A 72,089-nucleotide genomic window follows, 5' to 3' on the forward strand; every position below is an offset into this window, starting at 1 on the left:
CTAACGACCTTTACATACACTCATTTACTTTATGGAATACTAATACGATCTTAGAATTTCCATAATAGTACTTCTATATAGCGTGGTCTGATAATTTTCCTTAATCAGCATAATCAGCATAATCAGCAAAAGCTACTATTCATCAGTGTCTCATAAATTCCAAAATTTGGGGTTATTACACAAGTCACCACCATAGATACAACATTATCATTCATCACAGTTCTCACCACAGCTGTAGTCCAAAACGCATGCAACACATCTAGGTACAACACTGGATTAGTAGTCAAGGCTCCTCCAATGTAAAATTCAGTCAGAAATTTCATAAACCCCTTGAAAATGTCAGGGGCTTGGTTAGCATCAGTAAAAGCCAAATAGTTTGTTCCTTTTGCTGGGATAGTTGCTCTAACAGTGTTTTGTGCCATTATAGTTTAGTGAGTGAGAATGGGTAAGAAGAATTTTTGAGAAAGGATTAAAACTGAGAGAGAAATTGGTTTTTGCTTGAAGGGCTAGGTCACTTGAGGTCTCAAAAATTGTAAGTATGTATATGTATCGAGAAGTATGGGTATTTATAGTAAAAGTGAATGACTTGTCGAGAACTCAAAAATAGACGTTTAAAATTTATCTATCGAGAAGTCATTTTAAGAAAAGAAGTACATATCGAGAAGTCATCTTAAATTACTCTTATAGAGAACTAAAAATTGACTTATCGAGATGTCAAATGAATACCCAGTTTGTCCAAAAAGGGACTGAATTAATTCCAACTTTTATTTGAATAAATTCAAAATAAAATTAGAATAAATTTCCCAAAAGTATTTTACCAAAATAATTTATTAAATTAAATTATTTCAGTTATGAGTTATTGATAAGTCAAAATTGTACTTGTAGAGAACTCTGTGAATTAACACTACTAGAGAACTCTACAAGGACTTATCGATAAGTCATATTTAAGCCTATCGAGAAGTCACTCGAGAAGTCAGTAAATTGACTTGTCGAGAACTCACTTGAGAAGTCCTAAAATGACTTGTCGAGAAGTCAATTAGCTTATCGAGAACTCAGTTCTCTATATACTTTTGATTGTTATAATTCTGCCTTGTTTTAATTTTACATATTAAGGATGTAAATTAACAATTGGGCAGTTTACTTAGAATTTGAAAAATTTCAAGTTGAATTTTGAATTTTGAAAAATAAATATGCAGAGATTTCTGAAATATTTATAGTTCATATTTCAGTTAATTTCCAATTAAATCAAATTAATTTTGATTTACTAGAAATAATCTGCTGCAAAACATTAGCTGAGTTCTTGCCTTACGATGAAGAATTAAGCATTCCAATTTCACCTACAAGTCTAGTGAAAGTTGCTTCATCCAAAGGTTTAGTAAAAATGTCAGCTAATTATTTTTCTGTTGGAACAAAAATGAGCTCAATGGTACCATTTGTAGCATGTACTCTAATAAAATGGTACCTTACATCAATGTGCTTTGTGCTAGAGTGACTAACTGGATTAGCTACTATAGATATAGCACTAGTATTGTCACACATGATAGGAATTTTGTGTAACACCAGACCATAATCCATTAGCTGATTTCTAATCCAAAGCACTTGAGCATAATAACTTCCTGGAGCTATGTATTCAGCCTCAGCTGTAGAAGTTGATACAAATTGTTGTTTCTTGCTATACCAGGATACAAGTCTTTGACCAAGAAATTGGCAGCTTCCACTAGCACTCTTCCTGTCAACCCTGCATCCAGCAAAATCTGCATCAACAGCTTCAAAACCAGTTCCCTTAGGATACCATAATCCCAAGTTTGGAGTTCCCTTCAAATATCTGAAAATCCTCTTTATAGCCATCAAATGTGATTCTTTTGGATTGGCTTAAAATCTTGTACACTGACATGTTGCAAACATGATGTTTGGTCTACTTGCTATTAGATAAAGCAATGATCCAATCATCCCTCTATAGCTTGAGATATCTACACTCTTGCCCTTTTATCTTCATCCAACTTTGTTGCAGTAGACATATGTGTAGTTGCAGGTGAACAATCAACCATACCAAACTTTTTCAATAGATCCTTGGCATACTTAGTTTGGCTGATGAAGATACCATCACTTGTTTGACTGACTTGAAGTCCAAGAAAGTAACTCAGTTCCCCCATCATACTCATCTCATATTCACTTTGCATAAGCTTGGAGAATCTTTGGCAAAACTTCTCATTAGTAGAACCAAAGATGATATCATCCACATAGATCTGAACCAGGATTATATCTTCACCATGTTTCTTGTAGAATAGAGTTTTGTCTATAGTACCTCTAGTAAAACCATGCTTCAGTAAGAATTCTGACATTGTGTCATACCAAGCTCTAGGTGCCTATTTTAGTCCATATAGGTCTTTGAGTAACTTGTACACAAAATTTGGAAATTATGGATCTTCAAAGCCAGGTGGCTGTTGCACATAAACTTCTTTTTCTTCAAGTCTTGCAACTGGAGCAAAAGTTTCATCATAATCAATTCCTTCTTCTTGTGAGTAGGCTTTTGCAACCAACCTTGCTCTGTTTCTGGTGACTATACTATTTTCATCCATCTTGTTCTTGAACACCCATTTTGTTCCAATAATGCTTCTATTCTTTGGTGCAGGAACCAATTCCCAAACTTTGTTTCTTTCAAACTGATTCAGCTCTTCTTGCATTGCAGATATCCAATCAGGATCCAGTAAAGCTTCATCAATTTTCTTAGGCTCTACTTGAGACAGAAAAGATGCATGTAGGCACTCATTAGCAGTTGCACTTCTAGTCCTCATACCAGCAGTAGGATCACCAATAATTGCTTCTCTAGTGTGACTTCTATCCCACTTCCTTGTATGAGTTTGTTGACTTGTGCCTTCATCACTTTCCTCATTATTGGTATGACTGTTAGATCCTTCTTCTCTTTCTCCCCCTGAGTTTGTGCTGTCAATTCAGGTGTTTGAGATGAGCTTCCACTTTAATGATTTTCCTGTTAAGTAGTCTCTTCATTTATCATCTGTTGTGCATCAACTTTATTTTCCCCATCAGAATCACTATCAATGTTAAGGTTTTCAAATGCAAGGGCTTCAACTTTATTATCATCAAGACATTCCAAGCCTGGACACTTGTCATCATCAAAAGTCACATCTATGCTTTCCATAATCTTCTTTTAATCAATCACATAAACTTTGTAGGCTGTTCTTTCCAAAGAATATCCCAAAGAAATTGCTTCAAAGACTTTTGAGTCAAATTTTCCCAGATATTTAGAGTTGTCTTTCAAAATGTAACACTTGCTTCCAAACACATGAATATGCTTTACAATAGGCTTTTTTTTAGACATGATTGAGTAAGGTGATTCGTTATGTGCCTTGTTAATGAGATATCTGTTTTGAGTGTAACATGCAGTGTTAACAGCCTCTTCCCATAAACTTGTTGGCAATTTGGCATCTTGCAGTATTGTACTAGCAGCTTCAACTAATGTTCTATTCTTTGTTTTAACTACTCTATTTTGTTGAGGTGTTCTAGCAGCTGAAAATTCTTGAACAATGCCTTTACTTTTGCAGAATTCATTCAATGTTGCATTTCTGAATTCTGTTCCATTATCACTTCTCAATCTTTTTACATAATTGTAATCTTCAGCCTATTTCTCTATCTTCTTGATGCGCTCAATTATGATGTATAGTGTTTCATTTTTAGAGTGCATGAACTCTACCCAATTATATCTTGAGAAATCATCCACCATCTAGTGCATATTTGTTCCTTGAAATTGATAAGACATTTACTGGCCCAAACAAGTCCATGTGAATAAGTTGCAATGGTGTACTTATAGAATTCATAGTTTTTGACTTGTGACTTGATCTCTTCATTTTTCCTTTCTGACAAGCTTCATTAACTTCAACTTGAGCAAACTCCAGTTTAGGCATGTCTCTTACTAACTCCTTTTTGACCAAGGTGTTAATTGCCTTGAAATTCAAGTGAGACAGCTTCTTATGCCATATCTTGATTTGTTCTTCTGATGCCTTGATGTAGAAGCAACAAATTCCATCCTTATTTGTTGAGTCTAAGTCTGCAACAAACAAGCTTCCTTTCCTTGATCCTTTCAGAGCAACTTCACCAGTTTTCTTGCTGATAAAAGTGCATTCTTCTTTGTTGAGTAAAACCTCAAAGCCTTTGTCTGCAAATTGGCTAACACTGAGAAGATTCACTTCAAGACCAGCTATCAATGCTACATCATTAATGACAACATTTTCAGAAACAATCTTGCCATATCCCATTGTGAATCCTTTGTTGTTGTCTTCAAAGGTCACCAAAGGGCCATCTTTCTCCTCAAACTGTGACAGCAGGGCTTTATCACCTGTCATATGCCTGGAGCATCCACTATCTATGATCCAGATGACTTTCTTCACTTTGCCCTGCACACAATGAGTTTTAAGTGTGTTTAGCAACCCAAGTAGTGTTGGGTACTTTCTTCTTGTTAACTGATTTAGCATAAGTAGAATGAGTAGTTTTAGATAAAATAGAGTTCATTGGCTGTTGAGCATTTTCTCTTTCTGTTATAGACCCAATTCTTGTTTCTTTGAGGTCTACTCTCAGTTTGTGGCAATTTTCATCACTTTTAAGTTGCAAGGAATGCAATCAAACTTGTCACAGAAGGAGTAGGGATCATTTGCATTTGCTTCATTGTATTTGCAGGCTCCTTCAGTTGGCTTGCTAACTGCCTTTTTACAAAGGTGAGTTAGGTGATTCACAGAGCCACATTTTCACATTTCTTTCTTGGAGTATCTGCAACATAGGCAAAATTGTTGCTTTTATTTATCCCTATTTTTCCATTTCTATTTTTACTTTTCTTTCTTGCATCTTCATTTTTGGTCTCTTTAACATGTATCTTGGGACTTTGTTTGTCCATGAGCTTTTCTTCAGTATTGGAAGACTGAGTTGATTCTGCAGTTTTCTTTTCTTTGTCCTCATTAACAATTTCTTGCTTGATAATCAATTCTTCTTTACTGAAGTCGACTTCACATGCCTTAAACATAGGTGATACAACCTTTTTCAGCATAGCTGGAATAATTTCATTAACTATTGCTTTTCCTTTGTCACCTGTCTCTTTCTTCTTGTTGTCCCAGGCATCATAATCAAGACCAATAAAAATATTTGCACATGGTTTGTTTTTCTCATGATACTGTCCAATTAGCTCAGATGCATTCTTGAAAGATTTCAACTTCACCTCATTCTTTTCCAGCTTCTCCCTTAGCACTGCTTCAATTTCATTTGCACACTTGAGCTTGTTCTTGAGATTAACATTCTCTTGCTTTACAGCTTTAAGCTCCACTAACAATAATTCAGTTTCTTGCTTCTCACTTTCAAGCTTCTCATTTATCTTTGTTAATCTGTTAACTTCTTCATTAGCAGCAACCATGCTTGTGTGAATGTGAAACATTTCTGCGCTCATCTTCTCTACAGTTTCCTTATATTGATTCATATTTAAATCAATGGTGGTAAGAGTTGTTACCTGTGATTTAGATGAGGATGATTCTCCTTGCTCCAAGGCCATGAGTACATAATTTCCAAATTCTTCATCTTCATCATTTTCAGAGTCATCCCAACTTTTACCTTCTGCAATATAAGCTTTATTGTTTCTTTAGAAGAGCTTCATACTTTGCTTCCAATTCAAGATAAGCTTTGTCCTTATTTTCTTTCTTAGGTTTCCTACATTCTGTAGCAAAATGGCCCAAATCATCACAGTTGTAGCACCTTATCTTAGATCTGTCAACAGATCTAGTTTTGTAACCATTCTTGCTATCAGAAGTGTACTTCCCTTTTCCTTTCCAGCTGTTGTCTTTGTTGAATGACTGTCCTTTACCCTTGAAAAATCTTGGTTTCTTTACTCTAATGTTAGAGAATTTTCTAGCCAAATAAGCCATAGACTGATCTAGCTCATCCAGTTCATCAAGAGTGTAGAACTCATCTTCTTCCAATTCCAGAATGACTTGTTCCTGTGAATCATTTGTTCTTTGCTCACTAGTTGAGGCCACTGGAGTTTGAGATCTTGGCTCATCAGTGGGTGTTTGGCTTTCATTGACAATCAAGGCACTTGAGCCATCTACAACATGTCCTTGACCAGATCTCAATGATTTTCTTTGAATCATTTCTAGTTCATATGTTTTGAGAATTCCATATAGAACTTCCAGTGTAATTCTGATCAGATCTCTCCCTTCCCTGATTGCTGAGATTTTCTGCTCCAAATGATCAGGGAGAGTAAGCAAGAACTTCAGGTTCACTTCTTCAGCTTCATAGTATTTGTCATGGAGCTGCAAATCATTTATCGACTTGTTAAACCTTTCAAACACATCATTTATACTTTCCTTTGGCTTGGCCATGAAACCCTGATACTGTGAAATCAATATCCTTCTTTGATTGGATCTAACTTCCTCAGTTCCCTCATATATATCTCAATGTTTTCCCATATTTGCTTGGCAGTGTCACAGTTGACAATGTTGTTATACATCACATTGTCAAGTGACTCAATCAATATCAATTGCAAGCCACTATCCAGGGAAACTTTCTCCTTTTCAGGCTCAGTATACTCAGAAGGGTCTTTTGGAGCATAATGAGCTAGAATGACCATATCACCATCTGTTGATTCTTTAACTCTAACCATAGGAGTGAAAGGCCCATTTTTGATTATCTGAATATAGAGTGGATTGGCCATCCTGATAACTAGCAAATTTTCTTTTTCCAAAGAGTGTAGTTAGCTTTGTCAAAGGTAGGAATTTTGATGCTACTGATTTTCTATGTATTCATTCTTCCAAATCTTCTATTTCTAGCTTTACTGTTTTGAGCTTTTCTTGAATCTTTTATGGTTGAACAAAGTAAATTAAATCTTGTAGTAAAAATGTGTTCATGCAGAAACTAAACTTGCAGAAAATAAAGAACACAAATCTTCAAAACTCACTTAATTTTATATTAAAATTAAGAATGTTTTGCTATAAAATTTCTAGGCTCTTTGTTGATAAAGAGCTTAGCTTCTTCTATAGAGATTTACAAGATTTTCTTTCTAAATTGTTACCACCGACTAAAGGACCAGTGTTAACTTTATAAATCAGTTAACTGATGGTTTACACAGTGTACAATAAAACATGCTATTAGCTTTTGTAAATAGTCACTTGTCATTTCCATTTATAGAAAAGTATATCTTCTATTTCTAGCTTAGCATATCTTTAGCATCCTGTGAATATCTTGATCTTTCTTTTTCAGTTAATCTTCACCATTGATCTTGCACATCCTTCAAGCTGCTTTTTGTAGACTTATCAATCTAGCATCTTGGATTGTTTGTTGATTGTTAATCTTGGATATTGAACTGATCTGCAATTTTGTACTTTAAGATTTTACCTCGAGATCTCCATTTGGTCTATAGAGAACTTGGCATCTCGATAAGTATATTGGCTTATCGAGATCTCTAATACTCCATAGCAAATTTGACTTGTAGAGGTCTCTGAGTTCTCTTTAAGAGAATTTGGCTTGTAGAGATCTCTAGTCTTTATATCTTCACTTTGACTTATCGATATCTCTGAGTTCTCTAATGGCTAATTGACTTGTCGATAACTCAGAGTTCTCTAGCCAAATTTGACTTGTCGACAACTCAGAGTTCTCTAGTGAATTTTGGCTTATTGATATATCTGAGTTCTCTAGTGAAATTTGACTTATCGATAACTCAAAGTTCTCTAATGAATGTTGACTTGTCGATAACTCTGAGTTCTCTAGTGAAGAAATGACTTGTCGATATCTCCAACCTCCATGTCTTCAATTTGGCTTGTCGATATCATCGCGAGTTCTCTAGGGCCTTTCCTTACTTCTCGATAAGTCATTTTGGGTTCTCGAATGACTTTTCTATAACACTAAATATGTGACTTGTAGAGATCTTTACTTAGAATATTTTTCCTAAAACAGATTTATTCAACTCCAAGCTTCTTCATAATTCTTCTGAGGCATGATCTTCTTGATCTTCTTCCAGATAGAATTCTTAGGTTTGACACTGTTTGTAGAAAAAGACTCCAGTCTGCTCCTTTGACATTTTTACAGACTTTAAGTGTTACAAGTAAAAAAATACAAATTAAGATAACAATACAACTTACTTAGGGTTGACAAATTGTCTTAGTCTTGCTAAGGTGCAGACATGTCTTGCACAACACTAACTCAGGAAAAATAACTCAGGAAATTCTAGAGAATGGCTGTTGGGGATCAGGATTAGGATATTCTGCTAGATCTAATTCTAATAAAAAAATTGGAAAAGAAACTGAGAAAACAGAACCAATAAAAACTGATAGCAAGGTCAAACTGAACAAGGTTCAAATAATGACCATTAAGTTTAATCCAAGTGCTAATACTTTAAGTCAATCCATGAGGAAGGTACAACCTTTAATATCTGGGATAACGTGTAATTATTTTTGCTAATGAATGTATATTCTGTGAATTAATTGTGAAGTGTTATATGTGTTTGGATATTTAAATATGATATAATTTGAGTATTTTAATTTTTATTTATCCAAAATAAAGTATAGATATTTTTCATATCTTTCTATTAATTTTTATGTTATTTTGTGATTTTATAAAAAAATTATGGATTTAATAGATTATTTTTCCAAGTAATTAAAAACTATTTTGTACAATCGGGAATAAACCGAATTCAACCGTTCTTACGTTTGTACAACCCGAAACTCTTCCGAAAACTCCTTCCTAACCTAATTGCAATATTGCGAGCATTTTTCATTTTTTGACTTTTTCGATCTGGCGTACGGTTTTCCCCGTGCGGGTCCCGGCGTAATATTTTCGATACAAAATTCGTTTCAGTAAATCGATAAAACCCGTATTTTCGAGAAACATGATCTTTTTATTAAACTATTATATTATCTTCTCGTAGCACGTGTAACCAAAGCGCTGAGACCAAAACCGCAGTTGCAAAATGTATAGATTTGGATAATTATCCTAAAACCGGTACTGTTTTGGATCTGTTTTCCCAAATAAACATATTATTTTATATTCGGTATGATCCAACGGGGTACCAATATTCCGTAAACATAAATAGCCCTTACCGTATTTTATTTTTTACAGAAAATCATTTGCAGAGAGTAAATTATATAATTTTCCAGAGAAAATCCTAATTTCATATTAGTTTTCGAGAATCAAACCTTAATTTCAAGGCGTTACCAAAGTCCGATTGGAACGCTCGAGTACTCAAAACAAAGGTCTTGAGGTGTACTATCAGAATCAACAAGTTTCATAACTATAGAATCAAAGGTTTTTTCTGTATTTTTATTTAATTTCGAATTATTTTGAATTAAATTAAGATTTTTTTTGAGATATTGTTTGTATGATTTGATGATTGCATGTTGTAAAGCTTTTCTTCCTGATGATTTTGATATATTATATGACTGATTTGGAGTTCAATAACATGTTCAAAATTGAGTTTTAATTTCGAATTTCAAAATTAGGGTTTATAACCCGTATGAATGTTTTCAATTGAAATTGGGGATTTCTGTTTTAGGGGTTATTAGATTGATTTCTTGGTATGGTTGTGTAGAGCTTGAAAAGAGAATTCGATTGGGGGTGGTCTCGTCAACAGACGATACCGGAATCGAGCTGGCCGGAGAAAAGAAGAACTCGCCGTCCATCAAGTTTTTTTCGAGTTATTCCGGCCAACTCAGGGGTTATTGATGTGATTTGATTGCATGAATGAATTACTGGTATTGTGTAGATCATATCTGGAGGAGATGGTGGTGTGACGATACCGGAGTCGAATTATCCGGCGATCCTCATCGTTTTCCGGCGAGGGGTTGGTAAAATTGCAGTTTGGTCCCTATTATTTTAAAAACGATGAACTTTAGTCCCTTTAGTTTCCAGAAGTTGCAAAAAAAAATTGTTGTTTTAAATTATTTAAAAACATATTTAATATTTATTTTAATTACAGAAATTCAATTTTAATTATTAAAAATTCTAAAAAATTATTATTTTAATTCTAAAAATTATTTTTAAATCAAAAATAAATCTGAATTAATTAGTTAATTAATTTTAGTTGATAATTAATTAGTTAATTGGTCAGTTAATTCGAAAATTAATTGATTAATTGATTTAATTAATTATTAAATAATTATTAATTAATTATTTAATTAGATTTAATTATTTAATTTGATTTTAAAATTCCAAAAAATAGTTTTGAGCTTTAAAATATAATTTCAAATTGTTTTCAAGGCTCGATAATTATTAAAAAATGATTTTAAAGCAAGATTCGGGCAATCAAACCCTGTTTATTGTTTTAAAATGATTCAACGATCCGTTTTGAATTCTGAAAAATATTTAAAAATTCGTATTAAATATCCGAAATATCATTTTAACATCAAACCTTCTTTGGGAAAGTATTTTCATCGAGTATCTTATGTGTTATGTGCTATATGTGAACTGATTGATGTGTTATATACGTATATGTGTATTGTTTGACTGTTTTAATTGTAACTTTCAATCCGTAAATCGGATTTGGGTAAAACGAATGGTAGATAGAAGTTTATACCGAATAAAATCAAGTGAGATAAGTATTGATAGATACTTGTGATATCTGAGCAGAAGAAGCGAGGCGTAGGAAAGGGAAGCAGATAGTTAGTGAATAAGAGATAGTGATTGAAAACCAGTGAAGTGTTAGCAAGTAAAGACAAGGCAAGTGTTCTGAACCTTCTCAAGATCTATTGTGAATAATTGATAGTTATGTTTTATATTGCAAGTGCTTTGAAGAACTGAACCCTAGACCTTGATTCCAGTTATTGATATTTGAGCCGTAAGCCTTATTCTTTCTGAACCATTGATTATTGAATACCCAGATACGAACCACAGATGTACGATACTACTCCATAAATACTTACAAATTAAATACCAATCACTGAACCGAAATTGTTTTACACTCAAACCTTCATATCTTATGCATTAAAAGACTAATCCTTATAACTACAAGACTTTGATTCTTTTGTTATCCAATCCTTCTACCGGATAATAGCCAATTTTTATATTTACCATGTTATTCCTTTGTGAAGATTGCAAACCATAGTATGCTTGAAACCCAATGTTGTTTATGATTCTATTTATTGCTTTACATTGTTTATTCTGTTATTGTTATGGAATTGGATGGTTTTATAAAATATGGACCAGATTCATGGTTAGACCAGATTGGTGGTCGTGTTAGTCCAATGTGTGCCTTGGATCCAGTAATTAGAATAGAGCTGTGTGCCTTGCTCGAGGTTAGTGCGTGACTGATCAGCTTCCTGATTTTGGTTTTTAAAATGAAAACTTGATATCCAATTCTAAATCATTACTTATCCATTAACTTGATACCTTACATCATTTCACTTGATCATTGTTTAATCTCAGTATTGTCAATGTGACTTGCTGAGCTAGTTAGCTCATTTTTGCGATTCTGTTTATGTTCTTTTCCGGTTAAGAAGTGTAATATTCGGGATATGACGTGTAATTATTTTTGTTAACAAATAAATATTATGTGATTATTATATGAATTTTGGTGAATTATCTGTGAAGTGGGATCTGTGTTTGGATATGTAAATATGATATAATTTGAGTATTTTAATTTTTATAAGTCCAAAATAAAGTACAGATAATTGTGATATTTTTCTATTAATTTTTATGTTGATTAATGATTTTATAGAAAATTTATGGATTTAATAAATTCCTTTCCGAGTATTTATAAATTATTTTGTATAATCGGGAACCAGCCGACCTCAACCGTTTTTATGTTTTTATAACCTGAAACTCTTTCAAGAACTCCTTTCTAACCGAATTGCAATATTCCGAGTATTTTCCATGTTTTGACTTTTTCAATCGGGCGTACGGTTTATTCTCTGCGGGTCCCGGCGCAATATTTTCGATACAAAATTCGTTTTGGTAAGTTAATAAAACTCGTATTTTCGATAAACGGGATCTTTTTATTAAACTATTATAATTATCACCTCGTAATACGTGTAACAGGCGCTGAGACCAAGATCACAGTACAAACTGTACAGATTTGGATAATTATCTCAAAAACCGGTACCGTTTGGATCTGTTTTTATAAATAAACGTACTATTTTATATCTGGAATGATCCAACGGGGTACTAATTTTCCGTAAATATAAATAGCCATTACCGTATTTTATTTCGTACAGAAAATCATTTACAGCTAGTGATTATATAATTTTAAAGAGAAAATACTTATATTCATAAAACCTTCTGAGAATCAAACCTCAATTTCAAGGTGTTACCGGAATCCGTTGGAGAAGCTCGAGTACTCAAATCAAAGCTCTTGAAATATACTATCAGAATATGTGCTTCATATCACTGCAGAATCAAAGGTTTATTTTCTATATTTATATTTAAATTCGAATTATTTTGATTTAAATTATGAATTTTTGTTCGAGAGATTGTTTGTATGATTTGATGATTGTATGTTGTAGAGCTTTTCTTCCTGATGATTTTGATATATTATATTTATGATTTGGAGTTCAATAACGTATTCTGTAAAAACCCTGATTTTTGTAATTTTTTAAAACTTCATTGAATAGTAACTAGAACTAATTATGTAATACGTATGGAGTTCATCACAAATATGAATAGTGGAATTTTGGAAATCCGAGATCATATTCTTGTTTATCGAGGAAAATAAGTCAATGTAAAAGCCGTCGGAATTCGAAGATTCACGATTATACTACGTGTTTTCGTATCCGTAAGGAATGGCGTAGAACCGGGAATACTACGTGGAATAAACATTATATCAAGGTGTTTCTATGATCAAGAGAAAGGAATAGAATTGGTTAAAGGATTATAAGCGATAAAAGAATTCACTACGAAACGAAATGTTATGCGATTAAACTATCGGAATGGTACGACAATCGCGTGTATGATAAATAATCGAATGAGAAATTAATTCCATACAAGTTGGCCATGCAAAACCAAGCTAACTAGTAGTTAGGATATGTAACTAGGGAATTAGAAGCTAACTAGAATAGTTAGTGGAATAGTAAGTGAATAGTAAGTGGGAGACAAGGAAGTACATGGCCATACCTCCTCATTTCTACTCATCTAAATTTTCAACCAAGACTTTTTTTTTGCTGATTATTATGCCCATATATACACACTATCAAGAACATCTTATACACTCCCACACTTTAACAAAAAAATCAAGCCAAACCCCCCATCCCTCTCTTGCTCTCGGCTGCTTCATGCAGTAAAGAGGAAGAATCCTCTTCTTCACTTCACTTCTCCATCCTTCCCTCTATTAAAAATTCTATACAAATTCAAAAAGCTTCCTTACATCCTAGTAAAGTTATGTCTATGATTTCATGGCCAAATTCTTAATGGTTTGTGAGAAACAAATTCATGAAGTTCAAGAACTTTATGGACTGTTTTGACTAACATGGTTTCTTGGTTTTGTTTTTTAAGGATCTATCCCTTCTAAGTGTTTTTTAAGAAAATAAATCCCTAATCATCTTAATACTAACCCTCCTAGTTCTCAAGAATGTATAACTTCCGACTCTTTAAAGTTTTAAGGGTGGGTTTAAGAGTTATTTATGATGTAGTGTCAAGATCCAAAAGTTTGTGTATGTGTGAGGTTGTTTTGCTCATATTCTTGCTAAGTACTTGAGTTTTTGAGTTGTGATGCATGTATGTGATGCTAGATAAAGTATATAAGGTGTATGTGGGTGGATCTTGAGAAGTAAAAAGTGTTGTGTTGGTCATAAGTAGTGATTGTGTCAAGAACAAGTAGTAGAAATGGAATGTGGAGCCTATTGCCCTTGGTCTGACTTCTGCAGTGTATTCGGCCATGTAAATGTTTGAAACTTGTGAGTCACTGGCCTTGAATGGGTAGATCTTGATTTTTAGTTTCTGTACATGTGTGGATCGTCACGAGGGGATTTACGGTTTAGGAGTTATGACTGTTTTAGTGTAGAGCATTCATACGAAAAGTCAACTGCACATAAGGCCACTTGCATGATGATTTTGAAAGGCTAAAAATAATTTCGGAATCTTAGAAAAATCATGATAATTAAATAAAGCAGAAAGGAAGACTGTCCAAAAATAATTTTAAGAAAATATTAATTTTTGGATTTTATAAAAATGTTTTAGTGAAGCGAATCGATAATCGCGTACTAACGAAGATCGTTGTTATTGATTTTAGATCGCCAACAAAAGCCCCGAGACCATACCACTCCTAGCACTCGAGGCAAGTTTACGAAACCCTATCACAAATTATCCATGCTATATATACTGTTGTGATATTGATGCCATGATTTACAGTTTGAAAATATATGCTTGTCTGTGATATCAATACATTCGAATTATGTGATTATTTACGAAAACAAATTTCGTATTATACGAGTATGAGAAATTGAAGCGTAATTTTAATATAATACAAGATAGGGGAAGTCGGAGATATTTTAAATCGATTTAATTCCGGAACGAGCCGGACGCGAAAGATTTCTATTTCAATAAACAAAATACTTTCGCGTAACATACATATTAAGCAAACGATTGAGATTTGATTTATAACTATAAGAGTTAATCTAATATTCACTCAAGGGATATCCTATTTGATTATTTATTTATAAGTAATACCTAAAGAGTTACTAAAATATCCGGAAAATACTTAAAGAGATATTGAAAAGTTTTAAATCAATTCACTCTATCTAAAACGTATGTAACCATTCGAAGGATAATTATAAGATGTCAAATCCTGTCTTAAGTATTTAATTAAGATTTTTATCAATTCATTGAACCCTTCTTAAAAATATTATGAGACCGTAAATATTTAATATTCTGTACTTCTAAAAATCATTTAGAAATAGACATAGTTCCCAAGGATACTTTCTAAATTATTCAAAATTCTCGGAAGAGATCAATCATCTGAAACTTATCAAAACCTTAGGGAACTTAGTCTAGAAGCATAAGGGTTTTGCTTCCCCGCTCAATGAAAAACAAGTGATCAATATATGTAAAACTCTACTACAGTTAAGGGTTTGAAAATGATTTTAAATTCAAAACTCCGAAAACTCCCAAGGATCAATTGAATTAAAAGTGATGAATAAATCATCTTATTTAAAGGTCAACTCAGAACGATCTATTCCTTTGATAAAGGATTTTATGTACATGATATAATTGTTTTGGGACTGGAATGTGGCCCGCCCGACACGGAGAGGTATCGGGTAGTGACCAAGCGCGGAGTGGCGCAGTATACAGTTATATGGTCTCTATGACCATTGACTTTCGGACTGGCACGAAAATGGGCAACCATCGTGTAATGTCTTGATAAGCCCAAAGGCGACTATGTTTGTATTCCTTCTACTAGTAGAGAAAATTTCGTATTTGGATGATCACCGGTACGTGGTTTATTCCAGTATAGTCCCTTTCCTCTACTTTGGATAAATTGTTGTGAAACCTACAGCAAAAGGCCGATAAGGCTGAGTTTTAAATAAGGATGTTGATGTATATATATCACATCCATTTGAGAATCTTGGTTCAAGCATCATATTGAGATTTTGAGATGAAATGAGTACGAGTATAAACTGATTAAACGGATACATTTAAAGTTGAGTTTATCATAAAATTTACAAGCATATAAACTTTTAGAAAACTTGGATATACAATGCTTAATGGTTGTTTTTCCCTAAATGATCATATTTAAATAATGGATATCTATATCTTGCTGAGCGTTAGTGCTCACTCTTGCTTTTATAAATATCATATCACAATAGATTACCAGCATGGCCCGAACCAGGACGACTGCCCGCAAGCGGGTATGGGACGCACGTGAGTACCGTAGACTGTTCGTCCGCCAGCCACCTCAGGTAGACGAGTAGAGATAGTTTCCTTTTGAGTACTTGAACCAAGACTAGTTGTGAACCGATCCAGTCTCATGTAGAGTTGTTCTCAGCGTTCACCCTTTTGAGATAATCTCCTTTGGTCTGTAATAACTTAAATCCTTTAACGTTAATTTAGTAATGTTTCTGAGCATATAACCTGTGTGTGTGTGAGTTTGGTTAAAAGGTCGAGTAATGATGTGAAAAGAGGATTAATTATTTATTAGACAATATTAAGTGATCGTAACAACCCGAATTCCCGACCTTGAATTTGGGGGTGTTACAGAAATGGTATCAGAGCCCTAAGTTATAAGTCTCAGAAACATTAGGGTGAATCAACTGAATCAATGAACTAAAACTCACATAGAGTTCGTAGTCGGGCTACGAGGGTAGCACTGATATTAAGAATTCTTAGGGGTGATTTAAGTGTCCAAGGATAGTAATGCGTATGTTAAATGACTTGTAGGTACCCGATGTGTTAGACCCTGAGGGTGTAGAGGCGTACGAGAGAGAGCATGATGAGGCCCTTTTAGCTGAGACTGAGGTAGCTGACCCTGCCCCCACTGTGGGCTTGGAGGTATTCGAGTACCCGGAGACTGACCCTGAGGAGGATCCAGAGGAGGACCCCACTGAGCCAGACACTGAGATAGCCCCTCCTTGAGGATATTCCATATGGCAACACAGAGGTTCCATCTCCAGAGATGATGAGGGTGGATGTGCATCAGAGGTCGATAGAGCTGTTTGTTAGATTGGCTCTCAGCAGCCCAGGCTTGAGTCGCTGAGCTCGAGAACGAGACGGGAGTAGCAGATTTGATGGATAGGATAATAGCTCTGCAGGCCAGAGTCACTGTACTGACTGAGGAGTTAGAGGCTGGAGTTAGGGGAAGCCTCCCCAGTGAGGACACCCCCCCCCCCCGTCCCCTGTACCAGTTAGTCCCGCAAGGACAGAGACCGATGACTGGCATGGACCCTATTCTTGACGGTATGGCAGTGACTCCTGCAGATTCCCCACTTCCACCACCCATACCAGTTATATCCATAGCAGATCACAATTGGGTGGTAGGTCGCTATGCTACTGATCTGATAGCGGCCGAGGCCCGTATTGCCGAGCTGAGGGACCAGCTTTCCATCGAGCGGCACATGAGGATAGAGGCCCGAGGCAGGCGAGGATACCCCAGCGCCCGACGCATGCGCAGGACCATTCGCCGCATAAAGCAGAGGACCATCAGTAGGATTCACCGCTTATTCCCACAGCGTGACTTGGTAAGTAGGCGCGAGGTTATCAGGGTTGTGGTCCACGCTTTGAGGCGGATTCGTGATTTTGCTCGTGGCTAGTGGACACTGTTAGTAGTTGGTTGTTGTTCCTCATCGATGGTACTTAGTTGTTTTGTGATAGTTGTTTTGGTTGTTATCTTTGTTAGTGCCACCAGCTAAGGATTATTGTATTAAGGCAGATTGTAATTTTATTATTCAGTATGTTGTACCCAGACCTGGCATGTGGCCAAATTATGTATAATTATCGTGTTGATTAGTTGTGATTTCTAGATTGTGGTTTAACCTTCTTTCATACCTGCATAATTATATACTGTCATAAAAAATCAGGAAGCATGAGGATTGGCAAATGAAAACAACCTAAATAAGTTTATGTAACAGGAAAATGCCGCCAAGGAGAATAGTAACAAGAACTCACCTGGCTGCATTTGGTGGCCAGGGCAGTAATAATTAACAAGGGCATCGAGCACATACCTCACCATTAAGAATTAACGAAGAACCAAATGAGTATGATGATGAGGACTATGAAGAGTCAGAGGCTGAAGATACTCAGGGGATGGAAGTGCCACTGAACCCTATGGAGCAGTTTGTAGAATTTCTGAGGCAAAACCTGCAACAACAACGACCACCCCAGCAGCCCCAGCAGGCCATGGCTAATGCATTTAAATCTTTCAAGTCGGTCAAGCCCCCAGAGTTTCACGGTGTTGCTGACCCAGTTCATGCCAGGGCTTGGCTGAAAGAGGTAGAAAAGACCTTTGAGCAAATTGGCACTGAGGAAGCCCACAAGACTAATTTTGCCACTTATCTCTTAAAGGGTGAGGCTAACTATTGGTGGGAAGCCAAGAAAAATATGGAGCCCCAAGGGATTGTTACTTGGGAAAGATTCACTGAGTTGTTTTTAAAGAAGTATGTCCCGAAGTTTATGGAGATTTCGATGCAGCAAAAGTTCCTAGAGCTGAAACAAGAGAATATGAGCGTAGCGGAATATGTAGCTAAGTTCACAGAATTATCGAGGTTTATGCCACAGCTGGTGAGCACCGAAGAGCAAAAGGCTGAGAGATTTCAACAGGGATTGAAGCAGTGGATTCAGAACAAACTGGCAATTCTGGAGATAACTGACTATGCCACCTTAGTGTAGAAGGCCACAATAGCTGAAGCAGGGAGTGAAATGAGCCAGAAAATGAAGCAAACTAAGAAACGAAAGTTTGATGGTCGAAGCAGGAGTGTGGGAGGGGAGAGCTTCCCTAGTAAGTTTGTTAGGGGGACGGCCTCCCAACCTAACCGCAGTACAGGATTTGGGGGATCAGGGAGCGTGAGTATGGCCCGGAGCGGGAACCAAACGGGAATGTCTTATCATAGCCAACCACGACCTCCTCTTCCAGAATGCAAGAGCTATGGTAAGAGGCATTCTGGGCAATGTATGCAGAAACCGGTGACATGCTTTAAATGTGGTAAGGTAGGGCACTATGCCACAACTTGTAACCAGGAAGCGGCTAAGTGTTTTCAGTGTGGAAAGACATGACACATGAAGAAGGACTGCCCTGTGACAGCCCCAGCTAGCTCGAGGGGTAGTGTAGCTGCTTCTAACAGAGTGCCGACTGCCAGGACCTTTAATATGACTGTGAAAGAGGCCGTAAGGAACACCAATGTTATAGCAGGTACGCTCCTCCTAAACTCCAATCCCGCCAATGTGCTATTTGATTCTGGAGCTACTAAGTCTTTCGTATCTAAGGAATTTGCTTAAAAATTGGACTTAAAAGTGGAACCTTTGAAAGAATCTTTGCAAGTGGAAATAGCTAATCAAGAGATTATCCCTGTAAATCAAGTTTATGCTAACTGCAACCTAGAATTATGTGGAGTGAGATACCCAGTAGATTTAATTCCCTTTCGATTAGGGGAGTTTGATGTGATATTAGGAATGGATTAGCTATCTAGGAACCATGCCCAGATTGATTGCGAGGGGAAGAAAGTAAAATTGAAAACTCCTAGTGGTAAGAATATAATAATTAAGGGGCAACGACAAACCAAGAAATTTCTAACTATGGTGCAGACCAAGAGACTTTTAAGGCAAGGATGTGAGGCCTACTTGGCTCACGTGGTGGATACCAAACCAGAAACCCCTGAGATCCACACCATACCTATAGTTAATGAGTTTGAGGATGTATTTCCCAAGGATCTTCCCGGACTACCCCCGAATCGGGAGATAGAATTTGCCATTAATTTAGCTCCCAGCACGACACCAGTATCAAAGGCCCCGTATCATTTGGCCCCCGTCGAAATGAAATAGTTGGTTGATCAACTGCAAGATCTATTAGATAAAGGAATGATTAGACCGAGCGTGTCCCCGTGGGGTGCACCCGTATTATTTGTGAAGAAGAAGGACAGCAGCATGAGACTGTGCATCGATTATCGAGAGCTGAACAAGCTGACCATTAAGAACAAGTACCCATTGCCAAGAATAGATGACCTCTTTGACCAACTAAAGGATGCAACGTGTTTTTCCAAGATTGACCTTAGGACAGGTTATCATCAACTTAAGATCAAACCGGAAGATATACCTAAGACTGCATTTCGCACTAGGTACGGACATTATGAGTTCCTAGTTATGTCATTTGGTTTGACTAATGCGCCCGCGGCTTTCATGGATCTGATGAACAGAGTCTTTAAAAAGTATCTAGATGAATGTGTGATAGTCTTCATCGATGATATTCTAATTTACTCTAGATCGGAGGAGGAACATGCAGAACACCTCAGGATAGTATTGGAAATCTTACGGAAAGAAAAATTGTATGCCAAATTCTCAAAGTGTGAATTCTGGTTGAAAGAAGTTCAGTTTTTGGGTCATGTGATTAGTAAGGAAGGAATTCTCGTTGACCCTGCAAAGATAGAAGCTGTCTCTAATTGGGAACAACCAACCACGCCCACCGAGGTAAGAAGCTTTATTGGACTGGCCGGGTATTATCGAAGGTTTGTAAAGGATTTCGCCAAGAAAGCAGGCCCGTTGACTAGACTTACTCGGAAAACAGAAAAGTTTGTTTGGACAGAGAAATGTGAGGAGAGTTTCCAAGAATTGAAGAAAAGGTTGGTATCGGCCCCAGTGCTGGCCCTACCAGACGATAAAGGGAACTTTGTGATTTATAGTGATGCGTCCCATAAGGGTTTGGGATGTGTGCTGATGCAGCACGGTAAGGTGATTGCCAATGCATCCAGGCAATTAAAGGAATATGAAATGAGGTACTCCACCCATGACTTAGAATTAGCAGCCAAAGTGTTTACCCTTAAGATGTGGAGACATTACCTATATGGAGAAAAGTGTGAGATTTATACTGACCACAAGAGTCTTAAATATATCTTCACCCAGAAGGAGCTAAACATGAGGCAGAGAAGGTGGTTAGAATTGATTAAGGACTACAACTGCGAAATTCTTTATAACCCCGGGAAGGCCAATGTGGTGGCCGATGCCCTTAGTCGTAAGGAAAGATTGAAAAGGATCACCACATTAGAGGATTTGATCAGAGAATTTGAAAAGTTAGAGATTGAGGTCAAGGTCGCTGAGCCAGGGACCGAAGGCTTGTATAAGATGGTTATGCAACCGGAGCTACTGGAAAAGATTAGGCGATGCCAAGAAATAGTGTTGAGGGAGAACAAGGAACTGGTAAGCAGAGAGGAGGCCAAGTGTGACCCAGACGAGAAGGGAATTAGGAGGCATGCCTACAGGATATGGGTCCCTAACGTCCAAGAATTAAAGGATGAAATTTTACGTGAAGGACACAACTCTAGATATACGGTCCACCCTGGAAACACCAAAATGTACCAAGATTTGAAGGAGTACTACTGGTGGCCTAACATGAAGAAGGATGTAGCGGAGTGGGTCAGTAAGTGTATGACTTGTCAGAGGGTAAAGGAAGAACACCAGTGACCAAGCGGACTCTTGCAACCCTTAGAAATTTTGATGTGGAAATGGGAGCAGATAGCTATGGATTTTATGGTAGGATTACCCCGAACTAAGACTAATCGTGATGCAATATGGGTAATTATAGACCGACTAACCAAGTCAGCGCACTTTCTTCCGATTAAGGAAACCTACACAGTGGATAGATTAGCGGAGCTATACATTAAGGAAATTATGGTAAGACATGGAGTGCCAGTAGCTATCGTATCTGACCGAGATCCCCAATTCAACTCCAGATTTTGGAGGAGCTTTCAGGAATGCCTAGGAACCAAACTAAACATGAGCACCGCTTACTGATAGGGATAAATAAATTATGATAGCATGATTTATTTACTGCATTAATTGTACAAGGTGTGGACTACTAGGCCCAATAAAAAGATATATGACATTCAGACCAGAAAGGTTAAGCCTGATGGACCAGATCAGTCCTGATGGAATAAAGAAGGCCCAAAAGCCCTGATTATTAATTAATTTCGTAATTAATTAATAAGGGAAAAATCAGCTGTTGAGAAGAGTCCCGATAAGGATATAAATCCTTATAGATTAGCCTCAAGGGGACCTAAAAGGATAAGGAATCAGTTTCCTACTATCTAGGACTCCAAAGTCCATTCTAATTATGAGACTTGCCCACCAAGTCTCCTATACCAAGTCCAATTCAAGGACTCCCAACATCTATATAAGGGGCCTCACCCCATAAATCAGAACTACGTTTTTTGACTTGATCCTTGGCAATCAGCAAGGTACGTAGGCATCTTGTAAGGCAGATCGAGTCACGAAACACAAGAGCAGTCAAATCGAGCCTTGAAGCTCAGGTTCCTTATTATTAAACACAGCAATCATATATATTAGTTAAAAATCCATAACATTTGGCGCCGTCTGTGGGAAAGCACAACAACAACCATGGCGAGAACACGGAGAACAATTAGAGCTCTAGAGGAAGGAACACCATCAGAGACAAGCCAGGTGATTTCGTCAACCGTGGAGGTTCCTCCCCATTCAACTTATGCATCTACTCAGGGGGAAGCCCAGATAGGGGCAACTCAACCTCAGCCACAAGGGACAACTCCCCCGACTATTCAAGGTACGAATCCTCAAGTTCAACAAGTACATATGCCTGTGAATTCTCGACCCGTCGGGTATGAATATTCAACTATTGTTACTACTAACCCCCTTATGAGATGTCCCTTCACCCTGAGGTTGGAGGAAGCAGATATGCTGGGCGAACCGAAGCACGAGGGCAGTCGCCCCCCAATATACGAGGTTTGGGTCCTATTCCCGAGGATCGGGAATTTTCTGGTCCTTACACTGAGAGAGACTCTGAATCTTCGGATGATGAAGTGGCCCCGAGAAGGAGGCATCCTGGAAAAGAGCCAGTGGCCGATGGAAGGCAACGCCCCCAAAGCACCCCAGGGGAGAATCCCCAAGAAGTGCAGGAAAGGATCAGGGCTCATGAGGCTGAAATCCAAAGGCTGAGGCATGATTTAGAGGCTCACCAGGCCACCAGACCCCAGATACCTCCTAGGGGAAGAAATCCTCCTCCTATCATAGACCTGGATGGTCCGGTACGAAGAAGGGCTGCTGTCCCAAGAACTGATCCAAGCAATCTCCTTCCCCTTGGAGATCCTGATGATCCAACTCCACCCTTCACAAAAGAGATAATGAATGCCCATATCTCAAGGAAATTCAAGATGCCCACTATCAAAGCCTATGATGGCACGGGAGACCCCGCTAATCATGTTAGGACATTCTCTAATGCACTGCTGCTGCAACCCGTGAATGATGCTATAAAGTGTCGGGCCTTTCCTCAAACCCTGTCGGGTATGGCTCAAAGATGGTACAGTCGCCTGCCCCCAAACTCTATTGGATCGTTCAGAGAATTAAGTCAGGCTTTTATTAAGCAATTCAACAGTGGAAGAGTCCATGAGAAAAGTTCAGTATCTCTTATGAGTCTTGTGCAGGGAGCTAAGGAATTCTTAAGAGATTACCTGAATCGTTTCACAAAGGAGGCTTTAAAAGTCCCGGACCTTGATGATAAGGTAGCCATGATAGCACTGCAACAAGGAACTAGGGACGAGTTTTTTAAGATGTCCTTGGCCAAACGTCCCCCTGAAAGCATGTTGCAGCTCCAAGAGAGGGCAGGGAAGTATATCAAGGTTGAAGAAAGTATGAGGAAGACCGTAGTAAGTAATGAGCCCACTGGAGGCAAGAAGCGGAAAACTGATTTAGAATATATTGCAAAGGACAAATATCCTAGAACCGAACAAAACCCTGATTCAACCCCCAAGAAGGGAGGACCTGGGCAAAAGTTCACTGAATACGCTAAGCTGAATGCTCCTAGAAGTCAGATTTTGATGGAGATTGAGAAAGATAAAGATATTCGCTGGCCTAAGCCCTTGAAGGCTGATCCCGCCAAGCTAGATAAGAGCAAGTATTGCAGGTTTCACAAAGATGTTGGCCATGACACCGATGAGTGTAGGCAATTGAAAGATGAAATTGAGTTTTTGATTCGAAAAGGAAGATTGAACAAGTATACTGGAGATGGAGGGGACTGAAATAATAATGGAAGGAAGAACTTTGAAGATCGTAGGAGGGACCAAGACGATCAGGGGAGAAATCCCCAACCTAGAGGGCCGGTTATAAATGCGATTTTTGGAGGACCGCGACGCCCTCGAGGACCTGTGATAAACACGATCTTTGGAGGTCCAACTGCTGCTGGATTGTCCAAAAATTCCAGAAAGGCATATACTAGGGAGGTTATGCATATTGTTGGAGAAGCTCCGAAGAGGGCCAGGACAGAAGTAACGTTGGCTTTTGATGATTTCGACCTAGAGGGTGTGAAGTTTCCCCATGACGACCCGCTGGTCATAACACCGATAATAGGAAATAGCCCGGTTAAGAGGGTCCTTGTGGATAATGGTGCTTATGTGGATATCTTGATCCACGACACCTTTCTAAGGATGGGGTATAACGACTCTCAGTTGACACCAACCAACATGCCGATATATGGATTTGCTGGAGTAGAATATCCTGTGGAAGGGATAATCAAATTGCCGACCACCATAGGTATGGAACCAAGGCAAGCAACGCAGATGCTGGATTTCGTGGTGGTAAAGGCTAGTTCAACTTATAATGCTATCATGGGGAGAACAGGGATACATGCCTTCAAGGCAGTCCCCTCTTCCTACCATTCAGTCATGAAGTTTCCTACCCGAAACGGGATTGGAGAAGAGAGAGGAGATCAAAAAATGGATAGAAGTTGTTATGTGACTCTTTGAGGGCAGATGGAGTCGGGGGCAGGTTCTTCCTATTGAAGATATGGATGTTCGAGAAAATGACGAGAATAGAGGAAGGCCAGCAGAAGAATTGGTTTCGGTTCCTTTAGACCCCGAGAATCCCGAGAGGATGACTTTCATTGGAGCCACATTAGAGGAGCCCCTTAGAGGGAAGTTAGTGAAATTTTTGCAAGGAAATAGTGATGTGTTTGCATGGTCAGCAGCCGATATGCCAGGCATAGACCCAGAGTTAATTACTCACAAGCTAAACGTAGATCCAAGCCGGAAGTCAGTGAAACAAAAGAAAAGAAATTTTGCCCCGGAAAGGCAAGAGGCTATAAAACAGGAAGTAGAAAAGCTCTTAGAGGCTGGTTTCATTGAGGAGATTCAATTTCCGGAGTGGTTAGCAAACCCTATAATGGTGAAGAAGGCTAATGGAAAGTGGAGGATGTGTATAGACTTCACTGATCTGAATGATGCATGCCCCAAAGACTATTTTCCGCTGCCTAGAATTGATACTTTGATTGATGCCACTGCTGGACATGAGATGCTGAGTTTCATGGATGGATTTAGCGGATACAACCAGATCAAAATGCATAAGGATGACATTCCAAAGGTATCATTTATCATTGACTTTGGTGTTTATTGTTATCTTATTATGGCGTTTGGTCTCAAGAATGCAGGAGCCACCTATCAAAGGTTGGTAAATAAAATTTTTAAGGATCTTATTGGTAAGACTATGGAAGTCTATGTTGATGACATGTTAGTCAAGAGTCTAGTAAAGACTGATCATATAGCCCATTTAAGGGAAGGTTTTGAGGTCCTGAGGTACCACAAGATGATGTTGAATCCTACGAAGTGTGCTTTCGGAGTAGCATCTGGAAAATTCTTGGGACTGATGGTCTCAAAGAGGGGAATTGAGGCTAACCCGGATAAACCAATCCTGGACATGGAACCACCAAAAACTGTTAAGGATGTTCAGAAGCTTACAGGAAGGGTTGCTGCGCTAGGACGATTCATCTCCAAGTCGGGGGACAAGTGTTTGTCATTCTTCAAGTCGCTAAAGAGCATCAAAGACTTTGTATGGAGTGAGGAAAACCAGAAGGCATTTGAAGAGTTAAAGAAGTATATGGCCCAGGCCCCGTTGTTGGCCAAGCCAGTTCTGAGTGAAGTTTTATTCTTGTACTTGGCTGTTTCAGAGAGCGCCTTGAGCGCGATGTTGGTTAAGGAGGAGCTAAAAGTCCAGAAACCCGTGTATTATGTCAGCAAAATTCTGCATGGTGCTGAGTTGAATTATTCAACTATTGAGAAATTTGCTCTAGCCTTGGTAATGGCTTCAAGAAAACTGCGTCCTTACTTTCAGGCTCATCAGATTGAGGTGCTAACGAATCAGCCACTGAGAAATATCATTCACAGTCCCAAGGCAAGTGGGAGATTGATTAAGTGGGCAATAGAGTTGGGAGAGTTCGATCTCAAGTATAAGCCACGTACGGCCATAAAAGCCCAGGCACTAGCGGACTTCGTGGTGGAATGTACCATACCCAACCAAGAAGTCGGGGGGCCGGGAGATACCATACCTCAAGACAAGGGAGTCGATAAGGGGGACAGAGAGAAGGATGATAAGGAGAAAGAATATTGGGTTCTCTATTTTGATGGAGCATCAAAAACAAATTCCAGTGGAGCAGGGTTGGTTTTGCAAAGTCCTGATGGGTTCTTAATTGAGTATGCTATGAAGCTAGACTTCCCAACCACAAACAATGAGGCAGAGTATGAAGCCCTGATAGCTGGCCTTGGTCTAGTTGGGACACTTAGAGTCAAAAACTTAAAGGTCCGTGGAGACTCGAAGCTGATCATATCCCAGGTAAAGGGAGAATTTGAGGCAAGGGATGATACGATGGCTAAGTATGTCCGCCTAGTAAGGGCTGTGATGACCCAATTTAATGAATGCCATATTGAACACATTCCAAGGGAAGAAAATGCTAAAGCAGATGCGCTATCAAAGTTTGCTTCATCTGAGATAGAAGAAAGTTCAGGAAGTGTGTACTTTCGTGTTTTGAAAACATGAAGCATAGATGTTAAGCTTGTGGCTCCTATAGGCCTGGGGACATCCTGGATTGATCCCATTAAGGCTCATATTCAAACCGGTTGGTTGCCAAGCGATGCAACTGAAGCACGGAAGTTAATTGTTCGGGCACTAAGGTACTCTTTGATAGATGGGATTCTTTACAAAAGATCTTTCGTGGTTCCCTACTTGAGGTGTCTCAGGCCCGATAAGGCACGCTTGGCTCTTGAAGAAGTGCATGAAGGTATTTGTGGACAACACTTGGGGGGCAGGGCCTTGGCTCATAAGATAACTCGTTTAGGTTTTTATTGGCCAGAAATGATGGCTGATGCCAAAGAATACGTGAAGAAATGTGACCACTGTCAGAAGCATGCACCTGTTGTTAGACAACCCCCCGAGATGCTGACCTCTATCAACTCGCCCATTCCTTTTGCTATGTGGGGAATGGATATTTTGGGGCCTTTTCCCATGGCCACAGCACAAAGGAAGTTTTTGATTGTAGCCATTAATTATTTCACCAAGTGGATCGAAGCCAAACCCTTGGCCAAGATCACAACTAAGCAGGTTGCACAATTCCTGTGGGAAAACATTATGTGCCGGTATGGAATTCCCCATATCCTCGTCACTGACAATGGAACATAATTCAACAATGAGGAATTCAAGAAGTATTGTGAAGAAAATAAAATTGAGTTACGGTTCACCTCTGTGGCTCACCCGCAAGCCAATGGGCAAGCGGAGGTAGCAAATCGGATAATCCTGGATGGACTAAAGAAAAGGATCGAGAAGTCAAGAAATAATTGGGTGGATGAGATACTTCCCATATTATGGGCCTATAGGAATACTTGTAGAGTCACGACAGGAGCAACTCCTTTCATGTTGGCATATGGGGCAGAAGCAGTAGTTCCCGTGGAGATATCACATTCCTCTCCAAGGATTCAGGCTTTCAATGCTGAAGAAAATGAGGAAGGGCAGAGGTTAGCCCTGGATCTAATTGATGAAGTGCGAGATGAGGCACATGTAAAGATAGTGGAATACCAAAAAAGAGCTTCATTTTATTACAACCTAAGGGTTAAAGAGAGATTCTTCAAGCAAGGAGATTTGGTATTAAGGAAAGTGGAAGCTTCTGGTGTAGGACAGAAAGGAAAACTAGCCCCAAATTGGGAAGGGCCGTACAGAGTCAAGAGCGTTCAGGGTAGAGGAACCTACAAGCTGGAGAGTATGGAGGGTTTTGAAGTCCCGAGAACCTGGCACGCACAAAACCTGAAGGTTTACTACGTGTAAGATAGGCGAAGTACGATTCTCACTTGTCATTGTGACAAGTAGGTTTAAAAGCACCTTGAAGCTTTGCTTGCGTAGGATTTTATATTCCAGTAGAATTTACATTGTCTAGTTATTGTTGATTAGGGTCGAACCCATGTTGTGTAAGGTTTTGGAGAACCAGACTTCATATTAACGAGTTTGAAATTATTTCAATCTACGGATGTTTAAAGTTCAAATGTATATTAAGATTGTAAAGTTAAAATAGAAAGAGGCAAGAAAAGCAACATATGAAATATAACCCCGAAGGGTAACAAGTTCAGAAAAGCAACATATGAAATATAACCCCGAAGGGTAACAAGTTCTGATATGAATAAAGTTCAAAAAGAAGATATACAAAAAAAACTTAGGCCTTGGAAGGCTAAGATTCCTCGGAACCACTATCCGAAGTCTCCTCGGATGTTTCAGTCGTTCCTTCGGACGTCTCGGTCATCCCCTCCGAAGTCCCTGTATAGGTTCCCTCTGCGGGAGATGCTGGTTGTTGAGGCACTGCTCTTGGAGGCTCTTCCACCCTGGCGTTCTTAGTGACAGGCTCAAACTCCTCTTCGGAAGAATCGTCCTCCTCTCCGTCCTTGATCATATCAGCAAGCTTCTCAGTAACACCCCCGAGCTCTGGAACTCGCACAGGGCAAGGAAAGGAGGACTGCTCGAGGACTTCTGGAAATTCATCTTGTATGGCCTCCACAGCAGCATCCCAGCCTTCTTTATAGCTAACTGGGTGCAGGAGGGCATCGTGCTCCACCATCAAGTCCTTGAACTCCTGGGTGTCCATCTAGCCGTCAAAGGCTTTATCCTTCTGTACCTTCAAGATAACATTTTCAGCCCGGGCCGTTTCTAGGTCAGAAGTGGAAGAGGCCAGTTAAGTTTCAAGGGCCTCTATTCTCTGGTTGGCCTCCTCCAACTTCTTGTTAGTGTCCTCCAGGCCAACCTTCCAAGCTTTAGCTTGGTGAATCGCCCCTTGAAAATGGGCGTTAGCCTGCAAAAGAAGCAGCAAAAGTATGAGAAAGGAAACGTGAAAAGGCAAGTATAAAGGGCAATAGGAAAAGGACATACCGTCGCTAAAGCCTGGGCTCCGAAAAGCTCATTCCCCTCTAAGTCCTGTTGAAGGACAAAATCTTGATAGTCCATCGGGGAGATGGAGTGCTTAGACCATTCCTTGGACAGGGCTGTGCTGCCCAATATTGAATCCTTGCCTCGGATCCCCCAAGCAGGTTGAAAATAGGCCCCTGGCCTCTGCTTGGTGCGCAAAACCTGGCTGGGGCCTTCCTCGCCCGGTTCCATTGCTTGAAGGAGGAACTCAGGGAATCGGTCACCAAGGCGTGGGTCTTTAAAAACCTTTCCAGCCCTCTTCATCCTGGTTGTCTCCAGGTCTTTAGGCTTGGTAGCCTCCTCAATCTTCTCAGCCACTGCAACAAGCAAAGTTGAAAACTCAGCGGAATAGAAAATGAAATAAAGAAAAGAGAGCGAGATATAAGGGAGGAAACTTACTTTTCTTAGGGACGGGAGAGAGGCCGCGTTCTACAAGAACGGACTCCCGGATAAGATCCCAAGAATGGGAAGTCCCATTATCATGTGTAAGGAGGTTGAAAGCTCTAGCTATAACACCCCCAAATCCGGGGTCGGGGATCCGGGTTGTCACGAGTTCCATTTCCCTTAATAACACCCAATCTTAATAAATTATCAACTACTCTGTACTGTGACCCCATAATAAACACACACACACCACAAGTTATAGTCTCAAAGATGAATATCCAAAAATAATCACAAGTCATTTTATTCCACCATTATATGGCAATACACCTTAAAAAGGTTTCTGAATAAATTTACATTTCTTTGCCATTATTACAATTCATAAATATACATAATCTGATACATCAAAAGTTGAAAGCCTAGCCTATTGGTAGTTCCTACCTCAGCTACAGCGACATCAACGCCTATAGGAAACTGCGGAACGTTTCCTATCCGCTCGCGAATTGGGAGCTTGGTCCTGTTCATCTTGCCTATCTGATGTTGTGTGATGAAAGAAGAAAGCAAGGGTGAGCAGCAAGCCCACCAAAATAATATTTATAATAACTTACAATATATGAGCATTCTCATAGTACTCAAGAAAGTCTTGGTTAAGAAGAAATGAACCAAGTTGATATCTTAATGCGATGAAGTCGCAAAATATTCAGTATATATATATATACTTTTCAAAATATTGGAAGTCCTCTTCTATGCATAATACACACAGAGTTCCAGTGTATAACTGTATAAAAATACCGTTGCAAGGTGATCTCATATATCTAACCTTGTCTCAACGTTTTTCTGAAAATCTTTGTCATGCATAAGATAATCATTTACTAGATATAAGTTTAAAAGATGAAGTTACAAGATACTCCAATATACTTATATCTTTTCCAAATACTACTTGAACTACCACCGTTCAAGTTATAATTAGTTCAAAAGTTCATCACATAGATGAGACTACAAGATAATACTTGAATAGATTCAATCTTTGAAATATTATTGAATGAAATGAAGTTACAAGATACTTCATTAAGTCCCGATATATATATATACCTATATATATCTCTCATACATTTCCTGAAAACCTCTGTCATGTAAAGTATGAACAAAGTTGCAATATCCAATGAATTTGGAAAGAAAAGAAATTTTGGCATAAACCTGATATCTTGCTGATCAGGCAAAGATACCAATAAGTAACCTTTTCTACTAGTAGATGGATGAATCCCCCACCGGTCATCACCCTGACCACATAAGGACCTTGTGCTGGACCGCCACCCGGCCTCTTACGCGTTGATGGACTGCCACCCAGCCACTTACACTTTGATAGACCGTACCCCGGCCTGTCGCTTATGCCGACTCAATTAGATGGGCTTACTTCCCGAACGTTGGGTAAGTAATCAATTCATTTGTTTTCTCAAAACAGCAACCACGTTGCGAATGTAAAATGCACCACAGAGCTGGATCCCCCAGGTTTTGAGCGAGTATTTAAATCCCCTTTGAAAAGAAGATCTTAAATATAAAAATGAGTTTTGGGATCCGCTCTAACTTTTAAAAATCATTTTGAAGACTCGAAAACACTTTAAAGAGTGTTTGGAGTGATGCTGATTTAATGAAGTAAATCAGTCCCAATATATTTAGAAAATATCTGAATATTATTATTTAAATAATATTCCCATAGAGAATAATCTTATAAAAATAATCGAAGTAGAAGTTTTAAAACCTATACTTGAAATGGATATTAAATAACCAAAGATATACTTATATGAAAGTACTATCTTTATTTGAATAATCGAAAATAAGTTTGATTATCGAAACATTATTCTTTAATAAAATAAAGAATATTATTAAATAATAAGCGGAGTCATAATACCTCGAATGAATATTATAAATAATATTCATTAAATAAAATAAAGAAGTCAATACATCCTCAAATGACTATCCAATTAACAATCATTAAATAATATAAACTGAGTCATAAGCCCTCGAATGAATATTCGAAATAATATTCAATAATAAAATAAAGGAGTCATAAGTCCTCGGATGAATATTCGAAATAATATTCAATAATAAAATAAAGGAGTCATAAGTCCTCGAATGATTATTCGAAATAATATTCATTAAATAATATAAAGTTATCGAATAAACCTTATTCGATTAATAGTTTGGAAAACTATAACCATATATATATAAATATATATATATATATAAAAATCTACTCGGAATCCTCGACTCCCGGTTTTAGAAAACGTTTTCACCTTTGGGTCCCTATACTAAGGGTATATGCAAATTACCGCTATTCTCTAGCATAGGTATTATCAACTGAACCAACAGGTATATATGGCAAGAATACGAAATAGGCATGCATATATATACCATATCATCATGCTTCAATATATCGCAACATTTGCTAATTAACCAACATGCATCTATCGCAAGATAATGCATATACACATATACATCACAACAACAGTATAACGGATAGAAAACTTGCCTGAGCGACTGGGGGTTACGAATGGCTCGGGACGAGTCTGGTAACCTATAAACAACAAGTAAGTTGGAATTAAACCAAATTCACTTGTAAATCTATACTCTAACCAACTTAGACTCTGACGCTCGTTTTGCGCTTACTGATTCTCTTAAGTCGCTCGAGTACCCTCGTCTCCACCATTTTTAATAATTTAACCATTACGAGTTTTAAGGCGATTCCTTCGCGAGGGTCTTACCAACTGCCTAACACTCTTACCATAATTGTTTCATACATTAATTAACCCTTTTTGGTCTTTAACCTATGTTTCAAAGTAAGGCGAGGGGAAAAGTTTCGTTCGCGAAACGCCGTTACTTAAAATGGTCGTTTCTCCTAAACCGTACATCGGAATTGAACGAACTACATATCAAAACGAAGCTCGTAACATGAGATATCTAAACATGGCAATGGTCAACATCTAGCAGGGGGTTCTCGGGTCCTAATGTTATGAACAAAAGCAGTCTAAAGTAAATCGGACATTACGACGGCTATGTTTACGCGATTTCCCAATTTAAACCAACTCAAAACAACCACAATTCAACCTCAATCCATTCATACAACCAAAGTCCACCCTTATCACATCATAACAGCCCCAATCAATTCAATACTAACATTTATACTTATGCCTAAGCTTGAATTTAACTATACTTAAGTTCTTTTAACCAAAACAACAAGATTCACCATTCCATTTCACTACCACTCCAACCCACACTCTAAACCACAAGCATTAAGCTAGTATATCACCATAATAATCAAAATCATCTTATAATACAAAGGAATCTAGGGTTTGGAGATGATATACCTTCCTTGAAGTGGTGGGAGTAGCTAGGAAGCCTTAAGAAGCCTTGAGAAGTCTTAGGGATGCTTGGATCTTAAAGGAAAATCAAGAAAAATAAAGTTAAAATTCTTGAAGTCACTATTCATTATCTTCTTCATTGATTTATTGAATAAGATTGAGAATGAATGGGGTGCTTAAACTCATGATATAGCCATAACTATGCATAAGGATGATTAGGGAAGTATCTTACCAATTTAGGAAGCCTTGATCTTGAGTTTTGAATTTCTTCTTCCTTTGCAATAGTAAAAGCCGAGAGCAATGAAGAAATAATGCCTTGTTTTTTTTTTGTTTTGATGAAGAATGAATTATTTGGCTTGGTTGGTTGTAGTTTTGTTTTTGTTTTGGTAAATTACCTATTTGCCCCTGATTTTGTGTGGTTAATAATCCACCACATTTCCTTCCTTCCCATGTCATGCTTATGTCATGCTATGATGTCATCTTTCCCTCCTTGTCCTCTTCTCATTGGTTGGGTGACATCATCCCCACTAATCTCTTTGATTAACTTCCTAATTGTTTGCCTAATGACCGCTGATCTGTTATACGGTTCGCTTAACTTTCGTTTTCATTTATCGTTTGAGGGATCATACCCGGGATCTTATTACTTAGGTTCCCTTAACCTTTCTCAATATATTATATTCCTTTTATGATCCTCTCTTATAATCCTTTAATTTAAATCTTTTTTATCCTGTTACCTTATACTCAATTCTTTCCGTATCTAGTGGATTTCCGGGAAAATCAAAGTGTTCGGAATTTGGATTCTGACGATCTTTACATACACTTATATCCCATATAAAGTACTAATAAAATCTCAAAATATCCATACCAGAACCCCTACATAGTGTGTCATGAAAAGTTTTCTCATTCAGCAAAAACACTATTCATAAGGGTTTCAAAAATTTCCAAAATTTGGGGTTATTACAGTCTCCCCTCCTTAAAAGGATTCCGTCCCGGAATCAGATAGAAAATGAATAGGGATACTCTCTTAGCATTGCACTTTCTAACTCTCGAGTAAATTTTCCCACATTGTGGTCCCACCACCAAACTCTGCCTAGTTTGATAATCCTTCTCCTAAGCACTTGTTCCTTTTCCCTCTATAACCCTTCCTGGTTGCTCCATATAGGTTACGTCGGGTTGCATGTCTATGCGCTCATATGCCCCTATTTATCTGGCATCTGAATTACACTTCCTTAATATTGATACGTGAAACACGTTACGACTTTCTACATGTTCTGGGGTAAGGCTAGCTCATATGCTAACTTCCCAATACTTCTTAATATATCCAAGGGTCCAACCATTTGTGGACTTAGCTTTCCTTTCTTTCCGAACCTCATCAATCCTTTCCAAGGAATACCTATAACATTACTAGGTCCCCTATTTCATACTCTTTGTCCTTCCGAGTCAAATCAGCATACCTCTTATGTCCATCTTGGGCTACTACCAGCCGTCCTCTGATTAGATCTATTATATCCTTGGTCCCTTGGACCACTGCTGGTCTGAACATCTAGCACTCTGCAACTTCATTCTGATACAAGGGAGATCGGCATCTCTTTCTGTATAGGGCCTCGTAAGGCGACATTCCAAAACTGTCATATCATCCATCGTCATAAGAAAACTCAATTAGTGCTAAGTGATCATTCCAAACTCTTTCAAGTCTATTGCACTGGCTCTCATCATAGCTTCCATCATTATAGCTTTTGCTTCTCAATACCCATTCTTTTCCAGTTCGTAATCGCTACTACCTTCCATTCCTAACATTATACTGGTTATACTTTTGCTCGTTAGCATTCTATAACCTTTTAATAACCACGTCAACCTTAGTATCACGAATGTGTTTCCATTCCGAATACTACCACAACTTTATTACTCCTTTTTCAGCTATTTCTATTTCCCAAAGTTTGATCAATCATATAGAAGTAAAGGAATTTGTTGAGAGATCACTATGATCATGAACACTTGTTATATCGCATAGTTAGTACAGAAGGTGGTCAGCCTTTAGTACTTGACAAGCAATTAAACAATAGATGGTATCCTACTAGGCTTCTATCACACAGATAGATAGTCATTCGGCAATACCTCCCCTTCTGGAAGGGTTGTTCTTCTCAGCTTACATGAAATGAAAAGAAGAGAAAAGAACGAACTGAAGAGGATTGTATATTTGTAAAAAAAAAAAATTATTGCCATAAAATATCTGGCTTGGAATCTACCTCTGAACTATAGAGGTTTGTCATAGGAGAAAAAAATATATATGTATTTATATCAACATCAAGTATTATAGCATCGTATTTCACATGCTTAAATATTTTTGCTATTCCGTCCATCATTCTATGGACCCATGCTCTTCCTCGAGCTTATACACAATCACCTTTGAAACTCCCTTGATATCAAAAATCGAATATGGGATCTCGTTCTAGACATCATCGTTACTAGAATTCTATGCTTGCACCGCAACCTTCCTCGTATAGTAATACGACTCTCTATTGATAAGAGGGAATAAATATTCAATAGGTAGATACTCTACTTAATTAGTCTATCAATGATAACTTATACACTACCACGACCCGATTAGTGGTACTTAATCTCAACATCCATTCCAATATAACTCTCATGGTTGTAATCGACTCATTACTCGCAGAATCATTGCTGCACTACTATGGTCCACCACTGACTTACTATCGTCATTCATTTTCCATGAAATCTTAATATCTAACCATACGGAGTCCATATATGTCGTATAAAATTCTTCTAAGGAGGTAACATAATCACCATTCATTATTCATGAAGTACACTCCTGATCCTGACATACATACATGACATGAAGCAGATAAAATTGCAGAAGAGTTTCAGTCAAAGCAACGATAGCAGGTTAATACCATTCTTAATCATATGCCTTCGATATAATACTTAACTCAAAGGTTCGTTTAGTCCTTTTTTGAAATATGGTCCTGGATTATTCTCAAGATAGTACCTTCTGAGATAGATAACCCACTCATGGCGATTACACGAATTAAACCTTTACCAACCACTATTACGGTTGGGTATTGCACAGTCATCAGAAGGAATGTCAATCTTCGAAACCATAATACAACCTTCATAGCTTTAACCATCATCACTGTATTCCTTTGGCACAAGCGCCTATAATTATCCTCTTACCTTTAAAGTGTCGGCCACCTCTTTGGCCTTTCCTGATAGTAAAATTTCCTTACAGTCAATGTCATTTTAACCACCTCCAATAAATTTTCTACCTCATTTCAATCACAGCTTATGTGAAGATGTTTTCCTTAAAATCTGATAAGTAAAAAAAAATATCACCATTTTTCCATAAGTTATTGCCTCAATCTTTAGAGGTTAATCACTATCACGACTGACTCTCAATCATACTTAGAACATCTTTTATCTTAGGTCCTAATTGCCCTGAACAATTTCGACCTTTACTGGTTCGATCCATACTTTCTCGTGGTTTAAAACGTGCCCCACTTGGCATCATTATAATTATGTCATATTTCCTTTATCAATATTTTTATTCTTGAGAATTTCGAATATTTCCTTTCTCCTTGTAAAACCTCTAAGGTTATCCTTCAGTCGTTCCTCCTGTATTACCTATATACAGGGCATATCAAAATACCATTTACTAATACTAGAACCATTTTCTATATACTTCTGAAAAATTTCTCCACTGATCCTTAAAGGTTATTATTACCTTAATCTTTTCCAATTCATACTGTCAAAACTCATACTGTCCCTATTAAGGGTGAAATGCCAACCTTTATGCATTCCCCTAGGATTCATTTTAAGTTACCGATGTTCTATCCTTAATTCCACCTTTAAAAAAAAATACATGCATCCTTCCATGGATAAATCAAGTCATATATCCCTGATAAGGGTGTCTTATTCAATCATTCCCACCTCGATAGTATATGCCTAGTTTCATAATAACATCTGTATTCAAAATGAGGTCAATCAATATGGCCTCCAAAAGATAACAACGGTTATCCGCTTTTCTTACCTAATTTGGTAACGATAACAAGGATGTTCTGGAAGATATTGGTCGTGTTCAACGTGAACCTCTTCTTAATAATTCCTTATTTACTTTTGTTGTTTATCTCAACAGTCACCTCAATGTTGGGATATCTTTCATATCTGGCATCTCCCTTTCTGGGTATCGAGCCACCGATCTTACACTTCACATTCTTGAAGGTCACTTCCTTCATCCAATTTTCCTAATTTCTTACTTCCTTGTCTCCTCAGTCTATCCGCGTCTCACTATTTATCCTTCGAACTATCTCAAGGTTTCCTCGAATCCTCCCAACTTACAGGGGATAAAATATATGTATCTCTTATACCTTCAACCATCAATTTTAACTCATGGTGAATCACCCTCATCCTGACGATTACATACTTTTCTATTTCTATTGCTACGAGTCTTTAGGGTTTCCTCATACCCAATTCCTTTATCATTCCTCAAACTCTATTGCCTTTATATTCCTTTCCACTTCAGTTTCCTTTTTTTTTCTTTCTCTTATCATTATTTCATGAACCAACACAACATAAGCATTGATTTCAAACATCCCATCATTCTGGATTCGTGTCCTTAGAACGAATCTTGACAACTTTTACCACTTAGCTTCGTATTTCATCATACTCGGCCGCCTTTGTTCTGGCTCTAAAGCTTTTACACTCTCTCCATAACCTTGGGAATTACTTTCCCGAAAACAATTGGCTGGACTTTAATCAGTTTATTATAATCTCTTGCTCCGTGCCTTCCTTGGCCTTTCACCAGCGGGTGGTCTCTCTCTTAGGAGGGTAAGTGACAAAAACAGTCTTTTATGGTTCGTCAATCATTTAGAATCTCAAATGATTCCTATATTTCCTTTAGTCAGGCTCTTGCCTCGACTGGGTCAGCTTGTTCCTTGGAACTCTGAGAGCTTAGCGACTTAAAGGTCCTGAAAAAGAATTTCCTATCGCATTGTTTCCTCAAGGTGGTGGTTGGGGATAATAGTCTAAGTTCTGTCTAGACAGGTCCATAAATTGCCGTATAGGAGTACCGTCTCGGGTCTCCTTTCCTTACTCGACTTTCTATTTCCTTAGTATGAAATGTTTCAACCTTCTCCCATAATCGGGGTTATCTTATACATTAAAAACCTTGTTTTCCACTCTATTATGTTATGGATTCTTTCCTTCTTGATGGCAACCTCCCTGACTATCACATTCAGGGTTTGCCCTAAATCTTATTCCTCAAACTATGGCTCTCATCTAAGTTCTCATCCTTAAGCTCTTGAACTTTCGGAACCCAAATTCTATAGGAATACCTAATTATTCCCTTATCATCTTTCTCGGTATTACTCTCATATTTATTTGTTGGCTCTCTGCCTTCATTCATCACCTTTTTCTGGCACAATATGCTCTTTTCCAATAATTCGGTCTCTATTGCAATCTCAAACAGCTTTTCGGTACCGGCTCCGGTTACCTTCACTTCTATTCCATCTTCTCAAAATCTCTTATAAACTCTCTCAAAGACATTATCATCTTGAGTCTCTCCTTTTTACTAAGGGCATCAGCCACCATATTGGCTTTCCCCGAATGATAAAGAATCTCCCAATCATAATTCTTGATTAGCTCTAACCGCCTCCTCTGGCGTATGTTGAGCTCTTTCTACGTAAAAATGTACTAGAGCTCCTATGGTTTGTGTAAATCCCGCACTTCTCTCCATACAAGTAGTGCCTCCAATCTTTAGGGTAAAACTATTGCCACGAGCCTAAGCTCATGGGCGGGGATATCGAATTTTATATTCCCTTAGATGTCTTGACGCGTACACGATTACCTTGTTGTGCTGTATAAGAAGCACCTTAATTCCTTATGCGAAGCGTCACTACAGATCACAAAATCTTCTTTTCTATCCGGCAATGCCATCATAGGGGTCGTCACCAATCTTTGCTTCAGTTCTTGAAAGCTGTTCTCGCATTTCTCTGTCCATTCAAACTTCTCGGTCTTACGAGTAAGCCGTGATAAAGGGGCTACTATCTTTACAAACTTGAACGAACCTCTGGTAGTGACCGGCCAATCCTTCCTCTGGTAGTTTCCCTAACCATGGTCATCAATTCCTCAATGGTCCTTTATTCATTCTTGTCAGGATCCTCCATGGGATCCTCCTTAGCAACTGTCCCTTCTAGGATAACATCCTCAACCGTTACATCCTCAATATCAACATCATCTGGTCCTGCGTTAGGACGCTCTATCGGATCCATAATCTGATCTCCAATAAGTAATAAAACATCATCGCGTTGTTGTTCCTCAACCTCAGGGTTCGGTGTCCCGCTACCATATACGATAACGAACTACGCTTCTATCGCTACATTTATAAGGGTTCCCATAAGGGTTTTAACTGTCGGTACTACGTTAGGTAGCCCGACTATGAACTTGGCAAGAGTTCTTATTATCTTAGTGAACTTATTATCTTAACGTCACATCATCTCTGAGGTTTATAACGCTTAGCTCTGATACCACTTCTGTAACACCCCCAAATCCGGGGTCGGGGATCCGGGTTGTCACGAGTTCCATTTCCCTTAATAACACCCAATCTTAATAAATTATCAACTACTCTGTACTGTGACCCCACAATAAACACACACACACCACAAGTTATAGTCTCAGAGATGAATATCCAAAAATAATCACAAGTCGTTTTATTCCACCATTATATGCCAATACACCTTAAAAAGGTTTCTGAATAAATTTACATTTCTTTGCCATTATTACAATTCATAAATATACATAATCTGATACATCAAAAGTTGAAAGCCTAGCCTATTGGTAGTTCCTACCTCAGCTACAGCGACATCAACGCCTATAGGAAACTGCGGAACGTTTCCTATCCGCTCGCGAATTGGGAGCTTGGTCCTGTTCATCTTGCCTATCTGATGTTGTGTGATGAAAGAAGAAAGCAAGGGTGAGCAGCAAGCCCACCAAATTAATATTTATAATAACTTACAATATATGAGCATTCTCATAGTACTCAAGAAAGTCTTGGTTAAGAAGAAATGAACCAAGTTGATATCTTAATGCGATGAAGTCGCAAAATATTCAGTATATATATATATATATACTTTTCAAAATATTGGAAGTCCTCTTCCATGCATAATACACACAGAGTTCCAGTGTATAACTGTATAAAAATACCGTTGCAAGGTGATCTCATATATCTAACCTTGTCTCAACGTTTTTCTAAAAATCTTTGTCATGCATAAGATAATCATTTACTAGATATAAGTTTAAAAGATGAAGTTACAAGATACTCCAATATACTTATATCTTTTCCAAATACTACTTGAACTACCACCGTTCAAGTTATAATTAGTTCAAAAGTTCATCACATAGATGAGACTACAAGATAATACTTGAATAGATTCAATCTTTGAAATATTATTGAATGAAATGAAGTTACAAGATACTTCATTAAGTCCCGATATAAATATACACCTATATATATCTCTCATACATTTCCTGAAAACCTCTGTCATGTAAAGTATGAACAAAGTTGCAATATCCAATGAATTTGGAAAGAAAAGAAATTTTGGCATAAACCTGATATCTTGCTGATCAGGCAAAGATACCAATAAGTAACCTTTTCTACTAGTAGATGGATGAATCCCCCACCGGTCATCACCCTGGCCACATAAGGACCTTGTGCTGGACCGCCACCCGGCCTCTTACGCGTTGATGGACTGCCACCCAGCCACTTACACTTTGATAGACCGTACCCCGGCCTGTCGCTTATGCCGACTCAATTAGATGGGCTTACTTCCCGAACATTGGGTAAGTAATCAATTCATTTGTTTTCTCAAAACAGCAACCACGTTGCGAATGTAAAATGCACCACAGAGCTGGATCCCCCAGGTTTTGAGCGAGTATTTAAATCCCCTTTGAAAGGAAGATCTTAAATATAAAAATGAGTTTTGGGATCCGCTCTAACTTTTAAAAATCATTTTGAAGACTCGAAAACACTTTAAAGAGTGTTTGGAGTGATGCTGATTTAATGAAGTGAATCAGTCCCAATATATTTAGAAAATATCTCATTATTATTTAAATAATATTCCCATAGAGAATAATCTTATAAAAATAATCGAAGTAGAGGTTTTAAAACTTATACTTGAAATGGATATTAAATAACCAAAGATATACTTATATGAAAGTACTATCTTTATTTGAATAATCGAAAATAAGTTTGATTATCGAAACATTATTCTTTAATAAAATAAAGAATATTATTAAATAATAAGCGGAGTCATAATACCTCGAATGAATATTATAAATATTATTCATTAAATAAAATAAAGGAGTCAATACATCCTCAAATGACTATCCAATTAACAATCATTAAATAATATAAACTGAGTCATAAGCCCTCGAATGAATATTCGAAATAATATTCAATAATAAAATAAAGGAGTCGTAAGTCCTCGGATGAATATTCGAAATAATATTCAATAATAAAATAAAGGAGTCATAAGTCCTCGAATGAATATTCGAAATAATATTCATTAAATAAAATAAAGTTATCGAATAAACCTTATTCGATTAATAGTTTGGAAAACTATAACCATATATATATAAATATATATATATATATATATATAAAAATCTACTCGGGATCCTCGACTCCCGGTTTTAGAAAACGTTTTCACCTTTGGGTCCCTATACTAAGGGTATATGCAAATTACCGCTATTCTCTAGCATAGGTATTATCAACTGAACCAACAGGTATATATGGAAAGAATACGAAACAGGCATGCATATATATACCATATCAGCATGCTTCAATATATCGCAACATTTGCTAATTAACCAACATGCATCTATCGAAAGATAATGCATATACACAAATACATCACAACAACAGTATAACGGATAGAAAACTTGCCTGAGCGACTGGGGGTTACGAATGGCTCGGGACGAGTCTAGTAACCTATAAACAACAAGTAAGTTGGAATTAAACCAAATTCACTTGTAAATCTATACTCTAACCAACTTAGACTCTGACGCTCGTTTTGCGCTTACTGATTCTCTTAAGTCGCTCGAGTACCCTCGGCTCCACCATTTTTAATAATTTAACCATTACGAGTTTTAAGGCGATTCCTTTGCGAGGGTCTTACCAACTGCCTAACACTCTTACCATAATTGTTTCATACATTAATTAACCCTTTTTGGTCTTTAACCTATGTTTCAAAGTAAGGCGAGGGGAAAAGTTTCGTTTGCGAAACGCCGTTACTTAAAACGGTCGTTTCTCTTAAACCGTACATCGGAATCGAACGAACTACATATTAAAACGAAGCTCGTAACATGAGCTATCTAAACATGGCAATGGTCAACATCTAGAAGGGGGTTCTCGGGTCCTAATGTTATGAACAAAAGCAGTCTAAAGTAAATCGGACATTACGACGGCTATGTTTACGCGATATCCCAATTTAAACCAACTCAAAACAACCACAATTCAACCTCAATCCATTCATACAACCAAAGTCCACCCTTATCACATCATAACAGCCCCAATCAATTCAATACTAACATTTATACTTATGCCTAAGCTTGAATTTAACTATACTTAAGTTCTTTTAACCAAACAACAAGATTCACCATTCCATTTCACTACCACTCCAACCCATACTCTAAACCACAAGAATTAAGCTACTATATCACCATAATAATCAAAATCATCTTATAATACAAAGGAATCTAGGGTTTGGAGATGATATACCTTCCTTGAAGTGGTGGGAGTAGCTAGGAAGCCTTAAGAAGCCTTGAGAAGTCTTAGGGATGCTTGGATCTTAAAGGAAAATCAAGAAAAATAAAGTTAAAATTCTTGAAGTCACTATTCATTGTCTTCTTCATTGATTTATTGAAGAAGATTGAGAATGAATGGGGTGCTTAAACTCATGATATAGCCATAACTATGCATAAGGATGATTAGGGAAGTATCTTACCAATTTAGGAAGCCTTGATCTTGAGTTTTGAATTTCTTCTTCCTTTGCAATAGTAAAAGCCGAGAGCAATGAAGAAATAATGCCTTGTTTTTTTTTTGTTTTGATGAAGAATGAATTATTTGGCTTGGTTGGTTTAGTTTTGTTTTTGTTTTGGTAAATTACCTATTTGCCCCTGATTTTGTGTGGTTAATAATCCACCACATTTCCTTCCTTCCCATGTCATGCTTATGTCATGCTATGATGTCATCTTTCCCTCCTTGTCCTCTTCTCATTGGTTGGGTGACATCATCCCCACTAATCTCTTTGATTAACTTCCTAATTGTTTGCCTAATGACCGCTGATCTGTTATACGGTTCGCTTAACTTTCGTTTTCGTTTATCGTTTGAGGGATCATACCCGGGATCTTATTACTTAGGTTCCCTTAACCTTTCTCAATATATTATATTCCTTTTATGATCCTCTCTTATAATCCTTTAATTTAAATCTTTTTTATCCTGTTACCTTATACTCAATTCTTTCCGTATCTAGTGGATTTCCGGGAAAATCAAAGTGTTCGGAATTTGGATTCTGACGATCTTTACATACACTTATATCCCATATAAAGTACTAATAAAATCTCAAAATATCCATACCAGAACCCCTACATAGTATGGCATGAAAAGTTTTCTCATTCAACAAAAACACTATTCATAAGGGTTTCAAAAATTTCCAAAATTTGGGGTTATTACACTAGCCTCCTGCTCAGACAAAGTTATGTCATTTGGGCTCCCATCGACGGCAAGCCCGAAGGACGATCGAAACAGGGTGCCCCAATCTCCACCCTCCCAAACAACGAACAAAAAATCTTTCTTCCACCCCAAGTTGTTGTCAGGGATGGACTTCCCATTCGTATATGGGGAATAGTGGGGCGCTGGTTTAGAGAAACCCAACCCGGACTTTTATCAGGGCTGTTTTTGAACTGGAAAATTTTCCTGAAAACAGCAACAGAAGTAGGGACCTTGTGCTTGGCACATTGTGACAGGTAGCACAGAATAAGCCTCCAGGAGTTGGGGGAGAGTTGGCAAGGGCCGACGCCCACATCAGCCAGTAACAAGGGAATGAACGGATGAAAAGGGAGTCTGATACCTGCCCTTAGAGTATCCCTATAGACGCATAGTGCGTCCTTTTTCCACTGGCAGGCCCTGTCGGCCGGACCCGCAAGAACCAGCTTAAAAGGCTCCTTGATTTTGAAGTAGCTGCTCAACTTCTCCAGCTCCTTGGGATCCCGTAAAGCACTAATATGATCGTGCGCGTCCAGATGCGCATCAGACGGGTACTCGTCCCCTCGAGTGTTGATCATGTCGATTAAGGAAGTATACCTCGATCGAATAGGAAATTCGTTGGACTTTCTAGCCACGTTCATCTTGGCCAGGCGAGTCATTTTTTTGTCAGCCATCTAAAAAAAGAAAGGGGCATGTAAACAGGCTATCTTAAAACGGCACACAATGTAAAAATAGATACGAAAAGCAAAGGGAGGAATTTTACCTGAAGAAGCACTCCTGAAAAAGGCTTTGAGCTCCGACTTGCTGTTATTGCTCTGAGAATCTTAGAAGGAGGAGAAAGAAGAAAACTTAGAAATGAGAAGGTGAGGAGTAGTAGCCTTTCCTCATTCCTTTATATAAGGGGAAAAGGAAGTTGAAGGGACGAAAGCCCATTAAGGACAAAGGCCCATAGGAAAAAGCCCAGAAAAAGGAATATTCTAAAATATTCCTAGGAATTCTAGAGCATTCTAAACAGGGTGTATTAAGCCCAGATCAATATTAAGCCCAATAAAGAGGCCCAGTAATATTTGGTAAAGCCCAATAAGAGGGGCCCAGTAATATTTGGTAAAGCCCAATAAGAGGGGCCCAGTAATATTTGGTAAAGCCCAATAAGAGGGGCCCAGTAATATTTGGTAAAGCCCAATAAGAGAGGCCCAGTAATATTTGAAAAAGCCCAATAGAGAAAGCCAGGCCCAAATCCAATTAGGATTTGGAAAATTCAATTTTAGCCCTAAAAGATGTAAGGCCCAATGGAGAAGGCTAGAAAAAGACCAGAATCCAGGTCGAGATCCAGGTCGTGAATCCTGCCCGAAATCTTTCGAGCAGACACCCGAAAATAACGGGTAATAAAGACCAGAATCCAGGTCGAAATCTAGGTCATGAATCCTGCCCGAAATCTTTCGAGCAGACACCCGAAAATAGCTGGAATAACGGGACTGAATTGAGGTCAAAACTTCGACCAGGAATGAGGTCGAATAAACCAAGCATCTTTTCAAAAATAGGGATTAAAAATCCAGGTCGAAGTTCGACTAGGATCCTGGTCGAATTCTAGGTTGTGGATCCTAGTCGAAATCTTTCGACCAGGAAGCAAGAGAATCAAAGAATTTTTGAACAGGATTCAGGTCGAAATTTCGACTAGAATCCTGGTCGAAATCCTAGTCGAGGCTCAAGACCAGGAGCTGAAAAGTGGGGGAGTTTTTGACCTAGATCCAGGTCGAAAGTTCGACTAGGATTCTGGTCGAATTCCAGGTCGTGGATCCTAGTCGAATTCTTTCGACCAGGATGGCAAGGCTGACCCCTATGTCGACTAGGATCCAGGTCGAAATTTCGACTAGGATCCTGGTCGAAAAAGGGCTGGAAATCTGAAAAATCCAGAAAATAGTGAAAAATCCCAGAAAATTAGGGAAAAATCCCAGAAAATTAGGGAAAAATCCCAGAAAAATTGGGAAAAATCCCAGAAAATTGGGAAAAATCCCAGAAAATTAGGGAAAATCCAGAAAATTAGGGAAAAATCTCGGAAATAAGGGAAAAATTCCTGGAAATTAAGATAATTCCTGAATAAAAGGAAAATTCATTGTAAATGTGTAGGTCGCTCCACACTTTACGGAAAAACGAAACCCTGTAAAGGAACGAATAGACTTAACTTCTGCGAAACCTAGTCAATGTTTCCCAAAAGTTGGGGGGCAAATGATAGGGATAAATAAATTATGATAGCATGATTTATTTACTGCATTAATTGTACAAGGTGTGGACTGCTAGGCCCAATAAAAAGATATATGACATTCAGACCAGAAAGGTTAAGCCTGATGGACCAGATCAGTCCTGATGGAATAAAGAAGGCCCAAAAGCCCTGATTATTAATTAATTTCGTAATTAATTAATAAGGGAAAAATCAGCTGTTGAGAAGAGTCCCGATAAGGATATAAATCCTTATAGATTAGCCTCAAGGGGACCTAAAAGGATAAGGAATCAGTTTCCTACTATCTAAGACTCCAAAGTCCATTCTAATTATGAGACTTGCCCACCAAGTCTCCTATACCAAGTCCAATTCAAGGACTCCCAACATCTATATAAGGGGCCTCACCCCACAAATCAGAACTACGTTTTTTGACTTGATCCTTGGCAATCAGCAAGGTACGTAGGCATCTTGTAAGGCAGATCGAGTCACGAAACACAAGAGCAGTCAAATCGAGCCTTGAAGCTCACGTTCCTTATTATTAAACACAGCAATCATATATATTAGTTAAAAATCCATAACACTTACCATCCGCAAACAGATGGACAAAGTGAGCGAACCATTCAGACATTGGAGGATATGTTGAGAATGTGTGTAATTGATTTTAAGGGTTCTTGGGATGAGCACCTGTCTTTGATAGAGTTTGCCTACAACAACAGTTATCATGCGAGTATCGGAATGCCCTTATACGAGGCGTTGTATGGTCGAAGGTGCCGTTCACCCTTGTATTGGGATGAAGTTGGTGAGAGAAAGTTACTAGGTCCCGACTTGGTGCAAAGGACAAGGGACATAGTTCAATTAGTCAGAAGACGCCTTGCAGTAACCCAAGACCGGCAGCGTAAATACGCCGATCTGGCACGGAAGGACAGAGAGTATGAAGTGGGTGACCAGGTATTTCTGAAAGTGTCACCATGGAAAGGATTGATGAGATTTAAAAAGAAGGGGAAGCTGAGCCCCCGTTATATTGGACCTTTCGAGATTCTAAGACGGATAGGACCCGTGGCATACGAGTTAGCTTTACCTCCAAATCTTCAAAATGTTCATAATGTTTTTCATGTATCAATGTTGAGGAAGTATAATGCGGATGCCAAACATATAGTGGAGCATGAGCAAGTAGACCTTCAACCAGATCTGTCATATGTTGAGCAACCATTCGAAATCATTGACCGAAAAGAGCAAGTACTCCGGAACAAGAGTGTCAATCTAGTCAGAGTCTTATGGAGGCATCACAACGTCGAGGAGTCAACTTGGGAATTAGAGAGTCATATGCAGGAAAAGTACCCCCATCTATTTGTGGATTGATTCCAGGACGGAATCCTTTTAAGGGGGGAGACTGTAAGAACCCTGATTTTTGTAATATTTTAAAACTTCAGTGAATAGTAACTGGAACTAATTATGTAATACGTATGGATTTCATCACAAATATGAATAGTGGAATTTTGGAAATCCGAGATCATATTCTTGTTTATCGAGGAAAATAAGTGAATGTAAAAGCCGTCGGAATTCGAAGATTCACGATTATACTACGTGTTTTCGTATCCGTAAGGAATGGCGTAGAACCGGGAATACTACATGGAATAAATATTATATCAAGGTGTTTATATGATCAAGAGAAAGGAATAGAATTGGTTAAAGGATTATAAGCGATAAAAGAATTCACTACGAAACGAAATGTTATGCGACTAAATTATCGGAATGGAACGACAATCGCAGGTACGATAAATAATCGAATGAGAAATTAATTCCACTCAAGTTGGCCATGCAAAACCAAGCTAACTAGTAGTTAGGAGATGTAACTAGGGAATTAGAAGCTAACTAGAATAGTTAGTGGAATAGTAAGTGAATAGAAAGTGGGAGACAAGGAAGTACAAGGCCATACCTCCTCATTTCTACTCATCTAAATTGTCAACCAAGCCTTTTTTTTGCTGATTATTATGCCCATATATACACACTATCAAGCACATCTTATACACTCCCACACTTTAACAAAAAAATCAATCCAAACCCCCCCCCCCATCCCTCTCCTGCTCTCGGGTGCTTCATGCAGAAAAGAGGAAGAATCCTCTTCTTCACTTCACTTCTCCATCCTTCCCTCTATTAAAAATTCTATAAAAATTCAAAAAGCTTCCTTACATCCTAGTAAAGGTGTGTTTATGATTTCATGGCCAAATTCTTAATGGTTTGTGAGAAACAAATTCTTGAAGTTCAAGAACTTTATGGATTATTTTGACTAACATGTTTTCTTGGTTTTGTTTCTTAAGGATCTATCCCTTCTAAGTGTTTTTCAACCAAACCAAGCCCTAATCATCTTAGTACTAACCCTCCTAGTTCTCAAGAAGGTATAACTTCCAACTCTTTAAAGTTTTAAGGGTGGGTTTAAGAGTTATTTATGATGTAGTGTCAAGATCCAAAAGTTTGTGTATGTGTGAGGTTTTTTTGATCATATTCTTGCTAAGTACTTGAGTTTTTGAGTTGTGATGCTTGTATATGATGCTAGATAAAGTATATAAGGTGTATGTGGGTGGATCTTGAGAAGTAAAAAAGTGTTGTGTTAGTCATAAGTAGTGATTGTGTCAAGAACAAGTAGTAGAAATGGAATGTGGAGCCTATTACACTTTGGTCTGCCTTCTGCAGTGTATTCGGCCATGTAAATGTTTGAAACTTGTGAGTCACTGTCCATGAATGGGTATATCTTGATTTGTAGTTTCTGTACATGCATGGATCGTCGTGAGGGGATTTATGGTTTAGGAGTTATGACCGTTTTAGTGTAGAGCATTCATACGAAAAGCCAACAGCACATAAGGCCACTTGCATGATAATTTTGAAAGGCTAAAAATGATTTCAGAATCTTGGAAAAATCATGATAATTAAATAAAGCAGCAAGGAAGACTTTCCAAAAAGTTTAAGAAAATATTAATTTTTCGATTTTATAAAAATACTTTAGTGAAGCGAATCGATAATCGCGTACTAACTAAGATCGTTGGTTATTGATTTTAGATCGCCAACAAAAGCCCCGAGACCATACGACTCCTAGCACTCGAGGCAAGTTTACGAAACCCTATCACATATTATCCATGCTATATATATTGTTGTGATATTGATGCCATGATTTATAGTTTAAAAATATATGCTTGTCTGTGATATCAATACATTCAAATTATGCGATTGTTTACGAAAACAAATTTCGTTTTTATACGAGTATGAGAAATTGAAGCATAATTTTAATATAATAAAAGATAGGGGGAGTCGGAGATATTTTAAATCGATTTAATTCCGGAACGAGCCGGATGCGAAAGATTTCTATTTCAATAAACAAAATATTTTCGCGTAACATACATATTAAGCGAATGATTGAGATTTGATTTATAACTATAAGAGTTAATCAAATATTCACTCAAGGGATATCCTATTTGATTATTTATTTATAAGTAATACCTAAAGAGTTACTAAAATATCCGGAAAATACTTAAAGAAATATTGAAAAGTTTTAAATCAATTCACTCTATCTAAAACGTATGTAACCATTCGAAGGATAATTATAAGATTTCAAATCTTGTCTTAAGTATTTAATTAAGATTTTTATCAATTCATTGAACCCTTCTTAAAAATATTATGAGACCGTAAATATTTAATATTCCGTACTTCTGAAAATCATTTAAAAATAGACATATTTCCCAAGGATACTTTCTAAATTATTCAAAATTCTCGGAAGAGATCAATCATATGAAACTTATCAAAACCTTAGGGAACATAGTCGAGAAGCATAAGGGTTTTGCTTCCTCCCTCAATGAAAAACAAGAGATCAATATATGTAAAACTCTACTATAGTCAAGGGGTTGAAAATGATTTTAAATTCAAAACTCCGACAACTCCCAAGGATCAATTGAATTAAAAGTGATGAATAAATCATCTTATTTAAAGGTCAACTCAGAACGATCTATTCCTTCGATAAAGAATTTTATGTACATGATATAATTGTTTTGGGACTGGAATGCGGCCTGCCCGGCATGGAGAGGTATCGGGTAGTGACCAAGCGCGGAGTGGCGCAGTATACAGTTACATGGTCTCTGTGACCATTGACTTTCAGACTTGCACGGAAATGGGCAACCATCGTGTAATGTCTTGATAAGCCCAAAGGCGGCTATGTTTGTATTCCTTCTACTAGTAGAGAAAATTTCGTATTCGGCTGATCACCGGTACGTGGTTTATTCCAATATAGTCCATTTCCTCCACTTTGGATAAATTGTTGTGAAACCTACAGCAGAAGTCTGATAAGGCTGAGTTTTAAATAAGGATGTTGCTATATATATATCACATCCATTTGAGAATCTTGGTTCAAGAATCATATTGAGATTTTGAGATAAAATGAGTACGAGTATAAACTGATTAAACTGATACATTTAAAGTTGAGTTTATCATAAAATTTACAAGCATATAAACTTTTAGAAACCTTGGATATACAATGCTTAATGGTTGTTTTTCCCTAAATGATCATATTTAAAAAATGGATATCTATATCTTGCTGAGCGTTAGTGCTCACTCTTGCTTTTATAAATATCATATCACAATAGATTACCAGCATGGCCCGAACCAGGACGACTGCCTGCAAGCGGGTAGGGGACGCACGTGAGTACCGTGGACTGTTCGTCCGCCAGCCACCTCAGGTAGACGAGTAGAGACAGTTTCCTTTTGAGTACTTGAACCAAGACTAGTTGTGACCTGAGCCAGTCTCATGTAGAGCTGTTCTCGACGTTCACCCTTTTGAGATAATCTCCTTTGGTCTGTAATAACTTAAATACTTTAACGTTAATTTAGTAATGTTTCTGAGCATATAACTTGTATGTATGTGAGTTTGGTTAAAAGGTCGAGGAATGATGTGAAAAGAGGATTAATTATTTATTAGACAATATTAAGTGATCGTAACAACCCAAATTCCCGACCTTGAAATTGGGGGTGTTACATGTTCAATTTGATGTTTGATGTTCGAGATTGAAAATTAGGGTTTATAATGTGTTTGAAGGTTCTTAATTCGATTTAGGCGTTTTTGAATCAAGGGTTATTAGTAGATTTGGATGATTGGATTTTTCCTGTTTTCGCCTGAGAATCGACATAGTTGGTTGTTTATGTTAATTGCTGACGTCCCTGTGTTGCAAGGGTAGTTTAGAATGATTTCCCATCAAAACCCTGATCAAACAAATCCGGAATCGGGCTTCACCGGAGTATTTTCCGGTCACCGGAAACTGGGTACTTCGCGACCCGTTTCTGTTCTTGGTGACCCGGATTCATGACCCGGTTTGACCCAGTTTCGATCCATTTTTGTTCTAAAAATTTTCCGAAATCCTGTTTTTGCACTTTAGCCCCTAAAGTTTTAAGAACTTTACACATTCTGGATTTCTGTTTTGAATTCTTTCAAAATTCAGATTTCTTTTTATAAATTATTTTAAAAATTGTTTTTAATTTCCAAAAATTCCAAAAAAATCATTATTTTAATTCTGAAAATCATTTTTAATTTAAAAATAAATCTAAATTATTTAATTAATTAATTTTAGTTAATAATTAATTATTTAGTTGGTCAATTAATTTAAATATTAATTGGTTAATTAATTTAATTAGTTATTAATTAATTTTAATTGATTATTTAATTGGATTTAATTATTTCTTTTGATTTAAAAATTCCGAAAAATAGTTTCGAGCTTTAAAATATTATTTTATATTATCTTCAAGGCTCGATAATTAGTATAAAATTATTTTAAAGTTAGATTCGGGTATTCAAACCCTATTATTTAATTATAAAATGATTGGGAGTCCCGTTTTAATTCTGAAAAATGTTCAAAAATTCGTATTAAATACCTGGAAAATCATTTTGACCCGGAATCTTTGTTGAAAAATTATTTTCATTGAACATCTTACGTGTTATGTGTTAAATGTGAGCTGATTGATGTGTTAAATACGTATGTGTATATTATATGATTGTTTTGATCGTATCTTTCAATCCATAAATTGGATTTTGGTAAAATGAAGGGTGGATGAAACCTTATGATGTCCATGTGACGATTAGAATAATGTGAGATAAATATTGATAGATACTTATGATGTCTAGTAGAGTAAGCAAGGCGTAGAAAGGGAAGCAGGTGATCAGAAAATGGAATTGATGCGTAGAAAATAAAGCAAGTGATCAGAGAATAGAAGTGAGGCATAGGAAAAGTAGACGAATGGTTGTTGAATAGAGTCATTAGACGAGTACAAGTGAAGTTGGAATTATTTGTGATAAGGCAAGTACTTCTAAACCTTTCTCGAGATATATTGCAAATATTTCTAAATTCTCTTGTGACATATCGTTAATATTCAAAATAACTCTGTTTTATACTGTGAGTACTTTGAATCATACAGCCTTGAACCCGGATCACATCATTTGATCTTTGAGCCATAAGCCTTATTCTTGAAAACCATCCCTTGTTAATTTCCAGATACTAAACCACACAAATATGATACCACTCTTCAAATATATAACCACTAAACACCAAACACTAGAACATAATTGTTTGAACATACAGAAACTTTTATACCCCAACCATTCTTTGTAACATCAAAGAACTAAACCTTGAAAAATCACTGTTCATCTAATACCTGATTCTCTTACCGGCTGGAAGCCATTTCTTATACATACCTTGATATACTCTTGTGATACTCATGAATCACATTACGCTTTTATATAAATGCTTTATCACTGTTGATTATGATCTTACTTATTGAATTACATTGTTTATTACACTGAATTGTTTTAGAATTGGATAGTTTTCTAAATGTGGACCAGATTCGTGATCTGACCAGATTCGTGGTCAGACCAGATTCGTGGTCAATTATAGGCCAATGTGTGCCTTGGATCCAGTATATAGAGCATAACTGTGTGCCTTGCTCAGGGTTAGTGCGTGACTGATCAACATCATAACCTTGGTTTTAAAATTTAAAATGAATATCCAATTCTAGTGATTGTTTAACAAGAAACTTGATTCCTCTGAATCATCTCGTTTGATCATTGATTAACCTCAGTTATTGTTATTGTGACTTGCTGAGCTATTTAGCTCACTCTTGCGGATCTTTTTATGTATTCTACAGTTAAGAAGGATACGGTGGATAGCGAGGTTTCCCAATTCAATGTACGAGCTAGGATTCCAGATTGAGTTGGATCGAGCTAGCAGGAGCTTATTACGGTAGTGAGATAGTAAGATTGTAAGAATAATTTCATTATCAGTTGTAAGTTAAATTAGTTGGGATTTGGTACGTTGTAATAAAAGTTAAGGTTGTGGCTTATTTTCATACTTTAACCTGTTGTGATTCATGGTTATGTAAAGTAGGGTCATTGCAAATAATATTTCATATACAGGTTTATATATTGTGTATGTGTTATGGACCCCAAACTTCTGACCCGGGTTTGGAGGGAGCCACAAGAAGGAACCTATTGGTCGCGAGGATCCCCAATTAAGTGTGCGAGCTACGATTTCAGGTTGAGCGGGATAAACTAGCTGAAGACTTTTATGATAGTTTAAGTTTAAAAAGTTTATAAGAATGTTTATTATTCAGTTATAAGTTTTAATAGTTGGGATTTGGGCGTTTGTAATATAAGTGTGTGTGTGTGGCTTGTGTGTATACTTTAACCTGTTGTGATCCATGGATGTTGATAAGTAGGGTCACTGCATATTATTATTATCTCTATTATTGTTATAAGCAGGTTTATATATATGGTATGTGTGTGTGTGTTATGGATCCCAAACTTCTGACCCGGGTTTGGAGGGCGCCACACAACCTCAGCACCTAAATTAAACTTAATTATTGATAAGAGTGAACAGGTTCACACAAAGTCGGTAAAAATTGGTTCAATGACTCAGATTAGCTTAAGCAAAAGCTGGAGGATTTACACATGAAAGACAAGAAGAAAAGGCCTAGGAAAAATGGGAATGACAAGGTAGGTGTTAATAAGAATGGAAATTATGTAACTCCTCCTAATACACCTAGAAAGGCATGTTCAAACTGTGGTAGCACTAATCATCTTGCTAATTCTTGCAGGAAGAATAAAAAGATAAATGTCGTTCCTTCCAAATCAGAGTTTAGGAATAGAATAGTTAGATATAAACCACAGAGTCCTTGTTTTCATTGTGGTAGTGTTTGGCACTCTATTTATACATGTAAAGAGTATCACAGTTTATATTATCACTATTATAAACTGAAACCCTCTTTAATTAAAGAAAAATATATTTCTGCATGTGTAAATACTGATTATAAAAATGTTAACATAAACTATGATAAAAAGTCTTATGCTGCATATGTTAACAAACTTAAAGAGGCCAAAGGATCCAAGCAAGTCTGGGTCCTTTAAAACACTAACTGATTTCAATTACAGGGTAACATGAGGAACACTCTAGTCTTGGATAGTGGATGCTCAGGACACATGACTGGTTATAAATCTCTACTATCAGAATTTGAGGAGAAAGCTGGCCCAAGTGTTTCTTATGGAGATGGCAACTTAGGAAAAATCTTAGGATATGGCAAAATCAAAATTGGAAATATCATCATTGAAAATGTAGCTCTAGTTGCAGGACTCAAGCATAATCTGATCAGTGTGAGTCAAATCTGTGACATAGGTTACCATGTCAACTTCTATAAGGAGCATTGTGAAATTGTCAGTAAGTCTGATGGCAAGATTGCAATGACTGGTGTAAGACATGATAGTTTATATGAAGCCATGGTCTCCACAATTACTGATAATTCAGAAGTTTTTCTACTAAGTAGAGCTTATGTGGAAGACAACTGAAACTGGCATACAAGACTTTCTCACCTCAACTTCAACAATATCGATGAACTTGTGAGGGAAGATCTTGTGAGAGGATTGCCCAATGCAGTTTTTACTCCTGATGTCTTATGTGACTCATGCCAGAAATCCAAGCAAAGGAAAACTTCATTCAAGAGTAAAACTGAATACTCCATTCTTGAACCATATCATCTACTTCATATTGATCTCTTTGGTTCAATGAATGTGATGTCAATTTCCAAGAAGAGGTATGCACTCATAATTTTTGATGAATATACAAGATACATATGGGTGTATTTTATGCACACCAAGGATGAATCTCCATCCATTCTTCTTGATCATGTGAGAGAGCTGGAAAAAGGATCAACATATAAAGTGAAGATCATTAGAAGTGATAATGGAACTGAATTCAAGAATAGCTCTATGGAAGAGTTCTACAAACTCAAGGGGATAAAACAAGAGTTTTCTACTCCTGGAACTCTATAACAAAATGGAGCTGTTGAAAGAAATAATAGAACTCTTATAGAAGCTGCAAGAACCATGCTAGAAGAAGCAAGATTGCCTACTTAGTTCTGGGCAGAGGCTGTGCAAACTGCTTGCTTTACACAAAATGCAACATTGATCAACAAGCATGAAAAAATACCATTCGAGATGGTGAAGGGAAAGAAGCCATAATTTGAAGTATTTTCATATTTTTGGTTGTAAGTGTTTTTTATCAAAACTCATCCGGAGCAGCTGACCAAGTTTGATCTAAAAGTTGATGAAGGAATTTTTGTGGGATATCCATTATCCACAAAAGCCTTCAGAGTTTACAATCTGAGAACAGGAATAGTCATGGAATCTATACATGTATCTTTTGATGACAAGAAGATAACAGGTCTAGAAGATGCAGATGACCATGACAAATTAAAATCTGAAAATGAAGTACCTTATGCTGAACTTTTAAATCCTGATCCTGATACAGTAAATCTTGATATCACTCAGAGCTCTGATATTCCATATAATAATGGAAATTCTTCTAACACTGAAGCACATGTTGAGGGGGAGCAACATAATTCAAATCCAGAGACTACTACGAGTGATTATACTCAAGAAATATCAGTAGAAAGATCATCAGACTCATATTCCTCAAACTATGATGAGTCAAATATGGATAACAATGGGAATACTGATTCAGGGGGAGCATCAGGAAATAATAATGGTACTAATCAAATAAATAATAGAGAGTTCATGGATCAAGGGGAATCTTCAAGGAGTCAACTTCCATCTGCAAGAAAATGGTCTAAGTCACACTCACCTGACTTAATCATTGGAAACCCTGACATTGGTGTAAGAACAAGAAAAACCACTCAAAATGAATGTTTCTACCATTCTTTTCTATCTCAAACTGAACCCAAGAAGGTTGTAGATGCTCTTTAAGATGCTGACTGGGTTACAACAATGTAAGAGGAGCTCAATGAATTTGAAAGGAACAAAGTCTGGACTCTTGTGCCAAGACCAAAGAAAAGATCTGTAGTAGGCACAAAGTGGGTGTTCAGAAAAAAAACTAATAGTGAGGGAATTATCACAAGGAATAAAGCAAGAACGGTTGCAATGGGTTATTCACAGCAAGAAGGCATTAATTATGATAAGACATTTTCTCCAGTTGCGAGGCTTGAGGCAATTAGAATTTTTATTGCCTATGATGCTCACAAGAAGTTTAAGGTGTTTCAAATAGATGTGAATAGTGCATTTCTAAATGGAGAGCTCGAAGAGGAAGTTTATGTTAAACAGCCTCCAGGGTTCATTGATCCAAAGTATCCAGATCATGTCTACTTACGGGATAAAGCACTCTATGGAATGAAGCAAGCTCCAAGGGCCTGGTATGAAACACTTGCTCTATTTCTGCTAGAGAGTGATTTCACAAGAGGTACAATTGACAAAATTCTCTTTTATAAATAACATGGTAAGGACTTGTTATTAGTATAGATATATGTTGCTGATATCATTTTTGGATCTACTAATGGTAAACTCTGTGAGAGATTTACAAAGCTAATGCAGTCCAGGTATCAAATGAGTATGATGGGGGAATTGAGTTATTTTCTAGGGTTACAAGTTAAAGAGACTGATGAAGGAATCTTCATAAATCAATCCAAATACACCAGAAATCTACTCAAAAGAATTGGAATGCAAGACTGCTCAACTGCATCAACTCCCATGGCCACTGCAACCAAGTTAGATTTAAATACCGGTTCATTAGTAGATATAACTAACTACAGAGGTATGGTTGGCTCACTCCTATATCCGACTGCTAGTAGACCCGATATCATGTATGCTACCCGTCTCTGTGTAAGGTTCCAAGCTGATCCTATAGAACCTCATCTATTAGATGTGAAGAGAATTTTTAAGTATCTCAAAGACACCATGCATCTAGGATTATGGTGTCCTAGAGATTCAAATTTTAAGCTAATTGGATATTCAGATGCTGATTTTGCATGATGCAAAATAGACAGGAAAAGCACTTCTGGAAGCTGCCAATTTCTAGGTGGCAGATTGGTTTCTTGGTATAGCAAGAAAAAAGTCAATTTCTACTTCAATTACAGAAGCAGAATACATTGTTGCAGGAATCTGTTGTGCTCAGATTCTATGGATGAAGAATTAATTGTTGGCTTATGGGTTAGATTATTCCACTATTCCTATATATTATGATAATCAAAGTGCTATTGCAATGACAGGAAATCCAGTGCAGGATTCAATGACTAAACACATCAGCATCAAGTACCATTTCATGAAGCTACTTTCACAAGATTGGTGAATGAATTGGGAATGAAATCAGGACAATTCTCAAACTCTGATAATTAAGACTGCTGATATTTTGAAGCATGGTATTTATTGTGTGTCAGTACTTGTTAGATACTGATTATTATGCTAAATGTTGATAAAATGCATTTATTTTCTATGAATTCTATGTGAAAACTGCATGTTGAACTACTGATTATGCATACATGCTCTGTTATTAGTTAAACTTGCTTTGAGTAATAGATTCTGTTAGTAGTTGATAAATTCTGATATTGGTCAAACCAGTTTTGACTGATAAATCCTGATAGTTGTGATCAAAATACTGATAATGGTCAAATCTCAACTGATTGTTATATTTCATTAATTATTTTGAATTTATTCGAAATAAATGGTTATACAGTATTTTTAATTAAACAGTGAGTTAGTGGAATATCTTTTAATTGCTTAAATGGGTTAGCTACTGATGTAAGTATCTAGTAATACTTGAGTACTTACATAGGGAATAGGAATCTGAAGAGAGAGATTACTTTTTGTTTACCTAGATACACGTAATCGTGTATACATATTATGTTTAATTATTGCATGGTTAATCAAAGAGTATTTTCAGTTTCTATCTCCTCTGCTATAAATTCAAACCCTCCGCTTTCAAAACTTCTCACTGCCTTTTCATTTACAAACTCCAAATATACTCAAATTCTTCATTCAGAACCTATGGCCACTGTCTATTCTCTTACCCACAGAGTTTATCGACCAGTTGTCATTCCCGAACATGGAAGGCTGTATTTTGATCCCTTTCATCTCATGGTAATCTTTAACGGCCAAGAGTATTTTCCATCTGATCTTCCACAGTCGATTTGTGATCGACTTAAATCGGATGACACTCAGTCACTTCATCTCTTTAGAATGGATGTCCACTTCGAAGAGATGGGAAGAGCTGAGGAGGCTGAGCAACGACGCCTCGAGGAAGAACAACGTCACCTCGAATGGTTGGCATTGCAAGAGAATATAATTTCTCTTGCAGTATCTATGTCACGCATCTTCCATCGTAGATCGATGAAGAAGCTGGAAGATGAAAAGAAGAAGAACTCCGAGTAGTTAGATTGTTTTAAGGTTTTATGCTTAAAATTTTATAAAATCTTCTACTCTGCTTCTTAATTATTAATGAAAATATTTTTGCCTTCTTTGACTCTTTAATTGAATGAATGAATGTTTGTCTACTTTCTTGTTTGTGCTTGAATGATTTTGACTATTCATATTCAAATCAGTACTACATGCTTAATTTCAGATATTTTTAATAGTGCATGTGAAAAAACTAATCTCTGTTTGAGTTCATATGTTCACTACAGTATAGATTGAGCACATTATAAGAAGTAACTGATGTAATAGAAGAAATTTATGAAATATTAAATTCTGAGTTCACAAGAATTATAATCTTTGAGTGTTGCATTCTATTCAAATTCTTTGAAACTTTCCTTTCTCATGAAGAAAGTTGTCCACAATCTCTATATCATAAATCTTATATCTTAATTTTTTTCTTACAACTGAACACTTGAATCCATTTCTCAAATGTTGCCCAAAATCAAGTGACATAATTCTTGAATTATGCTCACCACTCAGAAATAATATTTAGTTAGTTAGAGACTACTTGTCGAGGTAGATCTTAATGATACTAACAGAAACACAGAGGTTTCATCAGTTTTTACTGAAGACTCTCTGAAAGCGTTCAATAAACACATTCAAGTGTTAGTTCTTTACAAGAAGAACACGGTTTGAGATCATGGTACATGACAGTAACCTGATCAAATCCTCTCCAATTCAAATAGAGGTTCTCATTATTGTTGAAAAGCAACTGTCATAAGCACAGTGTCAACTGTGAGTTTAATTATGACTGCAGATTCACAAGGTATAAATATTGTTATCACTTTATCAACATTTATTCTAAATATTGATTTAGTCTTTTCAGCATTTATTTTTCATGATATAAATCCTGTTGGTATGATTATTTCTAGACCTTATTAAAGGACTACCTCTAGTTATATGACCATATATCACCCTTCTTTAGCCACCTCTTATTTTCGTATGACAATATTTCTGAGCTTTTTTTGTGAGATGTATGAAAAGATTGAGAGAAAAATAGAATTAAAGAGAGGCAGGATCCTTCCTGGCAAAAGGAGAGGTAGATGAGAGATAGGATTTAGTAATCCTTGTGAGGAAGCTTTGACTATTAAAAGTCATGAGATGTGTGGTGTGAGGAGTAGTGAGACTGCTTTAAAAGAATAGAGAGATTAAGTTTTACTTGCTATATGTTTGCAAGTGCATATAGTACTAAAGAAACAGATGTTGAACAACAGTCTGTTGAACCTCAAATAAACTCTGATGTACCAAGTATTGTTAACCTCCCTGCAAGTTTAAGTACTGATACTTTCTTGCAGTCCATACATTCTACTATTTCACCATATGAAACAATCCCTGTTTTTGTTGAAAAATAGTCCATTTTATTCTACTTTTCCATCACCTGAGAAAATCCCTGTTGTTGCTGAAGATGAAGTAGCACAACGGTCCATTCATAAAGTTTCATCCATTTCAGAATCACCACAGCATGCTACAGGATCTAAGGTCCTGTAAGTAAATTTTGAAGTTCTAGTTCATTTATCTACAATTCTTGAAGATGTGGAGTTAACTGCTGATGGTGTGGAAGCTTCTGAAGCCGCTGGATCACATACTGCACCAATTTCTAATTCTATTCTATATGCTGAAGCTGGTGATGAAGTTCAGCAATTAGTGCAAAATCCATTTGCTATTGAAGAATCTAATGATGGTGAAAAAGCTATTATTTTCTATTATAGATCCCGAGGATGATCTTTTCTTCCCTGAAGATATGCCTATGCATGTGAGACAACAGAAAATGAAAGAGTTAGATGCTACAAAAGAAAAGGATTATTTTGATAATCTATGGAATGCTCATTGGAAAGATGATACATATCCTATTTCCAGAACAAAAGTTGTTGCACATCTGGAAACAGCAGAACAAAAGATTAAGAATCCTGATATGCTGAATCATCTAAAAACATTAACTTTAGTTGACAGATCATTACATACAACTCAAGAAGCAACTACTTCTCAAATCAATCAAATCAAAGAATCATTGATTGCTTCAAAGCTGACTACTTATCAGGAAATTCAGAAAAAATTGCACCAATAGTTGCCAGACAAACTGCAATTAAAGCCAGTCAAGCTAGATTGGAAGCTAAGAAGTTCAAATGTCTGCTCAACTTACAGAAGTATAGAATTCAATGGAGCTGATTCTTTCTCTACTGCTTGGTGATGATGTCAAAAAGGGGTAGAAAATTGTTAAATCTAAATTCAAACAGCTAACATTGACAGATACTAATGATGAAAATCCTGATGGAGGTAACAAGAGGGGACAAAAGGATAGTGAAAGGAGAAGAGGTGAAGAGCTAGTTGGAGTTAGTGGTTCATCAAAAGCAATCACTAGATTTCAATCTAGACAAGGTGGGGAGAGTAAGAGAAATGAAAGAAGAGTTAAAGATTTGACTGTGACTACAACAATGCAACAATCTTTACAAGGCACAACTGTTGCTAATAAAGACCAATGTATTCTGGAGATAGAAGCTGATGTTGAAGCAAGTCAATATCTTCAAACTCTGAAAGTAAAAGGAAGGAAGACAACTCTATTCTTCAAGGATCCAAAGATTCAAGCTTTTGACTCTGAGGTGAGTAGAAGAATATTTGAAAGAGACAATCCTGGAGTTGATCTTGAACAACTAAGGCAAATGGAGGAAGACTTCAAGAATTCCATGAACGCAGCAAATGCTGATATTGTTGTTATCTCTCAAGTACTTTATGAAGATGATCTTTCTAACAGACCAACCAGAGGTATAGATATAAGGAAAATTAGTCAGGCAAAAGATGAAAGATCTCTCAGATCACAAGTTGTTTTAACTGCTGACAAGAAGCTTAAAGGAAAAGAGAAGAAATAAGAGAAGTCAAAGATTTCAAAGCCTAAAGCCAAAGCTGTTTCAAAGAAGAAATCAGTATCTAAGGAAACTAAATCTCAAATACTGATAGATCCAATCTATACAGTAGTACAAGCTTATGATACTAAAGAAAGATGTGAAGAAGAAGAAATCAACCAAGCTCACCAAAGAAGAAAGATTTATGGAGCTGACTGGGCTGATAAACTGAAATTAACCTTTGACATTACTTAAGTTAAGGAAAAAGCTGTTATTCAGAATAAAGAGTAAAGACTGATATTCACTGAAGCAAGAACGAATATGCTTACTTGATTCCTACATTTAGATAGTTTTGACATCATCAATTGGAACTTGTACATATTGCCATCATGCACAAGTTGGGGGAGATTATATATAATTGATGATATCAGCAGAAACTATCAGAAGTTCATATCAGAACTTATATCAACAGATGATGATGATATAAACGGATGATGATATCAATGGATAATGATATCAACGGATGATGATGTCGACGAATGACAAAATCAGGATTTGTCAGATCAGTTGATCTTCGATAATGAAAAAGAAACAGGAACTCAAGACGGTGAAGGACTTATTCTTAGAAGCATTGTATTAGGTTTACTTATTATTAATAGAATAGGATTCCTTATACATTATGTAGCGGTGCTCTATATAAAGCACAAATTAGGTTCATGCTATAAGCATTGCGAACATTGTTACATCTTTCGCATCACCTAGCAACTCTCAAGGATATTTATTCATCCTTTCGAGAGAGTATGTTTGTAATAAATTTTTTTCAGTTAATATTAAAACTGTTGATTCCGTTGAAGGTTTGTCGAATTGATTATATTAATTGTATTCACCCTCCCTCTATAGTTGATTAAGGGTCTAACACTTTTCATCAGATTTGGGAGTTGCATAGACTAGGTCCATTAGATTTTTACTTGAGTGTTTTAATGAGTGTTTCTTAGGCTTCAAAATCACAATGTCCTGTTACTGTCTTTTAGATGAGGTCTTACCTCTTTCCATGTTTCCTAGCTTCATTACATCTATTGGAATTGGTCTCAATTGTGTGTAGTGCTTCACAGATTTGTCTTTACTTGCAATTGGACCAAATTTCTTCTTAATTCTTGCATCAAGCTTCTTCATTTATTCTTTCAGCTTGATTTCAGCTGCTGCTATGTTGATTAAGTCAATAATGTCTAACACTGGTGGCTTTGAGAAGGTAATGGCTGGAACAATTACCTTACTAACTCGAACATGCACATCCTTCTCCCCTTACTAACTTGGACAATTACATCCTTCTCCCCCTTTTTGTTATCATCAATTTGAGCAGAATTTAAAGTTTGAGCAGTCACCGGTTGTTGTAGCAGATGAATTTTGAGTTTGTTGATTGGTAAGAATTTGAACAACTGAGTTCTCCACTTTTGAAAGCCTTGAACCCAATTCCTCAAATTTCCAATTCAAGTCATATTCTTTCCTGAGATTTTGATTGATGATTAGCATGGTGGAATCAGGAAGTTTGGAATCCAGTCTCTTAGTGATATCCTCCTTGACTTGCTCAATATCATACTTGAGTTCATCTACAGTTTGATTGTGTTAGAGAGCTTGAATTTTGTGAAACTGAAGAGTCTCAAGATGTGCCTGTAGGAGACTCTTGGTGCTCGCATAGTTGGTGGCTTGAATGGTAGCTTGAGTTTGATGAATAATTTTGAATAAGGTGGTTTTGAAATGATGATAGTTGCAATCTTTTGTGAACATCCAAGATGGAGTTTCTGCATCTCCCCCAATATTCCTGCCTACTTCTTCAGCATGCTCTCCAAGAGAGTCATCCCCAATAGAACCTCCAGAAGCACCAGAAGGATAGTCATAGTCATCACCAGCTGTAGGTGGAAGAGAATTGATTGCATCTTTTGCTCTTAGCATAGAGGCTGTAGTGTGCACCAAGTTCAGAATCTTCACAGCATTCTCATTGCCCTGTTCATCTAGAGTCTGATATGCTGGAACAGGATGAGTAAATGCCTCAGCATCAAAAGAGACAGAATATAGAATAACTTGATATTCTTGCTGAAATAGTGTCTCTCTATCTGCATCATTGACATCCTTTAACTCACTAGCAATGGGATCTTTCCATTCCTCTGTACCTGCTTTTCTCTCATTATCTCTCTATTTTTGCATCAAGGGCTCCCCTTGGCTTCCCACCCTCACCTTCACAATCTAAGGTGAGACTCCTCTCACTCACTTTTGCCATGCTAGAAGAAATAGCATGCATATGTTCACTTTTTTCCTCTCCTTTTGCTTGAGAGCAACTCAGCCTCTCACTCAAGTCACTCCATTCCTTCAGTCCTAAGAGTGATTGAACAACTACTAAGTCATCTACACTAGTAACAAATTTAGAAATTTCAGGTTGTGTAGAGACTTTCAACGGATGAGATATATCCGTCGAAATAGAAGTTGTGAATGTCGACGGATAATTGCTGTGAAGCTTATCCGTAGAGAGACAATCACTTATCGACGGATGAGGAATATCCGTCGAGAGAGAAGAAATGATAGAGTTAGGAGTTGAAACTATTGTTAAACCTCTGCTGATTGATTTGAGATTAAGCACATATTTCTCAGTAGTTACAGAAAGAAATGGCAAGTGAGCCAATAAATCATCTATAAGATGATGCTCACTTGCTTTAGATTTTGGATCCTCCATGAGTGTCAAAGATGGACAATCAGGATTTGATGTGTTGATCATATCCACATCCAGTGAGTTTGTGAGAGAATTGTGTGTGTGAGGTGTTTCAATTGTGAGAGATTTTGGCCGTGACTCCATATTTATTGGAGCCACATCAGCCTGAATTTGTAATGGTGCAATAACTGAGTCTTTGACTGTAGTTGGTATTGTGTATGTGCCATGTGACTCCCCCAAAGGTTTTGACTTCTTCTTTCTGACATAGGTTTGAGTTTGGTCTGTGGTGTCCCTACCCCTTTTATTCTGTGCTCTTGGAAAAGAGTTATTTTCAATAGTTACAGCCTGTTGGGAGACTGTAGTGTGGCTAGGCTGGGATTCACTAACCTCACCCACCTTATCCTTAGGGTTTCTTTGATGATCACCATGTCCCTCACCTGTCTCACCACCCTACACACTCCCCTCTTGTGCTTTAGTAATTTTTGAATTTAATTTCTTTTGAGAGGAAATAGAGTGGGGTTTCTTTGATTTGGATTTTAAAATTGAAGGTTTTGTGGCTTGGGTAGGCATCTGTTTGGTCATAGTCACAGATGCCTTAGCCATAGTTATTTGCAAAGAGACTTGAGGTTGGGAAAGAGCAGTGACAAAAATAGTTACCTCACTTACCTGAGGTGCCTCCATGATTGGCAGATAGTTGAGAGGCACTTCATTGTGGAGATTGTTCATGTTAAGATCAGCAAGTACCCTCATTTCTTGGACCCAACAATCAAGCTTACTTGTTGGGTTCTCAATCAAGAGGTCCGTAGACACATGATTTGCTAGCATCATAAGAAACCTAGCATAATATATGTTCTTTGATCTATTTTCAATGTCTCCTAACTTATACCCTAGTTCTATCATGACAGGGTTACTGAAAGTAAAGTACTTGTCATTCAAAAGCATGTAAAGCATATTAACCATAGAGTAAGTAACTGCATCAAAATTGCTAATATTACCAGAAAATGCTTTTATAAAAGAGTCACAGAGAAAACTCCATTCTCCTAACCTCACCTAATTTGGCAGGATTTAGAGAATAACCCATAAACACAAGCATGGTGCTCACATTTATGTTTGTATATGGAACATTGGTATTGTTTTCAGGCAAATGAAAGCATGCTTGTATTTTATCATAATTAATACAGTAATCATTACCTTTCAGAGAGAAGGAAATGGTCTTATCTTTAAAGTTATACACAACAATAGTCCAAATCAGCTCCACAACTTCACAGTAGATTGCTGGAGACTCAAGCCTCGTATAACTTAGTTTGCAGTTATGAATTAAGTCCATCTTGTGATAGTCCTCAGAAGCAGTAATGTTCTTGTCCACCAGTACCACGAAGTTGTTCTTCTCATAAATAAATCCAGATTGAGACATAATCTTGACTACATGTGCCATTGTTGTGATTGAAAGCAGTTACAGAGAAAAAGGGTTTTTATTTTGGAGACGAAGAGAGAAGAAAAAAAAATTGCTTTGAGAAAGATAAAACTAAAATAAAAAATTAAAGGGGGCTTTTATACTTTCTCGGAAATAAACAAGTAAGAATTAAAAAATACAATAAAGTACCCAAAGAAAATTGCCAAAAATAGCCGTTTAAAAATGAAATAAACTGTAGAAATTCTAGAGATTATCCATCAACATATATATACACACTGTAAGTAAATTCGACGGATAAGGTATAGAATTAATGGCTATGATTAAAGCAATTCAACGGATATAGATTAAACAAATATCCGTCGAGATATAAAGTAATCAGAAAAATATTTAATTTTCAACAGATAATGAAATTCAACGGATATTCACTTTCAACGGATAATGAACATCCGTCGAGATGTAAATTTTGACTTAGCCAAAATTTCATCTTTTTAGGAAAATTAAATTTATTTTTGGCTGCATTACAAATTGCTTAGACATCAGAATAATTTAGGAATAATTAAACATACCTAACTCAGTTACCAACCTGGTGAAAGTTGACTCATCAAGTGGCTTGGTAAAGATGTCTGCAAGCTGCTGTTCACTTGGAACATAATGAAGTTCCACATTACCATTCATGACATGTTCTCGAATGAAATGGTACTTAATGTCAATATGGTACCTAACTTGCTTAACTTGAAAACCAAGAAAGTAAGTTAGTTCTCCCATCATGCTCATTTCATATTTACTTTGCATTACTTTGGCAAACATTTTGCAAAGATTTTCATTTGTAGAGCCAAATATAATATCATCTACATAGATTTGAACAAGTATATTAGAGCCCTTAATATTTCTAAAGAAAAGATTTGTGTCAACAGTACCTCTTGTGAAATGATTTTCTAAAAGGAATTTTGACAAAGTGTTATACCAGGCTCTAGGTGCTTGCTTCAATCCATAAAGTGTTTCAAAAGATAGTAGACATAATCTGGAAAGTTAAACCCAATCAGGATCCAACAAAACTTCTTCTACCTTCTTTGGCTCTTCTTGTGACAGGAAGATGCTATATAGACATTCTTCTTAAGTTGCTTTCCTTGTTTGCACTCCTGAAGATGCACCACTAATAATTAGTTCAAATGGGTGATCTCTAGTCCATTTCCTCTGTTGTGGTAGATTAGCTCTAGATGAAGATGCCTCAAAGTTGTCTTGATGTGTGACCGACTTTTGATTATAAGAAACTCCCCCTGAGTTTGTGGATCTTTGATTTGAGGTTGGGTTCCTTTCTGTGTGTGACCTAAATTAACTTTCAACTCCTATTAATGGCTCAACGGATGTTGAATTTTGCCTTTCGATGGATGATGCAGTCTGTCTGTGAACTAAATATGCATACAATTAACATGTCAACAATTGTAGTCCTTTCTCTCAAAGTTGTCAAGCTTTGCAACTATAGATAATCTATCATTCAAACTATAGAAGAAGGACTTGTATATCCAACAACCAAACAATGATAAAGAAAAACATCCTAATAAAGAAACTATTATAATAATGAAGCTATCCAATAATAAAAATATTATATATGTTAACATCCCCCACAAACTCATGATGGTGAATCAAGAGTTCGTCAAACAAGAGACGGAGCCATGTAACCAAACAATCCAAAACTGCAACTGAGAAAGCAAGAGTATCCAACAGAGTCAAAAATCCAAAACAATATTCAAAAGCTTGAGTCACGAATTCAAAACAACCAAAATCTTTCAAGTGAATTCAAAGCAGAGCAATATAAGATAAATCGTCCAAAGAAGCCGCAACAAAATAGAAAATAGAGCAATACAAGTGTATCCAAATTGAAATCAGAGTTAACAAGAAATCCAATCAATAAGAGAATAACAATCATTCATGTCATCCAATAACCAACCAAAACAATTTCCAAAGCAAATATGCAACCACCACAATCAAATTTAACTCCAAATCCAAACCGTATTCAAATCAAACCAACAAATTTTATCCAAATTTTACCAACAAACTGCATTCAATTCTAACATCAAACCAAAACCAAAACTGAATCCAAATCCATATCCAAACTATAACCAAATCCAAGTCGACAAACTATATCCAATCTTCAACCAAATAAAAACTGTATCCATATATAATCAAATCCCACGAAGGGCCAGTGTACCTAGAAAACTAGATAAACTAAACCAATGTACCTAGAGAACCAAATAAACTAACCTGCCAAGAGCACCAAATAAACTAAGCTAATCCCCCGAAAGACCAATGTGCCTATAACACCAAATAAACTAAACCAATCCCTCGAAGGTCAATGTGCCTAGAGTACCAAATAAACTAAACCAATCCCCGGGAGGGCCAATGTACTTAGAGTACCAAATAAACTAAATCAATCCCTCGAAGGGCCAATGTGCCTACATCATCAAATAAACTAAACAACCCCTCGAAGAGCCAATGTTCCTAGAGTATCAAATAAATAATAAATCTCTCGTAAGGCCAATGTGCCTAGAGCACCAGAAAAAAGGAGGAGAAGTATACATATGTGCTTATGGCTACCCCATCATCAACACGAGAAAAGAAAAGGAAGATGAGAGGGAAAGAACTGGGAAAAAAATATTATCAATGAGCTGATATCATCAAAGAGAGACCAAGAATGTGTATTCGAGTCCCAACCAAAACCAACAAATAAATTGTATGAGAGTTCCAACCAAAACCAGCAGAAAATTGTGAGAGTCTCAACTGTTAGGAGTTGTCCCACATCATTTGTGGGAGGGGAAGATTGCTAGTATATAGGAAGTCAATTAATTCTATTAGTATGAGACCTTTTCAGAATTACCCAAAAATAAATATGTGCAAGCTCGGCCCAAAGAGGATAATAGCATACTAATGTAGGGGTTAAGGCCTGCTTAGCACGCCCAACGTATGGTATTAGAGCTTCAGGTTATAACGGTCCAGAACAATCTCAAACGGGATCTTAGAAGGGACCTAGAAAGCTGTAGATGGGCTACTTTAGGATGGGCTAAAGGGAATACAGATGGGCCTTCTAATATGGACCTGGGGGTAAGTAGATGGCGAGATGGATTTCCAATATGGGTTAGGGGGAGACGGATCACGCTGAAGGAGGAAAATCCGAAAGGTGTCGAGCCTGATGTGTGAAGGAGGAGATTGTTGGGAGTTTTCCCATATTGTTTATGGGAGGGGAAATTGCTAGTATATAGGCAGCTAATTCACTCCATTAGTATGAGGCCTTTGTATAGCCACAATCAGAGTGCTATTTGTTATTCCCTAACAATACAACAAGAATTATAGAAGGGGGGTTGAATATAATTCTGGCTACTTTTTTCAAGATTTTAAAACAGTTCCAACTCGACAAATATATAAGTGTTTGATTTGCAGAGTGCGGAATGAAGTAGTTATATTAATTAAAACACAAAGTAATAAAAACACAAGCTTCTAAAAATTTCTTTTTGTTTGTCACAACACAGGCTTCTGAATTGAAGGTTACTGAATTGCCCTTATCACAAAGCTGGCTGATACTCAACAAATTATGCTTGAGACCATCCACTAGGGCAACCTCTTCAATGATGACATTTTCTTCTGAAATCAAGCCATATCCCACAGTATAACCCTTAATGTCATCTCCAAAAGTAATACTTGGGCCAGCTCTTTCCTTGAACTCAGTGAGCAGGGTAGAATCTCCAGTCATGTGCCTTGAGCAACTACTATCTAGATACCAAAGATTCTTTCTATTTCCCTGATTACTTGAAGAACTTGTTTATGTTTCATCAGATTTGGCCATCAGGGCTAGGTTGACATAGCTTGTTTCTTCATCTTCATCTGATCTATCAGCTGCCCAGTCATTCTCCTTTGTGATGAAAGCCCTTTCCTTTTGTTTGAGCAACTCAAAGTATTTCTGTTTATAATCAACAGGCTCAAACTTCTTCTTGCTAGAATCAGACTTTCTACATTCACTTGCAAAAATGCCCTGCCAAGCCACATTTAAAATATTTGAATTTGGATTTATCCACCATGTTTCTACTTGGCTTGGTTGCTCCAAAATTCTTTTTGAATTTGAGCTTGGCAAATCTTCTGGATAGGAATGCTAGATGTTCATCAATATCATGCATGTCATCTTGGCTCAAATGATCTTTATTTTCAGCTACCAGTCCTTTACCCTTGCTTTTACAGACCTTTGATGTAGACTCAACAGCTTCTACCTTCATCACTTTCTCCTTCTCTAACTCAGCAATGTGCTATGGACCCTCCTTTTTTCCTTCTTTTCTCCATCCTCTCATCTTGATCAATTTCAAGCTCATAAGGTTTTAGGATGCCATATAGTCTCTCCAAGGTGAACTCCTTGTAATCCTGAGAATTTCTCAGTGAGACTGTCATTGGCTTCCACTCTTTTGGAAGAGATCTAAGGAACTTGAGGTTAGAGTCTTTTGTTTGATAGACTCTTCCATGCAACTTCAGAGCATTTAGTAGCTTTTAAAATCTACTAAAAATATCAGTGAGAGACTCACTTTCTTCACAGTGGAAATGCTCATATTGCTGAATCAGTAGCTGCAACTTGTTCTCCCTTACTTACTCAGTACCATCACAAATAATCTGGATTGTGTCCCAAACCTCTTTAGCTGTTTTACAGTTAATGATGTTATCAAATATATCACCATCAACTCCATTGAACAAATGTTCATGGACTTCTTATCTTTCCTAACTTGCTCAATATCGGGATCTGACCATTCATGCCTAGGTTTGGGAACAGATGGTTCATTGCCAGTTGCAGCTCTCATTGGTACATGAGGACCTCTCTATGCAATCCACATAGGCCTCATCTTGGGAAAGAAGATGTAGGTGCATTTTCACCTTCCAGTGGTGATAATTATCTTTGTCCATAAATGGAATTTTGACTCCAACATCCTTCTTGTTCATCTTGATGTTTGTGGTGATATTTACACTCTTTGTACTTCAAGAGCTTGCTCTGATACCAATTGTTATTCCCTAACAATACAACAAGAATTACAGAAGGGGGGTTGAATATAATTTTGGCTACTTTTTCAAGATTTTAAAACAGTTCTAACTCGACAAATATAAAAATGTTTGATTTGCAGAGTGCAGAATAAAGTAGTTATATAAATTAAAACACAAAGTAATAAAAACACAAGCTTTTAAAACTTTCTGGTGGATTTGAAAGTATCCACCAGAGATATATACATATATATATAGAATGAGAACCCTGTGAAGCTTGAATAGCTCACAGTTGCTTACAAGTAGAACAAACAAACTACAGGGAAATTCTTGACAAGTACAACATTTTCTATTTCTCTTCTAAAATGTGTTTGCTTAGTTGAATGTTCTACTAGCTACACTTGGTTTATATATCACCAAGTTTACATGATAATAAGATAAGATAATAAAACAAAACATATCTAGTCTAACTCCATGCTACTTCACTACTCTATTCCAGCATCTTTGAATAACTTCATAATTGCATGAAAATGGTAATGCTTCTTTGTTCTCAAATCCCTGCTTAACAGGCTGCCAAATTCCTTTTGCAAACACCGAACGCATGTGACTGTGTTGTCAATTTCAACAGATATTTGAATTTGATCATCCGTCAGGGACATGTTTGTCATCCGTCGAGTAGCTTTGTTGATCATCCGTCGGGTAGCTTTGTTGATCATCCGTCGGGTAGCTATTTGTCACTTGACTCCATTTCACTTATACAGAATTACAAGACATATTATATATACAATTAATCAACCTATTCTGCATATCCAATAGTAGTTAACATGACTCAAATACCCGTATAGAATCTGCACAAAGTTGCTTGCAGAAATGTGCTACAATACTTATTATTACATAAGCTACTCACCCGGTGGATGCCAAATTGTCATCCGTCAGGACTATATTAAATCATCCGTCAGGACTATATTTGATCATCCGTCGAGTGCTATAAAATTCACTAAGTTAAATCTACTAAGGTGTATTATTTAACTTATCATCAAGTTCATAACATATTCCTAACAATCTCCCCCAATTTATGTCTACTGAAATTGTAGCCATAAATTAAGAGAAACTTGATGATAACAAAACACCCTAAAAACACAGAATGAAAAATAGTAGATAAAACTGATAAGTGCAACAATATTTACTGAAAATTGAACAAACCAAAGTATACCAAGAAGTAGCTCACAATCATTATCAAGGTGCTCCTCTCGCCTGGGCAGATAATTTTATTTCCTTGATTGTCTGGATTTCTTCACAAGCCTCCTATTGTTCTCTTCTATCTGACTTTGGAATTGTCTGTGGAATTCAAGTTCATCAGCTTCAGATAAATCCAACATTTCTTGCATTTCCAAGAGAGTCTCATTACTAAAGATACTCAGTTGTCATCCATTCTGAAGAATTTTCTAACTCCCTTATCATCCATGAATTCCATCATCCAATAAGGCCTCAAATGTACTATCTTTCATGTGAAGGGAATAGGCAAAGTTTTTGGAAGTGCATCTTTGGCTCTATTGCTCCTTAGTTCCTCTATTTTCTTTAGGACTATTCTCCTTGCAGTTACATTAAATCCAAAGTTCTTCTTGAAGGATGAATAGACCTTTATCAGTACAAATTGACTTTCTTGAAGAATCATGTGAAGTGGTCATGTGATCTCTTTCCCTCCCTTATACTTGAACACTAGCCTTTCAGGATGATGTCTGTAGGCATCAATCCCCCTTACTTCTTCC

This window comes from Apium graveolens, chromosome 6, assembly GCF_009905375.1.
Source record: "Apium graveolens cultivar Ventura chromosome 6, ASM990537v1, whole genome shotgun sequence".
NCBI classification, from domain to species: Eukaryota; Viridiplantae; Streptophyta; class Magnoliopsida; order Apiales; family Apiaceae; genus Apium; species Apium graveolens.